At 43.0% G+C, this 72,089-nt stretch overlaps 2 protein-coding genes across 2 annotated transcripts; both read right to left on the reverse strand.

Moving 5' to 3' along the window:
* Positions 1–26,607: 26,607 nt before the first annotated feature.
* Positions 26,608–31,150, reverse strand: LOC124701459 (cell division control protein 48 homolog D-like). Its single transcript, XM_047233520.1, has 9 exons — positions 31,072–31,150; positions 30,797–30,962; positions 29,652–29,880; positions 28,480–29,246; positions 28,157–28,378; positions 27,984–28,055; positions 27,614–27,895; positions 27,150–27,509; positions 26,608–27,043 (listed from the first exon to the last, which is right to left on the reverse strand). The coding sequence occupies exons 1-9, from the start codon at positions 31,113–31,115 to the stop codon at positions 26,747–26,749; spliced, it is 2,439 nt and encodes an 812-aa protein (XP_047089476.1). The 5' UTR covers positions 31,116–31,150; the 3' UTR covers positions 26,608–26,746.
* A 6,855-nt stretch (positions 31,151–38,005) lies between these two features.
* On the reverse strand, positions 38,006–42,043 carry LOC124695685 (ras-related protein RABF1-like). Its single transcript, XM_047228510.1, has 8 exons — positions 41,978–42,043; positions 41,555–41,631; positions 39,566–39,649; positions 39,394–39,488; positions 39,195–39,300; positions 38,819–38,908; positions 38,660–38,746; positions 38,006–38,230 (listed from the first exon to the last, which is right to left on the reverse strand). Exons 1-8 carry the CDS (start codon positions 42,000–42,002, stop codon positions 38,192–38,194), a joined length of 603 nt encoding a protein of 200 aa, XP_047084466.1. The 5' UTR covers positions 42,003–42,043; the 3' UTR covers positions 38,006–38,191.
* Positions 42,044–72,089: the final 30,046 nt, after the last annotated feature.

Raw genomic sequence — 72,089 nt, forward strand, 5'->3', positions numbered from 1 at the left:
ACGTATCTATAATTTCTTATGTTCCATGCTACTTTTATTACAATACTTGAATGTTTTATACATACTTTACAGCATTATTATACATTTTCCGGCACTAACCTATTAACAAGATGCCGAAGTGCCAGTTGCTGTTTTCTGCTGTTTTTGGTTTCAGAAATCCTAGTAAGGAAATATTCTCGGAATTGGACGAAATCAACGCCTAGGGACCTATTTTTACACGAAGCTTCCAGAAGACCGAGGGGGAGACGAAGTGGGGCCACGAGGTGGCGACACACCAGGGCGGCGCGACCTGGGCCCTGGCCGCGCGGCCCTGTTGTGTGAGCCTCTCGTGTCGCCCCCTGACCTACCCTTCCGCCTACAAATAGCCTTCGTCGCGAAACCCCCCTTTACCGAGAGCCACGATACGGAAAACCTTCCAGAGATGTCGCCGTCGCGAATCCCATCTCAGGGGATTCAGGAGATCGCCTCCGGCACCCTGCCGGAGAGGGGAATCATCACCGGAGGGGCTCTACATCATCATGCCCGCCTCCGGATTGATGCGTGAGTAGTTCATCCTTGGACTATGGGTCCATAGCGTAGCTAGATGGTTGTCTTCTCCGCTTGTGCTATCATTGTTTTAGATCTTGTGAGCTGCCTAACATGATCAAGATCATCTATTTGTAATGCTACATGTTATGTTTGGCGGGATCCGATGAATATAGAATATTATGTTAAGTTGATTATCAATCTATCATATATGTGTTGTTTATGTTCTTGCATGCTCTCCGTTGCTAGTAGAGGCTCGGGCCAAGTTGATACTTGTAACTCCAAGAGGGAGTATTTATGCTCGATAGTGGGTTCATGCCTCCATTGAATCTGGGACAGTGACGTAAAGTTCTAAGGTTGTGGATGTGTCGTTGCTACTAGGGATAAAACATCGATGCTTTGTCTAAGGATATTTGTGTTGATTACATTACGCACCATACTTAATGCAATTATCTGTTGTTTACAACTTAATACCGGAAGGGGTTCGGGTGATAACCTGAAGGTGGATTATTTAGGCATAGATGCATTCTGGATAGCGGTCTATGTACTTTGTCGTAATGCCCTGATTAAATCACATAGTAATCATCATTGATATGTATTGAATCTTTATTTGTCAATTGCCCGCCCGTAATTTGTTCACCCAACATGTTAGTTATCTTATTGGAGAGACACCTCTAGTGAACTCGTGGACCCCGGTCCATTCTTTTACATCTGAATACATTCTACATCGTTTTTACTGTTCTTTGCAAACAAACACCATCTTCCACTCGATACGCTTAATCCTTTGTTTTCAAGCAAGCCGGTGAGATTGACAACCTCACCGTTACGTTGGGGCAAAGTACTTTGATTGTGTTGTGCAGGTTCCACGTTGGCGCCGGTTTCACCGGTGTTGCGCCGCACTACATTCCTCCACCAACGACCTTCACGTGCTTCTTGGCTCCTACTGGTTCGATAACCTTGGTTTCTTTCTGAGGGAAAAACTTGCTGCTGTGCGCATCACACCTTCCTCTTGGGGTTCCCAACGGACGTGTACATTTACGCGCATCAAGACTGTTTTTCTGGCGCCGTTGCCGGGGAGATCAAGACACGCTGCAAGGGGAGTCTCCACTTCCAATCTCTTTACTTTGTTTTTTTGTCTTGCTTTACTTCATTTTTTATTTACTGTCCTGTTTGCTTCATATTAAAAACACACAAAAAAATTAGTTACTTTACTTATTGTTTTGTTTACTTGTTCTATATCAAAACACAAAAAAATTAGTTACTTGTCTTTACTTTATTTGCTTACTTTACTTTATTACTGTTATAATGGGTACTCCTGAAAATACTAAGTTGTGTGATTTCACTAGCACAAATAATAATGGTTTTATATGTACTCCTATTGCTCCACCTGCTACTACAGCAGAATTCTATGAAACTAAACCTGCTTTACTGAATCTTGTTATGAGAGAGCAATTTTCTGGTGTTAGTACTGATGATGCTGCTGCCCATCTTAATAATTTTGTTGAACTTTGTGAAATGCAAAAGTATAAGGATATACATGGTGATATTATAAAACTGAAATTGTTTCCTTTCTCATTAAGAGGAAGAGCTAAAGATTGGTTGCTTTCTTTGCCTAAGAATAGTATTGATTCATGGACTAAGTGTAAAGATGCTTTTATTAGTAAATATTATCCTCCTGCTAAGATTATATCTTTGAGAAGTAGCATAATGAATTTTAAACAATTTGATAATGAACATGTTGCTCAAGCATGGGAGAGAATGAAATCTTTGGTAAAGAATTGCCCAACCCATGGACTGACTACTTGGATGATCATCCAAACCTTTTATGCAGGATTGAATTTTTCCTCGAGGAACCTATTGGATTCAGCTGCTGGAGGTACTTTTATGTCCATTACCCTGGGCGCCGCAACTAAATTACCTGATGATATGATGATCAATTACTCTGAATGGCACACTGAAAGAACTCCTCAAGGTAAGAAGGTAAATTCTGTTGAAGAAACCTCTTCTTTGGGTGATAAGATTGATGCTATTATGTCTATGCTTGCAAATGGTAGATCTCATATTGATCCTAATAATGTTCCTTTAGCTTCATTGGTTGCTCAAGAAGAAAATGTTGATGTGAATTTCATTAAGAACAATAATTTCAACAACAATGCTTATAGGAATAATTATGGTAACAACAACTATAGGCCATATCCTTCTAATAATGGTAATGGTTATGGTAATTCTTACAACAATAATAAGAGTGTACCATCTGTTCTTGAAGTGATGCTTAAAGAAATTTATTAGTACACAAACTTCTTTCAATAAAACTGTTGAAGAAAAGCTTGGTAAAATTGATGTTCTTGCTTCTAAGGTTGATAGTCTTGCTCTTGATGTTGATCTTTTAAAATTGAAAGTTATGCCTGAGGAAGTTAAAGATGCTAGGTTTTCTAAAACAAATGCCATCCAAGTTCGAATTAATGATAATATTAGAATGTTGGCTGAATTGCATGCTAGGTGGGATAGAGAAGAAAAAGAAAAACTTGCTAAAGAAAATAATGTAGCTAAAGTATGGACTATTACCACCACTAGTAATGTTGATTCTTCACATGTTGATGCACCTCCTACTATCAATGGTAAAATAATTGGTGTTGGCAATGTTTCTACTCCTAGTGCAAAGCGTACAAAATTGCTCCAAATCTGCTAAACTCGCGTTTGTGATAAAACCGCTGAAATTTTTCAAAATATTGGTGACAATGATTCCATTGCTGTAGAACATAATGGTTTAGATTTTGATGATTGTCATATTACTGAAGTTATAAAGTTCTTACAAAAACTTGCTAGAAGTTCTAATGCTAGTGCTATAAATTTAGCCTTTATAAAACATATTACAAATGCTCTCATTAAAGCTAGGGAAGAGAAATTAAAACTTGAAGCTTCTATTCCTAGAAAGTTAGAAGATGGTTGGGATCCCATCATTAAGATGAAATTCAATGATTTTGAGTGTAATGCTTTATGTGATCTTGGTGCAAGTATTTCTGTTATGCCTAAAAAGATTTATGATATGCTTGACTTGCCACCATTGAAGAATTGTTATTTGGATGTTAATCTTGATGATAATGTTAAAAAGAAACCTTTGGGGAGGATTGATAATGTGCGTATTACGGTTAACAATAACCTTGTCCCCGTTGATTTTGTTGTCTTGGATATCGAATGCAATGCATCTTGTCCTATTGTGTTGGGAAGACCTTTTCTTCGAACCGTTGGTGTCTATTATTGATATGAGGGAAGGTAATATTAAATATCAATTTCCTCTCAAGAAAGGTATGGAACACTTCCCTAGAAAGAGAATGAAGTTGCCTTTTGATTCTATTATTAGAACAAGCTATGATGTTGATGCTTCTTCTCTTGATGTTACTTGATTTGCACTTTCTCGCGCTAATCGGAAAGGCATTAAAGAAAAGCACTTCTTGGGAGATAACCCATGTTTCATTTTATTTACTGTATTGTTGAGTCTTGGAAGTTGTTTACTACTGTAGCAACCTCTCCTTATCATGTTTTTGTGCCAAGTAAAGTTTCTATGTTAAAGTTGATGATAGATTTGGATCGCCACGCGTAAACGACATTGTTGTCCGTCACGAATTCTCGGCAGAAGTCTCCGTAAAAAATCGAATAAATCTGCAAATTTACGAGCGTGATCCTCATATATGTACGCAACTTTCATTAGTTTTGAGTTTTTCCATTTGAGCAAGTTAAGTGCCCTGCCGAATTCATCTTTACGGACCGTCTCGTTTTTGATAGATTCTGTCTTTTATTTCGCATTGCCGCTTTTGCTATGTTGAATGAGTTTCTTTGTTCCATGAACTTTCAGAAGCTTTGTGCAATGTCCAGAAGTGTTAAGAATGATTGTGTCACCTCTGAATATGTGAATTTTTGGTTATGCACTAACCCTCTAATGAGTTTGCTTGAAGTTTGTGTGAAGGAAGTTTTCAAGGGTCAAGAGAAGAGGATGATATACTATGATCAAGAAGAGTGAAAGGTCTAAGCTTGGGGATGCCCCGTGGTTCATCCCTGCATATTTTAAGAAGACTCAAGCATCTAGCTTGGGGATGCCCAAGGCATCCCCTTCTTCATCGACAACATTATCGAGTCACTTCTAGTGAAACTATATTTTTATTCCATCACATCTTATGTTCTTTACTTGGAGCGTCGGTTTGTTTTTATTTTTGTTTTGGTTTGAATAAAGTTGGATCCCACCATCCTTATATTGGAGATATTACGCTCGCTTTTTCATATGGAACACTTGTGTTCTTAATTGTGCTTTAATGTTCATGGCGAAGGCTGAAATTGCTTCGTTAAATTGCTATTTGGTTGGAATCGCAAAATGCTGCATATGGTTTGGATTAACTTGGCAATTGTTTGAGCTCTCATAGATCATGTTTCAGCTCTTGCATCATGTAGTTTAATCTATTAATGAAGAACTACCGTAGCTTGTTTAATTTGGTTTGCATGATTGATCTCTCTAAGTCTAGATATTTTCGGGTAAAATGTTTGAACAACAAGGAAGACAGTGTAGAGCCTTATAATGCTTGCAATATGTTCTTGTGTGATTTTTGCTGTACCTGTTCATACTTGTGTTTGCTTCAAACAACCTTGCTAGCCCAAACCTTGTACTGAGAGGAAATGCTTCTCGTGCATCCAAACACCTTGAGCCAAAACCCATGCCATTTGTGTCCACCATATCTACCTACTATGTGGTATTTTTCTGCCATTCCAAAGTAAATTACTTGAGTGCTACCTTTAAAATTTCATTCCTCTACCTTTACAATACATAGCTCATGGGACAAATAGCTTAAAAACTATTGTGGTGATGAATATGTAGTTATGTGTCTTAATTCTTATAAGTTGCTTGTTGAGCGGTAACCATGTTTCTGGGGACGCCATCAACTTTACCTTTGTTGGATATCATGTGAGATGCTATGCATGTTCGTCTTGTCCGAAGTAAGTGCAATTTCATGATCAAATGGTTTGAGTATGCATATGTTAGAGAAGAACATTGGGCCGCTAACTAAAGCCATGTATCATGGTGGAAGTTTCAGTTTGGACATACAACCTCAATCTCTTATGAGAATATTAACTGTTGTTGAATGCTTAAGCATTAAAAGAGGAGTCCATTATCTCGTTGTCTATGTTGTCCCGGTATGGATGTCTAAGTTGAGAATAATCAAAAGCGAGAAATCCAATGCGTGCTTTCTCCTTAGACACTTGTACAGGCGGCATAGAGGTACCCCTTTGTGACACTTGGTTGAAACATATGTTATGCGATGATAATCCGTGTCTTCCGAGCTAAGTAGGACAAGGTGCGGGCACTATTAGTACTCTATGCATGAGACTTGCAACTTGTAGGAAGTATTATGCATAGCACATATGAATTATTACTACCGTTGACAAAATTGTTTCTATGTTTTCAAAACAAAAGCTCTAGCACAAAAATAGTAATCCATGCTTCCTTCTGCGAAGGGCCATTCTTTTACTTTATGTTGAGTCAGTTTACCCACTTCTTTCTATCTTAGAAGCAAACACTTGTGTTAACTGTGTGCATTGATTCTTACATGTTTACTTATTGCACCTGTTATATTACTCTATGTTGACAAATATCCATGAGATATACATGTTACAAGTTGAAAGCACTCGCTGAAACTTAATCATCCTTTGTGTTGCTTCAATTCATTCTACTTAGAATTTATTGCTTACGAGTTAGTTCTTATGCAGCTCTTATTGATACTTGTCTTGAAAGTACTATTCATGAAAAGTTTTGCTATATGATTAATTTGTTTAGTCATTATCTTTGTTAGCAATCTTTTGTTCAGATCACTCCATTCATCTCATATGCTTTACAATAATGTTGATCAAGATTATGTTGGTAGCATGTCACTTCGAAATTATGTGTGTTATCGTTTACCTACTCGAGGGCGAGTAGGAACTAAGCTTGGGGATGCTTGATACGTCTCAAACGTATCTATAATTTCTTATGTTCCATGCTACTTTTATTACAATACTTGAATGTTTTATACATACTTTACAACATTATTATACATTTTCCGGCACTAACCTATTAACAAGATGCCGAAGTGCCGATTCGTTGTTCTCGCTGTTTTTGGTTTCAGAAATCCTAGTAAGGAAATATTCTCGGAATTGGACGAAATCAACGCCTAGGGACCTATTTTTACACGAAGCTTCCAGAAGACCGAGGGGGAGACGAAGTGGGGCCACGAGGTGACAACACACCAGGGCGGCGCGGCCTGGGCCCTGGCCGCGTGGCCCTGTTGTGTGGGCCCCTCGTGACGCCCCCTGACCTACCCTTCCGCCTACAAATAGCCTTCGTCGCGAAACCCCCTGTACCGAGAGCCACGATACGGAAAACCTTCCAGAAACCCCGCCGTCGCGAATCCCATCTCGGGGGATTCAGGAGATCGCCTCCGGCACCTCGCCGGAGAGGGGAATCATCACCAGAGGGGCTCTACATCATCATGCCCGCCTCCGGATTGATGCGTGAGTAGTTCATCTTTGGACTATGGGTCCATAGCAGTAGCTAGATGGTTGTCTTCTCCGCTTGTGCTATCATTGTTTTAGATCTTGTGAGCTGCCTAACATGATCAAGATCATCTATTTGTAATGCTACATGTTGTGTTTGGCGGGATCCGATGAATATAGAATATTATGTTAAGTTGATTATCAATCTATCATATATGTGTTGTTTATGTTCTTGCATGCTCTCTCGTTGCTAGTAGAGGCTCTGGCCAAGTTGATACTTGTAACTCCAAGAGGGAGTATTTATGCTCGATAGTGGGTTCATGCCTCCATTGAATCCGGGACAGTGACGTAAAGTTCTAAGGTTGTGGATGTGCTATTGCTACTAGGGATAAAACATCGATGCTTTGTCTAAGGATATTTGTGTTGATTACATTACGCACCATACTTAATGCAATTATCTCGTTGTTTACAACTTAATACCGGAAGGGGTTCGGATGATAACCTCGAAGGTGGATTATTTAGGCATAGATGCATGCCTGGATAGCGGTCTATGTACTTTGGCGTAATGCCTTGATTAAATCACATAGTAATCATCATTGATATGTATTGAATCTTTATTTGTCAATTGCCCGCCTCGTAATTTGTTCACCCAGCATGTTAGTTATCTTATTGGAGAGACACCTCTAGTGAACTGTGGACCCCGGTCCATTCTTTTACATCTGAATACATTCTACTCGTTTTTACTCGTTCTTTGCAAACAAACACCATCTTCCACTCGATACGCTTAATCCTTTGTTTTCAGCAAGCCGGTGAGATTGACAACCTCACTGTTACGTTGGGGCAAAGTACTTTGATTGTGTTGTGCAGGTTCCACGTTGGCGCCGGTTTCACTCGTGTTGCGCCGCACTACATTCCTCCACCAACAACCTTCACGTGCTTCTTGGCTCCTACTGGTTCGATAACCTTGGTTTCTTTCTGAGGGAAAAACTTGCTGTTGTGCGCATCACACCTTTCTCTTGGGGTTCCAAACGGACGTGTACATTTACGCGCATCAGGGTGCTAAGCTCTAGTTTATTTGCATAAAGCCAATTTTAGTTCACCATTATTTGATAAAGACTTATTCATGTGCTAACTAACTCAAGTGGGAACATTAGTGTCATTCCCACAACATTGTTGTGATTCAAATTCAAGTCACCATTCACCATTCATTTTATCAACATTTTCAAGAATCTAACACTGGAAACTGTATGGCCTTTCCAACTGTCCGTAACCGTGGACACGGCTATTCGAATAGGTTTACACTCTGCAGAGGTTGCACTCTTGTGCCACAACATTTGATTTCATCCATCGGGATACCCCAAATCATCGTAACACAGTACGCGGATCATCAACCATAACCTTTCATTTACACACCCTAGTATGAGCACCTCTCCCCATGAGCTTGGCCTCCCAGTGAAGACCAATTGTCCACCTGGGAACTGCACAGGGCTTGGCCGTACAATTCACCTCAATTCACATCATTTCTCAACAACGGAGGTAGCCTCAGCATAACCCCTATGATGTGTATTCAGAGGGAACCCATACTAAGATGTATAAATTTCTAGTTAAGCCCTTACCCATAATCAGGTATTGTGGGGGTACTGATGAATTGGAAAGATATCACATCCAAACCAATATTAGTTTTTAATCAAAAATCACTATCTTCTCTTGGTCATATTCACCTTCAAAATTCATTCAATGGAATGTATCATCATTCCAAAGTTTCAATTTCTTTTCCAGTCACATGTTCCCATCTAGAGTAGTCAAGTTTTAATATTAGCACTAGCATCTAGTCATGAGGGGTGCTAACTAATTGTAATGCTAGTTAGGCTAAGTTTGATACTCTTGTAGTATTCTAGACTTAGTGAATCATGAATCAAAAAGGTACTTTGATAAAACCAAAGCAATAAAGCTTGTAAGTAAAAGCTTGTAGTAAAACTTGGGATGGGTTCATGAGCATTAGAAAAGATGAGTGTGCCTTGTTCTTGGTAGAACTTTGCACTTTGCAAGAATATTAGCTTGCCTTGATAGTTCTCAAAGTTTTCCTCCTCCGATCCACCTCTTGGTAGCAACCTTCTTCCTCCGGGTATTCTCCGGTACTAGCGTCTAAATTTGAATACGAGGTATAATCACTCAACTAATTCAATGGCTATTCCAAACATCACATATATTCACACAAGCTACTCTAAACGCACAACTAATAGAATTAAGGTGCATTGGTTGGGTTGTTTGAGGAAAATAATTTCCTCTCATTACATATGTAAGTGATAGTTTCCATAGGGTTCTTGAGAAATAATTTTCTCTCATTGAAATCTTCTTAAGATTTAATTTCTCAACAATCCTACATGAATTTCATATTGACCTAAGTCAACCATTCATGATCATTAATTGAGAAAATAATTTAAATGAGGTAGACCACCTCATACCATTTAATAATTTCTACCAATGATTTAACTCTCCAAGTATTTCATATAAGAGTGTTTGACCAGGGGTGCAAACATCACATGAATTCACTTGGGACAAGATTTAAATGAAGTATAATACTTCATATGATTTGCATAATAGTTTTGGACAATATCACTTTAATAAAATAGCCATATTTTCCATTAATTAAACTAGGGCATGATCATGCAAAGTGACCACACCATTTTCTTGCAGAAACAATTAGTGTAAGTCAAATGTGAGCTATTGGAGTTGGAATTAATTAAATATCTATTTTGGTTGATTTTTAATAATTATTTGAATATGAAAAAGTCCCTGCCTTCTTCTTTTTATATTTTTATTTCTACAATAGATCTTGAGGTGAGACCAGTGGCATGTTGTAGATATTTTTACTAGCTTTCCAACAATATAAAGTTTGCTAAATTTGGCCAAGCCAAACAGATTCTATGAATTTTCAAAGTTGGGTCCAGTATTGAATTTGAACTAAATCGTTTAAACTAGATTTGAATTAAAAGGGCCGGCGGGAAACACAGTTGGGCCTAATTGGATTTAAACGGCCCAAGGCCAGCCCACCACGCATCCACGACGCGCAGGCTGCCTGACGGGTGGGGGCCACTCGTCAGCGACTCTTAAAAGCCGAATCGGTATGAGCTATTGTGGGGCGTAGGATTAGAACGCATATCAACGGCTCAGAGCCATCGTTTTCTCCGGCGAGATGCCGAGCGTCTGGCGGCGAGCCTAGGGGGTCGGAGGGCTAACCGTAGGTCCGGCGAGCGGCGGCGGTGTTCTGTTCGAGGTTGTCGAGGACGAGGAAGAAGCTAGAAGCAGTGGCGCAGCTCGAGGAGGCTCCAGTCGATGGCGATTGCTGCAGAGCTTCTGCGGCTCTGGTCGCTCGATTGAGCTTGCTCCGGCGACGATCGGGTGAGTGGAGTGGCGGTGGAGAGTCAGGGATGGGAGGAGAGGAAGGTGTGGTGCCTGGATTGCTCTGGGGAACTCGGTATTTATAGGAGAGCTTGGGTGCTGCGAGGCAGGGTTGAAGTCGACAAGCGCGCAGCGGTTCCGGCGAGGGTTGGGGCTAGGCGAGGGCACAGGATCGTTTCGCGTATCCAGGCGATGCGAATGGCGGCGACAACACGGTCGGGCGGCGTTGGATGGCGACGCATTGCTTCCGTGTCTGCGGGCGGCGTTCACGGGATCTTCGTCGTCGCCTCCGGCGGCGGCGGTCCAGGGGCTGGTCGTGAGCGTGTCTGGCGCGGCTGAGGTGTCACGGCGGTGCTCGACGAAGTGCTGGCGGGGCTAGGGGCTGCGCGTGCTGGTGGGGTGGCGCGTGGCCAGTACGCGCCCACGGCGTGTCCACGCGCGACGCGAGCGATATCACTGAGCGTTCTGGGTAACTGCTGAAATTTTTCAAAATATTGGTAACAATGATTCCATTGCTGTAGAACATAATGGTTTAGATTTTGATGATTGTCATATTACTGAAGTTATAAAGTTCTTACAAAAACTTGCTAGAAGTCCCAATGCTAGTGCTATAAATTTAGCCTTTACAAAATATATTACAAATGCTCTCATTAAAGCTAGGGAAGAGAAATTAAAACTTGAAGCTTCTATTCCTAGGAAATTAGAAGATGGTTGGGAGCCCATCATTAGGATGAAATTCAATGATTTTTAGTGTAATGCTTTATGTGATCTTGATATTTAGTATTTCTGTTATGCCTAAAAAGATTTATGATATGCTTGACTTGCCACCATTGAAGAATTGTTATTCGGATGTTAATCTTGCCGATAATGTTAAAAAGAAACCTTTGGGGAGGATTGATAATGTTCGCATTACGGTTAACAATAACCTTGTCCCCGTTGATTTTGTTGTCTTGGATATCGAATGCAATGCATCTTGTCCTATTGTGTTGGGAAGACCTTTTCTTCGAACCGTTGGTGTCTGTTATTGATATGAGAGAAGGTAATATTAAATATCAATTTCCTCTCAAGAAAGGTATGGAACACTTCCCTAGAAAGAGAATGAAGTTGCCTTTTGATTCTATTATTAGAACAAGTTATGATGTTGATGCTTCTACTCGATGTTACTTGATTTGCACTTTCTGCGCCTAGCTGAAAGGCGTTAAAGAAAAGCACTTCTTGGGAGATAACCCATGTGTTTATTTTACTACAGCAATTTTTGTTTTGTTGAGTCTTGGAAGTTGTTTACTACTGTAGCAACCTCTCCTTATCATGTTTTTGTGCCAAGTAAAGTTTCTATACTAAAGTTGATGTTATATTTGGGATCGCTGCGCAGAAACAGCATTGCTGTCTGTCACGAATTCTGGCACAAGTCTCTGTAAAAAATTCAAAAAAATCTGCAAATTTACGAGCGTGATCCTCAGATATGTACGCAACTTTCATTAGTTTTGAGTTTTTCCATTTGAGCAAGTTAGGTGCCCAGTCCAGAAGCATCTTTACGGACTGTTCTGTTTTTGAAAGATTCTGTCTTTTATTTCGCATTGCCGCTTTTGCTATGTTGAATGAGTTTCTTTGTTCCATTAACTTTCAGAAGCTTTGTGCAATGTCCAGAAGTGTTAAGAATGATTGTGTCACCTCTGAATATGTGAAATTGTGGTTATGCACTAACCCTCTAATGAGTTTGCTTGAAGTTTATGTGAAGGAAGTTTTCAAGGGTCAAGAGAAGAGGATGATATACTATGATCAAGAAGAGTGAAAGGTCTAAGCTTGGGGATGCCCCGGTGGTTCATCCCTGCATATTTTAAGAAGACTCAACCATCTAAGCTTGGGGATGCCCAAGGCATCCCCTTCTTCATCGACAACATTATCAGGTCACTTCTAGTGAAACTATATTTTTATTCTGTCACATTCTTATGTTCTTTACTTGGAGCGTCGGTTTGTTTTTATTTTTGTTTTGTTTTGAATAAATTTGGATCTCGCCATCCTTATATTGGAGATATTACGCTCCGCTTTTTCATATGGAACACTTGTGTTCTTAATTGTGCTTTAATGTTCATGACGAAAGCTTATTGCTTCGTTAAATTGCTATTTGGTTGGAATTGGAAAATGATGCATATTCAGAGATGACACAATCAGTCTTAACACTTCTGGACATTGCTCAAAGCTTCTGAAAGTTAATGGAACAAAGAAACTCATTCAACATAGCAAAAGCGGCAATGCGAAATAAAAGGCAGAATCTGTCAAAAATAGAACAGTCCGTAAAGACGAATCTGGCAGGGACACTTAACTTGATTAAACGGAAAAAACTCAAAACTAATGAAAGTTGCGTACATATATGGGGATCACGCTCGTAAATTTTCAGATTTTTTCGGTTTTTTTACAGAGAGCTCTGCGAGAATTCGTGACAGACAGCAATGCTGTTTCTGCGCAGCAATCCAAATATAGCATCAACTTTAGCATAGAAACTTTACTTGGCACAAGGTTGCTACAGTAGTAAACAACTTCCAACTTTCCAAGACTCAACAATACAGTAAATAAAATAAAACATGGGTTATCTCCCAAGAAGTGCTTTCTTTATAGCCATTAAGATGGGCTCAGTAATTTCGATGATACTCTCGCAAGAATTAAGAGTTGAAGCAAAAGAGAGCATCAAAAAGCAAATTCAAAATGCGTTTAAGCCTAAACCACTTCCTATTAAAAGGAATCTTGTAAATAAACAAGTCATATAAGCATAATGCAATAAGCATAGAAAGGCAACACAAGCGCAACTTCAAGATTCTCAACATAAAGAGGGGAAACTTAATATTATTAAGATGCATATAACCATGTTTCCCTCTCTCATAATAACTTTCAGTAGCATCATGAACAAACTCAACAATATAACAATCACATAAAGCATTCTTGTCATGAGCTACATGCATAAAATCATTACTCTCCACATAAGCATAATCATTACTACTAATTGTAGTGGGAGCAAATTCAATAAAGTAGCTATCATTATTATTCTCATCACCATAATCATCATATATAGGAGGCATATTGTAATCATAATTAATTTTCTCCTCAATGCTTGGGGGACTAAAAACATCATGCTCCTCAAAACCAGCTTCCCCAAGCTTAAATTTTTCCATAGCTTTAGCAATAGGGATTTCTATTTTCGTGCCCTCGGTTCCTTAGTTGTGCTCAGTTTTCCCCAGCTCCTTAGTTTTTCCTCAGTTTTACCCAAACGTTTGTCTGAAACCATCACACGTGATGTAACGGCCGGTTGCCCGACGGTTGACCATTATCTTCTGACTAGTGGGGCCACGTAGAGCCTGCAAAGACACGTCAGACCATCCATCTTTGTTTGACCGTAAGCATCGTTGTATCCCTGACCAAAACGCGAACGAGTGGGCCTTCGGTATATCAAATGACAAGTGGGGCCATGATGCTGATACAAGGGGCAATACACGGGTAGGATTAGATTTTTAAACGGAGCTCTACAGCGATGGCACGGAGGAGGTGGCATGCGGGGTGCCGAGATGAGATCGACGTCCACAAAGAGCCGCATGAGGCGAGACCGGACGCATTAGATAGATATGAACTAGACGCGTTTAACCATGCAAAGAAGAGAAGAAATGGTCGACGACATCGACGACCACCTCAAAACTTTGACGCGACCGTGTCGGACACGAACGCGAGCAATGTAGAGAAAACTAGTGTCTCTCCTTTCGGCGTGTATAGGTGGGTGCTAGGAGAGTGTGGTGGCGAAGGGAAAGACCTCGCGGCGGTCCGTGGCGTCCGGCATAGCGGGTCGGCGTGGCCGTGCCCACAGCGGCGTGCATGCATGTTCGGCATTGGCATCGGCATGTACGTTCGGCATTGGCCTTGGCGGTATCTCGCGGTGTGTCGGTGATCGAATGAGGGGACGGGATTGAGGGTGCATCCCGACGTTGACCTAGCAGTGGCGGCGAGCATAGCCGTTCTGACCATGCCGATATCGGCATCGGCATCGTTTGGAGGCTGTGGTGCTCGAATCAAGTTGGGATTTGTTTCTCGTAGGCCAAAATGAATTTGAAACAAGTTTCATGTTGAAGGTTAGGTAACGAAAGTTTGTAACTATCCCAAAATTATACTAGCGCCATGGTGAGGTTCTTTTTGATAGAGCTATACGGTTGGGCAAACTTTTTTGACACTTTTTAGATAGGGTTCCTTGTTGTTACACGTATGGCATCATGTATGGAAAATTTGTGGTCATTTGGAGATGTTCGAAAAAATCACTTTGCTTAAGCGCATGCCGTTTCGTCTCGCTGAAACCTGACTTTTCTAACAAGGTGATTTTTTCTACCTTCTCTAAATAACCTCAAATTTCATACAACTGATCTTCTATACATAGATAGATAGATTGTTTCGTTTTTACATTTTTCGAACTTTTTATTTCCCTTTATAATACCCAATTGATTTTCGGGTCAAAACCTCGAAAAACGGCATCATGTATGGCATCATTTCACCCTAAATTTCAAATTTTACGAAACTTTCCCTTTTAGATATTCCTTGTTGTTATAGGTATGCCATCATGTATGCCAAACTTGGTTAGGTCTCACTGAAACCAGCTTTTGTAACAAATTAGGTGCTGGTTTATCATTTTTTTTGCGTGAAAAGTAATGGCAACAACAAATCGGTGATGGTTTATCATTTTTTGCGTGAAAAGTAATGGCAACAACAAATCGGTGATGGTTTATCATTTTTTTTGCGTGAAAAGTAATGGCTACAACAAATTATTGATGGTTTATCATTTTTTTGTGTGAAAAGTAATGGCAACAACAAATCGGTGATGGTTTATCATTTTTTTTGCGTGAAAAGTAATGGCTACAACAAATTGTTGATGGTTTATCAGTTTTTTGCGTGAAAAGTAGTGGCAACAACAAATCGGTAATGGTTTATCATTTTTTTTGCGTGAAAAGTAATGGCTACAACAAATTGTTGATGGTTTATCATTTTTTTGCGTGAAAAGTAATGGCAACAACAAATCGGTGATGGTTTATCATTTTTTTTGCGTGAAAAGTAATGGCTACAACAAATTGTTGATGGTTTATCATTTTTTTGCGTGAAAAGTAACGCCTAAAATAGTTTATAATTTTTAGCGCGTGAAAATTAATACAGAAAACCGCCCTTCAGCGTACTTAGAGGGTGGAAGCTAATTAACCGCCAACAGAGAGAGAGAGAGGGGTTATCCTGCCTGTTCCCTATATCATACGATCAACGGTCGGCGGGCACGATCCGCGTGACATGGGCTAGACCAATCAGGGCGATGATGCACGTCTGCGAGAATTTGTGAAGAGAGAGGGCAAAACTGAGTACTATCAAGAAACCAAGGGCACCTGAGTAGTAAACAGACTAAGGGATTCAAATTTGAGATTTAAAAAATGGAAAATGTGTGTTTTGTACAATGAAACCCATCTTGGCCTACCTCAAACTATTTGCAATACCAATATACATCGAGTGTGAGAATTGTGGCCTCATTTAGACAAAGTATGATTTGGGGGAAGCTGTTTTGGGAAGGGCTTATTGTGGAAAACCATGCACCTTCATAGCTACTAGGTGATTTGAGAAGTGGCAATTTGTGGTAAAACTTGATTTATCTATGATTTATCTATGATTTGAGAAGTGGCAATTTGTGGTAAAGACTCCATGAGTAAGTGCCACTCTTTTTCGAATTTTTTTGCACATTAAATGACTCATTTAACTAGTTAATCCCATTTGTTGACTCTCTGTTGACCAGCCACTTGAGGGTAAAACTGAGTATATTGCACTAGCCAGTATTAGCACTCGAGGGGAAATTGAGCACACAAAAAATGCTAGTATAAGACTCGAGGGTATACCTGAGTATATCTAAATTTCCAGGGTTAGACTCGAGGACACGTGCAATTGTTGACGCGTAGACGCGGGTCGCGGTGGAGAAGTCGAGACGTGCAATCGTGGACGCGTGTCGCATTGCGAAGTCCAAGACGTGCAGACGTGCACCTGTGCACGCGTAGGACGCGGGTCGCATTAACCACCCCTCGCCTTTATAGACGCCTCCTCGCACTCTCTCTGTCACTCTCACTCGCTCACGCATCGCCAACTCTCTCACGTCCCATCATCTTCTCCAAAGCAAAAAACCCTCTCTCTCTCCCTCTTCCTCTTCCTCCGCCGGAGAGATGGACAAGGAGAATGCCAATCCCATCGTCGAGGTTGGCTCAAAGCGCGACGCCTCCATCTTCGGCGCCGTCCCCTCTACGGACGACGACGCCGCCGCCGTCGTCGCCGGTGCATCGGAGGCTGCGCCGCCGGTGGCGGTCGGATCCCGGCGGGATGGGACCCCTACGACCCCGTGCCGTACGTCCCGCCCCCGAACCCCTACGACACCTCCCTGGAGGACCCATGGAACGAGGTAACTACGGTTTGCTTCCTTTTTTGTTCCCCATTCCTTTTTGAACCCTATTTTTGCTGGTGTAGATGGATCTGTAGATGGATGAGTATTGGGCTAATATTTGCGCCGATTTTATTCCATTTTGTTTTGATCACTTCTTGATTTCGTTTAAGATTTGGGGTTCGGCTGTTCGGTTAATTTATGCAAGTAATATTGGATCTCAATCGGTTAATTTATGCAAGTAATCATGGGATCTCAATCGGTTATTTTATGCACTAATCAAAAGATATCAACCGTTTAATTTTGCAAATAATCTCGAATGTGTTCAAGTTCAGATCTAGTTCAGATCTAGAATCTGTTTCTTTGCCTATGATGAATGGTTGGGCACAAATTTTTACAGGGAGGGTTCAGCGAACCATTGCTGTGTACAAATCTGTTGTGCATGAGCTTTCGTTCGCTAACTCCTTCCCTATAGATATATAATCATGTCCACTCTAACTGAGGCTGACTCTGTTTTTCTTAACTTTGTTATCATGTACGTTAGTCATCGTTGCAACTCATTCACTAGTTTCTCGTTTGATATGGATCGGATGTACGGCGGCGACGTCGGCGAGCGAAGAGGAGGAGGACGTCAAGACTCGCCGAGTCTTTGCGGAGGCTGCAGGGTCGGCGATACATCTCCTACTTCGCCAAGGAGGTGTACGGGTGCCCCTTCGCACCGGGAGACTCGGCGCCACGGACTTCAAGCTGCCTCGTCACGCATGCGAGAACATCGGCAACACCTTCCCCAAAGTCGGCACGACGGTGAACGTCCACTCCTTCCGCGCCAAGCACGGGCGCTCGGCATGCACCTCCGCGGCTTGCGGCGGGTGGAGATCTCCGCCGGGCGCATGCCTCCGCTCAAGCCCAAGGCTCCCAAGGGGAGCAAGAGCAACAAGTGGAGGCGGAGCCGGATGGGGTAGGCGGAGTCTCGGACGTGTCTGCTGCTGCTGCTTGCCTCCTAGTTTGTTGTTGGGATCCCTTTGTTGTTAGCTAGGGATCCCTTGTTGTTATGTTAGTATGATGGTGCTTGTGAAGAACTCATTACTATGTTGGCTGCTTGTGTATGCAGCCTATTATCTATCCATATTATCTAGGGATTATCTATCCCTAGTCTACTATATTTTGTTGGCCGTACTTAGTTTTCTTGATTTACTATGACTTGTGAATTTATCGTACATTATCGTGGAGATTTGCTTCTAGATTTAACTACATACATATGGACCGAGAGGAGTACTAGATTTGCTGCCATATTGGGCAAACAACGAGGGCCAAAAGACACAAATAATTGAAGAAAGTCAGAAATGCAAGCTTCTCTAGATTTTATACTAATTTGGTGAAAAGGACAGAGAGAAAGAGGGGAAAAAGGTGCACTTAATAATGCCAATTTTAGGCCGAGAGAGACAGAACCCAGCTCCTGCTCACGTGCAACCAAACGCTTCTCGTCCTGTCCCACGCGGTCCCTTTCTACCAGACCCACGCGACGCGGCCCCACAAGACGCGGCCCCACACGTGACAGAACTGTCAACTAAACGGGAATCCTGCCGTCGAGTCGCATACACGGGTTTCAAACAAGGGCTTGGGGAAAACTGGTGAAAAACTAAGGAGCTGGGGAAAACTGAGTACAACTAAGGACCTGAGGGCACGAAAATAGAATTCCCTTAGCAATAATGGTGTTCAAAGAGTTCATGCTAATAACATTGCTACAACTATTTTGCAAACAAAGTTCCATGGGTTTTTAATTTTCTCTTCAAACACATCATGTCCTAATTCAAGATAAAGTTCATAAAGATCTCTAATTTTTTTGTTGTTTTCCATTATGCCTAACTAGTGAAAATAAAAACAAGTACAGGACTAGACATGATAACAAAATAAATTAAATGAAAGTAACTAATTTTTTTTGTGTTTTTGATATAGAACTAGTAAATAAGACAGAAAGTAAAGTAACTAATTTTGTTTTTTGTTTTTAATATGAAGCAATAAAGTAAAGTAAAGCAATACAAAAACAAAGTAAAGAGATTGGATGTGGAGACTCCCCTTGCAGCGTGTCTTGATCTCCCCGGCAACGGCGCCAGAAAAAGTGCTTGATGCGCGTAGATGTACACGTCCGTTGGGAACCCCAAGAGGAAGGTATGATGCTCACAGCGGCAATTTTTTCCTCAGAAAGAAACCAAGGTTATCGAACCAGTAGGAGCCAAGAAGCACGTGAAGGTTGTTGGTGGAGGAGTGTAGTACGGCGCAACACCAGTGAAACCGGCGCCAACGTGGAACCTGCACAACACAATCAAAGTACTTTGCCCCAACGTAACAGTGAGGTTGTCAATCTCACCGGCTTGCTGAAAACAAAGGATTAAATTTATCGAGTGGAAGATGGTGTTTGTTTGCAAAGAACAGTAAGAACAGTAGAAGGTATTCAGATGTAAAAGAATGAACCGGGGTCCACTGTTCACTAGTGGTGTCTCTCCAATAAGATAACTAACATGCTGGGTGAACAAATTACAGGCGGGCAATTGACAAATAAATATTCAATACATATCAATGATGGTTACTATGTGATTTAATCAGGGCATTACGACAAAGTACATAGACCGCTATCCAGCATGCATCTATGCCTAAATAATCCACCTTCAGGTTATCATCCGAACCCCTTCCAGTATTAAGTTGTAAACAACAGATAATTGCATTAAGTATGGTGCGTAATGTAATCAACACAAATATCCTTAGACAAAGCATCAATGTTTTATCCCTAGTAGCAACAGCACATCCACAACCTTAAAACCTTCTGTCACGATCCCAGATTCAATGGAGGCATGAACCCACTATCGAGCATAAATAGGAGTTACAAGTATCAACTTGGCCAGAGCCTCTACTAGCAACGGAGAGCATGCAAGAACATAAACAACACATATATGATAGATTGATAATCAACTTAACATAATATTCTATATTCATCGGATCCCGCCAAACACAACATGTAGCATTACAAATAGATGATCTTGATCATGTTAGGCAGCTCACAAGATCTAAACAATGATAGCACAAGCGGAGAAGACAACCATCTAGCTACTGCTATGGACCCATAGTCCAAGGATGAACTACTCACGCATCAATCCGGAGGCGGGCATGATGATGTAGAGCCCCTCCGGTGATGATTCCCCTCTCCGGCAGGGTGCCGGAGAGCGATCTCCTGAATCCCCCGAGATGGGATTCGCGGCGGCGGCGTCTCTGGAAGGTTTTCCGTATCGTGGCTCTCGGTACAGGGGGTTTCGCGACGAAGGCTATTTGTAGGCGGAAGGGTAGGTCAGGGGGCGGCGCGAGGGGCCCAGACCACAGGGCCGCGCCGCCCTATGGTTTGGCCACCTCGTGGCCCCACTTCGTTATCCCTCCGGTCTTCTGGAAGCTTCATGGAAAAATAGGACCCTGGGCGTTGATTTCGTCCAATTCCGAGAATATTTCCTTACTAGGATTTCTGAAACCAAAAACAGCAGAAAACAACAACTGACACTTCGGCATCTTGTTAATAGGTTAGTGCCGGAAAATGTATAATAATGCTGTAAAGTATGCATAAATCATTCAAGTATTGTCATAAAAGTAGCATGGAACATAAGAAATTATAGATACGTTTGAGACGTATCAACCGCCGCCATGAGAATCCTTGCATACGGAGCACCTGCTGATACACAAGACGACTACCTTCGCATGAGTGAGTCTACTGCCATTGAGTGCATGTACAAGCTTTTCCGAGCTGTGGTGAGAAAGTGAAAGATCGAGATGTCGCCTAGAGGGGGGGGTGAATAGGCAATTAAAAACTCTTACGGATTTGTCTTGTATAAATGCGGAATTAAACTATTGTTTAGTTTACAAGCACAAACCCTAGATATGCTAAGCTCAACTAAGTGTAATAATAATAACTAGAGCTAAGCAAGATAGGCACAAGATATATGTAGCACAAGTGATAGCAAGATATATGTACTTCAAGCACGATGGCTATCACAAGGAAAGAGAGCTCGGGTATAGAAATAACCGAGGCACACGGAGACAAGGATGTATTCCCGTGTTCCCTTCCTTTGCAAGAAGGTACGTCACGTTTGGAGTAGTGGAGGTCCCACGAAGGATTCCCCGCGCCACGAAGGCTCACCCTATTCTCCGAACCACACCCACGAAGGATAATGGCCCTTTCCTTATGGTTAGCTTTTCCTCCGCTCCGGAGATGGCAAGCTCCACAACCACTTCACAAGCTCCACGAAGGGGAAGCCCGGGCCTCTTCACAATCTTCTTGAAGAGATCACCGGAGCACCAAGCACCAAGCCAACTAGGAGGTTTCCCTCCAAGAGTAACAAGCTCACGGTCTCTCACTCGAACTAATCGTGGTGGAGATCTCAACACTATGCAATGATGCAAAGCAAGAACACTAGAGGTGTTCAAGTCCTTCACTCTCAAATCCCACCCAAACAACAAATGCTAGGATGACATTGGAGAGGAAGAACAATGGGGAAAGTCAACAAAAGACTCCAAGATCTAGATCCCAAGAGTTCCCCTCACTTAGAGGAGAAATGGATTGGTGGAGGTTGTAGATCTAGATCTCCTCTCTTAGATCCCTCAAGAATGAGCAAGACTCATGGGAGGGAACAAGAGAGAGAGCAAGTTCTTCAAAGGCAACAATGGAGGAGAGAGAATAAGAAGAACTGACTCAAAGGTGGAAGAAGGGCTATTTATAGCCCAAGAGAAAATATAACCGTTGGGGAAAAGTTGGGCTGAGTCAACCATCGAGGAGGCCGGTCAACCGGGCCTGAGGCCGGGCCGTCCGGCCCAGGGCCCGGTCAGACCGGGACACAGACCGGACCAGCCGGTCCAAACCGGTCGGCAGGCCGGACCCCGACCGGGGTCACTTTGTATCGTCCAGGAGGTCACCCGGTTGGCGCCCGGTTGGCGACCGGTTGGCAACCGGTCGACCGGACAGCACGCCGGGCCCGCCGGTCTGTAGGCCGGCTGACCGGGCGGCAGACCGGAACCGGCCGGCGCATGGGCAGGTCCGACCGGGTCCCTGACCGGGTGAGCCCGAAAACATGTTATACAAAAACTGTGATAACTTTTGTGTCCGGACCCCGATTGACATGAAACCAATTTTGTTGGAAATATGGAGACTCCTCATAGAACTTTTTAGATGATTTTAGAGAGGGAGTCTCCCACCGTCAAGAAACGGTGAAGACGTCCAAACTCGAAAACGCAATAGAAGATGCATCCGGATTCCGTTTTCGATGAACTTGGGCTTGTTGTAAAGCTAGCAACAAGCTCAAGAACCTCACATGAGAGAAACACCAAGAAGAAATAAGGATATGCAAAGTATGCAAAGGATTGAGCTCCCTAAGACGATGCGATCAAGTTACTCAACCGAAAGCCCCTCTTAATAGTGCGGCTATCTATCCTATAATCCGGTCTCCCAACATCCACCTTGAGACCGGTAAAAGGAAAACCTAGCAAGGCCATACCTTTGCCTTGCGCATCCCGCTCGATCTTGATGATAACTCTTCAAGCTTCACTCAAGTCGGAATGCCTCACTTGATCAATGTTGCTTTGTGAAGACTCACAAATGCTCCCCCATACACTATGATGGGAAAGCCCAATTGATGCACATCTTCACATGTCCATTAACACCAAATGGACGACAAGCTTCAAGCATGTGATCCACTCAAGATGCTCATCTTGAACTTGCCCAACTCAACCTTGTATCTTCTCACACTCACTTAAGATAGAGCATGGCTAATATTGAGTTCCACATAAGAACTCCATCTTAATTTCTTCTTCTTGATCATATCACATATATATCTTCATACCGATGATCTTGATGCCAATACACAAGGTATACCTTTATCTTCATGGCATCCATATTTGAATCCAACACATGGAGTACAAGTAATACCTATGGAATATTTCTTCATATAAACTCAATGAAAACATTAGTCCATAGGGGTTGTCATTAATTGCCAAAACCACACATGGGGGCAATGTACCCTTACAGAAAGTTTGGCAAATACTACTTGAGAGGGCCAACTAAAGAAGAGACTGCAAGGATCATGGCACAAAATGTTGCGAGAGAATTCCCTGAAATGCTTGGAAGCATCGATTGTATGCAATGGTCATGGAAGAACTACCCGTTTGCCTGGCAAGGTATATACAAAGGCCGTTATGGATATTGCAGTGTGGTGCTTGAAGCTGTGGCAGATTATGACCTGTGGATTTGGCATTCTTTCTTTGGCATGGCGGGATCACACTATGACATCAACGTGTTGCAACAGTCTTCGGTGTTCAGAAAACTAGTGGAAAATCATGCTCCACCATGCTACTATGAGATCAATGGCCACCAATATACCAAAGGCTATTATCTAGCCGATGGTATATATTCAAAATGGGCCATTTTTGTCAAAACAATCTCGGCTCCATCAGGTCTGAAGAATTGCCAATTTGCTTCACGACAGGAGGCTTGCAGGAAGAATGTCGAGCGGGTATTTGGTGTGCTTGAAGCTCAATTTGCAATTGTCCGGTACCCTCCTCTAAGCTGGTCTCATGACCAAATGCGGGAGGTGATGCAGGCTTGTGTGATCATGCACAACATGATCATCGAGGATGACCGCAAGAATCATGGCAAGGGACATGGTGGTCCCTATGAGTGTCAGGGCCCTCTTGCGGAGGTTGATCATGAGTTGCCTGCGGAATTTGCTGATTTTCTCGTCATGCACTCAGAGATCCGTGATAGCAATGTTCACGAGCAACTTCAAAATGATCTCGTTGAGCATATGCGGAGGATCAAAGGATTATCAGCAAATGCCATGGCACCTTGATCTAGCCCCATTTATTACATTTGTTTAGTTGTTTTATTGTTTGTTGTATTTTAATTTGAAAACAATCTCGGCAAACATATTTATTTGTATGCTATATTTAATAAATGGTTGTGTTTTCGAAAACCCTATAAAAAAGTTTGGGGGACGCGACTGGGGAGCGATGTCCCCAGAACGCGGCACGAACAAAACACGTCCCCCAAACGCTCGATCCGGTGCCGTTTGGGGGACGCTTTGGGGAACGTGGTTGGAGATGCTCTAACATGTTTAGGGCATGGCCAACGCTCCATGCTGGATTACTTCCCTAGCCATCCACGTAGGTTCGGGTGGCCCCAAAGTGGTAATCATATAGCTTGCAGAGCAAAGTAGTCTCCTGCAGGAGATGTTACCTCTTCATAGCAAAAGGTTGGCTAGACAGACGCATGCAAGACTCGAAGGAGGATGACCATGTGAGACAGAGAAAAAGCTGAAACAATATCACAAAAAATGCTGCCACCGTTGGATGGTTGTGATACTTAATAGTTGCTCCATATATTTTAATCTGTATTAAATAATGGGAAAGCAGCATACCACTGCTCCTATAAATCATGCCCCTAGGGCATGGCCAACGCCTAGCTCCAACTTACTGCCATGTCAGACTCGGATGTCAGATCTCAGGTTCGGTAGTCGCTTCGCAGACAAAGTAGTGTCTTGCAGGGGAGGCTGCCTCCTTCGACGTTAATGGAAAGAAAAAGAGCAAAAGTTGTAGAGAGAGAGGAGATCAAGCCTAAAGGTAGAACCAAACGGGACATGCGCACTCACATGGAGAAGCAACAGAATATTGGTAGAGAAAAGGTGGGTCCCAAGTGAAGTAGTGGCTTCCGCCGTGAGAGTTTTGTTTCAACTACTACTTCATTTTTATTTATTATTCTTTTAGACATGGAGCGACATCAAGCGTATGCCATCATAGCTCATGCCCTTAGCTACCTAGGAGGCTCACCGGCGGGAAAAAGGTGCAGTGGGCATTATAAAGTATAAACACGAAACCACCAACCTATCTTATTTCTACTCTTTCTCTGAGTCACATCCAACACCCTAGAAACAAAACAAAAGACACATTCAGAAACACCATGTACCAGGGTGAGCAGAGAAATATATACATCGCAGAAATATATACGTCATGTAACCATAAACTAATGTACATAAAAAATTGGAGCTAGATGTAAGCTCTTTTACGTCTACATACAAGCTTTTTTTGCATGCATATACAAGATAATATACATCTATACATCTAACTAGCAGGTAAAAGACACTATACTACTAGGTACTAGCTAAAATATACATCTAGATATATGATTTTTTACATCTAGATAAAATCTATTATACATCTAACCACAAACTTATACATCAAAGATCTAACTAGCAGGTAAAAAGATACATCATAGTAGCCTAAATATGAATCTAGATATATGCTACTACATCTGTCCATAATTGGATGTCTCAGCTTTATCAAAATATATATGTATTTAGACGTGTTTGTGTTTAGATACATGCAAATTGTGATGTGTGAGTATTTTACATCTAGATATCAGCATTTTATGTGCATATAGAAGCTAACATTAGAAACTAAGATGGATCCAGTATAAACAGAACATACATCCACCTAGTCCTGATATACACATATGTATAAGACAAGTTACACTGAGATAGAAGGTAATATACATCTACAAATAGGAGCTACCATCTCACAGATACGTAATATACATCTATAAATGAACTGATATAGATTTATAAAAAACGACCCCTTACGGGTGCACACTGCAATTGAAGCAAACTACCACTTATATTCAATGCTTACATACATGGCAAAGAAAAGCAAAACACAACAGTAGTTAAAATGAGATAACATGGATAACAGAGGATAAACAACAGGTAATACAACAAAGTAACTTCTCCTTGCTGAATCCAACAAGCCTGTGTTATTGCAGCAAACATTTGTTCATCAGTTTGCAAGGTAGAAACCACATATGCATCACTAGATGCAGAAATCACGGCCCATGCCCACAAAAAATTAAAACTACATCAAATATCTAGCTCAATAACAACAGGATCATAAGCAAAATTGTGAAGAACTAGTATGATTTCTCATACTCGCCTTAGTAACAAATGGAACCATAGCTTGACGGGAATGAAGGGAAACCGCCCTCTTGCCCTACTGTAGTGTGCGCCTCTCGTCGTCGTTATCGCGGGATGAGGAGAACCGTCCCACAACCAGATCCTCTTCCATCGTGTCCGTGCTCCCACCATGCGACCAACGTTGCATCCACCACATCCACTACCGAGCTTGGGTTCCCCTATCGAGGTGCATCAGCGGTGTGATGGACCTGGAGGAGGTGCGACTCGGTGGGAAATCAATGGAGGAGTTCGATACGGTGTCATGCCAGTGAGAGGGGGGCGGCGGAAGCGGCCGGAGCCGGCCAGAAGCGGTGGCGCGTGGCATCCGGACTTCGCTTGTGAAGCAGTAACAGGGAACAGAGTGGCTTGTGAAGCAGTAACAGGGAACAGAGTGGAAGCATGCGATGGGGAGGCGCGGGTGGTGCTGGGTGTGGTGGATGGCGGCGCCAACGAGGTAGGGGCCAGGATCAAAGCAACAGGTACAGAGGATTTGGGAGAAAAAGCAAATGGGTGATACGCTCTCTCTCCGTGGGCGGAGGCACCGAGAAATGTCGTTGACTTGTGGCTAATGGTGGGGGATGGCGCTATCGTGAGGTACGCAGAGTGAGTACAGGATAAGTGAAGTTTGTGGTCAGCCAGGATAACCTCAAAATCACGAGTACTTGTTTTTCAGTAGGGTAGAAAACAAATTCAAGACGACAGGGCAAATAACCAGCAGATTATCAGTGCATCCCAATATCAACTTAAATAAGTACGTTGTCTGCCCGCGTCTTCCATACAAAGCATGACATAACGAGTGTATGAAGGAAAGGAAATCGTCGGTAAGTTAATGGTACAGCAACAGGATCTAGCTATATAAATCATCATCCTCCGCCGCAGCGGCTGATGACGCAAAAGGATCTGCAGCAGCGGCTGCGCCTGAAGCAGGAGCGTCAGGGAACCGGAACTCGCTGCCAAATCCACGGGATTGCTGCAGAGTCTGGGCAAAGGCCTGGTACTTCCGGATGTCGGCGTCGCTCACACTACGGCGCGCATACTTCATCGACTCTTCAAAGTGAGCAGCCCTGATCTCAGCAATCTCATCAGTCTCGTCTTCCTCCATGGCTTCAGGGTTGTCCTTCTTCCGCCTCTCCCTTTCGATGTCCTGCAAAGGTGAGTTCCATTCATAAGATCACAGGTATAAAGTCAGTAGAATTTGTTCACCAGAAGGTGCAGCACTGCCAGATCAATTCAAAGTAAATTGCTGGTACCTTTTCGATGTTTTCCCTGATGGCATATTTGCAAGAACGCTGGCAAATTTCAGTGATATCAGCACCACTGAACCCTTGGGTGTACTTGGCGAGAGCGTCCAGATCAACATCCTTGGCCACAGGGGACTTCCTGAGGCAAGCCTTGAAGATCTGGAGCCTCGACTCAACATCAGGAAGAGGGATGTAGATAAGCTGATCAAGGCGCCCTGGCCTAAGCAGCGCAGGGTCAATGATGTCAGGCCTGTTGGTGGCACCGATGATGAACACAGTTTTCTTGGCGTTCATGCCATCCATCTCAGTCAGGAGCTGGTTGAGGACTCTATCAGCAGCACCTCCAGCATCCCCAACACTGCTTCCTCTCTGCAATATGGTTCAGAGATATCAGCAAATAAGAAATACAGACAAGTAACACTCACTCAGTGGCCACAGCAGCACATACATAAGAGAAAAAAAGAGAGACTGACCTGGGTAGCAATCGAGTCAAGCTCATCAAAGAAGAGGACACATGGCGCTGACCCCCTAGCCTTGTCAAAGATCTCACGCACATTAGCCTCACTCTCTCCAAACCACATGGTAAGCAGCTCAGGTCCCTTGATACTGATGAAGTTAGCCTGGCACTCATTAGCAATTGCCTTCGCCAACAGGGTTTTACCACAACCAGGAGGGCCGTAGAACAAAACACCTTTGGAAGGAGACATGCCAAACTTCTCGAATTTCTCTGGATGCTCCACAGGGTATTGGACGGTCTGCAAGAATTTCATTTATGTTATACACCAAGTTACAGCTATAACAAAATAGCTTCAGAGTAGAGATAAAGGAAAGGACGATAAATACCTCCTGCAACTCCCTCTTGACATTCTCCAGACCACCAATATCTTCCCAAGAGACATTGGGGACTTCAACAACCTGATTTTCAAAAGATAGGTAAGAACTACAGAACATGTGCAAAACAGCCATACATATGTAAAAAAATCCGAGACAGGAAATAGAACCAAAGAGATACTCACAGTTTCACGGAGAGCAGATGGGTTGCTTGTTGTTAATGCAGTCTTGAAATGGTCGTTCGTCACAGCCATTGAGTTCAGAATCTCAGCATCAATGGTCTCATCATCAAGATCTATAATATCCATTTTCTCACGAATGCACTGGAGAGCAGCCTCAGTGCAAAGAGCAGCGAGATCAGCACCAACATACCCATGGGTGTCTCTTGAAATGTGTTCCAGTTCAACCTGCAATACAATTACAGAGGTCAATCATGGAAAGGTTCCATCAAATGAGCAATTATCTAGAAAACCATGAAATTCAAAAACTATTATCAAAGATTGCTCACATCCTCAGCCAACTTCATGTTTTTGGTGTGAATCCGGAGAACTTCCAGGCGCCCAACTTCATCAGGGACACCAATGTCAATCTCCCGATCAAATCTACCGAATCTTCTGAGGGCAGGATCAATACTGTTTGGGCGGTTTGTAGCGCCCATAACAATAACATGTGCACGGGACTTGAGCCCATCCATAAGAGTCAACAGCTGTGAAACAATACGCCTCTCAACCTCTCCATTGGTCTTTTCTCTCTTTGGGGCAATCGAATCAATCTCATCAATGAAAATGATTGATGGTGCATTCTTCTCAGCTTCTTCAAATGCCTTCCTGAGATTGCTCTCACTTTCTCCTGCTAGCTTGGACATAATTTCTGGGCCATTAATCAGAAAGAAGAATGCACCAGTTTCATTAGCAACAGCTCTAGCGATAAGGGTCTTGCCAGAGCCAGGTGGTCCAAACAGCAATATGCCCTTAGGAGGCTTCACGCCAATAGACTTGAAGAGCTGAGGATGACGCAGTGGGAGTTCAACCAGTTCTCTGATCTGGGCCATTTGCTTCCTAACTCCACCAACATCATCATAGCCAACCTCATCAAGCCTTTCCTCGTCCTCCCTCTTAATAGGCTCACCATCACAGAATATCTCAGTGTCAGGTGCAACGATGCAATACTCTGCAGGGTCAGTCTCTATAACTTTGAATTCCACACTCCTCATTCCACCCCTCACAAGGAAAAGGTCTCCCTTTCTCAAAGGGCGGTAAGCTTCAAGGAAGTATGCTGAAAAGACCCAGATGAATACAAGACTAGTTGAAGGGACTGGATGCAATCAAAGAGACTAGAAAATTGCAAATAGTGTAGCATAAAGTATATCAAAATTTTCTAATATATATAGTTTGGCAGCAATCTCACTACAAACTTGATTGTTGTGGTGATAGTTGAGATGATAGACTACAATGCCACATTATGAGAAAATTTAGCAGTACTATACTACACAAGTTGAGAAATAAGTAAAGTTATCTCTGCACTCATTAACAGACTTGTAAACAGCTTCAATTGAATAACCCAGATAGTATGATAATGTTACACAAAAGTATTGGAGGTTAACTAACTTAGGCCCTGACAAAAGAAAAGCAGAAATATATGTCTTTAAGGTTGTGTATCTTGGTGATAAAGAAAACTCACGCTTCAAGAAGGCATCAAACAAGTTCCCAGTAATGCCTTCAACCGTGTCATCAATAGGAAGAATGTGCACACGCTTCCCGTACTTGACATCTGGGCATTGATGGACAGACACCACGTCGCCAAGTCTCACTCTCAAGTTCTTCCTGACGGTCTTGTTCATCCTGACCTTTGGCTCCTCACATGTGTCGTCTGCAAGCACAATGCAGATTGTGTCCTTTCTCTTCTTACCCTGCAAGACAGTGATGAGAAAAGTTAGCGGGCACTAATTAGGAACTGCCTAGCATGCAGACAGAGGAATTATGACAAAGGGGCCAGTACAGAGAAGCATCCATAAATCAACAAACATGCCCCACTACACGTCTGGGGCAATGGATGGAACCATTAAGACAGAATAATTGTTGCACTACCCACTGCAGTAAGAATTGCAGAGCACGATGAACACTGAAACACCTAAATTGCGAAATAAAATTCATGTCTGCAGTGACAACACAAATCAAGAATATTTGCAGACGCTATTAGGAGAAACAAGAAAGCTTTAGTTTTTTTAACTTCTATCTCGGTTATCTAGTTTCACAAGTCAGGTTGCATAGTTACTTGTACCCTACATGGTGAATAATTTACCTAAGAAAGATAAAGATATACAGTTACCCAGAGCACAGTTTGAAACTTAGTAGATCGGTTACTTGGTCTGACCAGAGCTAATGAGCTAGGTTATGCGCTAAGGTGGAGTCTCTACCAAGGAAACCATGTACAAATAACTGAAGTGCCCCCCACCGTAAAATCCCTACAACAACTTTGTAACCCAGAACAAACTGCAATCTTGAGACGGACCTCTGAATCTAAGACCTTTTCGCCACAACAAGGTAGTAATCAGTAGACCTAGCCATCATCAAGCAGATCCCTAACAATCCCACGGCAAAGACTAAATTTTCCACCAGCCAAAGCGAACAGGGGCGGCCAAACCGAGAAAAGCTACGGTTTTTCCTACAGATTCGCGGCCTAGGCTCTTAACCCGCACCACCAGCCACCTGCATCACTCTAAACGACACCGGAATCCCTAGATCGGCGGCGTAATCAACAACCTAGGCCGTCGGATTTGGACCTGGAGAGAGAGAGGGGGAGTAAGGAGCGCGGGCGGGGGATACCTTGAGGAGGACGGTGTCGCCGCGGAAGAGCTGGAGGCGCTCCATGGTGTCGGGGTGGAGCGCGACGACGGAGTTGTCGTCATTGGTGGCCTCGTCGACGACGAGGCGGTTGGGCGACTTCTTCCTCTCGAGGATCGCCGTCGAGTAGTCCTTCTTCGCCCCCTTCCTGCAGACCAAACCGCCGACCCGGGTCAGATAAATCAAGAAAGAGATCCACAGTCGTCGGTCCGCCAGATCGGGAGCGGCGGGGGGCAGATCGGGGCGCGGGGACTTACGGATCGGAGGAGGAGGCCTCGCCCTGCGGGGTCGGGGTGGCCATGGTCGCGGGGTCGCCGGCGGCGGGCGGCGGGGCTAGGTTTCGGCGGCTCCGGGTGGTAGTTGCGGGGAGCGGTGGAGATATTGTTCCGCCGTGCGAAGAAAAAGTGAGGAGGCAGGCCGGGGGATTAGTTTACCTATATAGCTTCTTTCTTGGAAGAGGGGTTTGGGATTCACCCCGGCTCGGGGAACGAGTTCTACACGGAGTCGATGACGTGCGGGGCCGGGACTCTTCGTGGCCCACCGGTCAGTGAGGTGGGGTTCTGTGCGGGCTCGGAGTCCCGATCGGGGAGCGTTCGGGTGGGGTACACGTGGAAGGCTCTAGAAGGTGTGCTCGTCTCGACTCGACTCGTGTGTGTAAAGAAGGAAATAGTTGTTGGATCGGGGTCGGATGGAAGATGATCTCCCTTCACAAGTTTGGTATCTTCACGACGAAGGATAGCTTGTAACCGTGCTGTTCGTGGAATCGAATTGTCTTTCCGTTTTTTATCCATCATCAGTGTTTGGATCCATGTATGTTTAGACAAAACTGAGTCAATTATTTGGAACTTGATAGTACAATTATTTGGGACAGAGAGAATACTCCGGTTACCACGGAATACATGAACTGGACAACAGGATTCGTAGAAGAAGCCAAGAAATTTTTTTTTTTTTTGAAAATAACCACCATATATTAAGCACGCAAGCCCGCCTCATTAAAAACCTTCCAGTCCCCTTCGGTACCCTGGAAGGAAAAGAGTGCGTCTGAAAACTTGCGGCTATTAGAAGACAAAGTCAAGTTACATCAAGGGCGATCAGCTCCAACACGCAGGGAGGAGCTGCATCAAAAAGTAAACCAGAAAACCCTGACTTGCCTAACTGAGCTAGAACATGGGCTACACCATTACACACCCTATCAATTTTAGAGATCGAGATATCCTGATAAATATGTAACAACTCTCGGGCTTCAGCCATTAGAGCCCATCCTCCTGAATGGTCATCCATGGAGCCAGAGATAGTTTGAACAATACGAAGACAATCAGATTCCAGGATCGCAGGCCAGCGACCCAAATCTATCAAATGCTTCAAACCAGCTAACAAGGCCAGCAATTCCGCTTGTTCAGCAGTGGCACATGCAGTAACAAATCTCCATTCAGATAAGATAGTCCTTCCACTACTGTCTCTAATAATAATTCCAAGGCCAGCCGTCTTTGATGTACTGTCCCATCCAGCATCCACATTGGCTTTCACAAAACCCTCCGACGGGGCTGTCCACGAGGTAATACCCAGAGGACCCGCATTAGATATAGGAGCCGAAGTGTCAATAGAAGTCTGAGTGAAGGATAGATGATAGCTAACAAGATAGGATACCGAGGCAGAAATCGAAGCTTTACCGTCTCCATGAACCACGTTATTTCTGTGGTGCCAAACCCGCCATAGCAAAAAGATAACCTTAGACCTCATAGATTTTGAAATACCCTCCAAGAGATGAAGTAGCCATTCTTTCCCCGTATATTGGAATGACTCCTCAGGTGGGAGATGCCAGTGGCTTCTCAGTTCATGTCGCAGAGCTCTAGCAAGGGTGCAACGAACAAGAGCATGGAAACCATCCTCTACCTCGCAACCGCAGATAGCACAGACCGGGGTGACCGATGGCATTCGCCGGTGTAGACCAGAACGGACAGCCAAGGTGGCAGTAGCCGCCTTCCAGGCAAAGATGCGAACCTTTTGGGGTACTTCCGCCTTCCAAATTAGATTCCAAATGCCACGTTCGCCCACTGATTCCGATGAACTTTGTCCTGGGTTCACACTCAAGAGAGCTGATTGCATGCCTAGGCGATACGCCGATCTGACAGAGAACGAGCCGTTACTTTCGCCGCTCCAAGCAACAAAATCCTCACATGCCCTAGCAGGGATCTTGATCGATAGGATAGTTTCAGCATCCCATGGGTAAAAAATTGCGCGGATAGTCTGTTCGTCCCAAGTCCTTGAAACAGGATCAATAAGCTCTGATACCCACTTTTTCCTTGAATTACTACGCCGACCATCCACCTTCATAGCATCCTGTCTAGGTAACCAGTTATCACGGAATATTTTCACTTTACTTCCCGATCCAATGCGCCAGATCACACCTTTCTTCAGTAATTCTAAGCCATGTAGAACTCCCTGCCATGTTTGGGATTGATTTTGAATAAAGGCTGTGTCAAGTAAATCCCCTGTAGGATAATACCTAGCTTTAAGCAAACGAGCACACAGGCTATCCGGGTACTGAATTAGCCTCCATGCTTGCCTTGCAAGTAGTGCTTGATTAAAAATACGGAGGTCCCTGAAGCCCATACCGCCACATGATTTTGGTCTTGTAATTTTATCCCAGGACATCCAATGCATTCTTCTTCGGTCCTCCTCATCTCCCCACCAAAAATTCCGAATAATCTGAGACAAATCCTCAATAAGCCCATAGGGAAACTTGAACACTCCCATAGCATATGTAGAGATGGACTGAAGAACTGATTTAATAAGGATTTCCTTTGCACCAGAGGACATGTACTTTTCACACCAATCAGTAGCATGTTTTGAGAATTTTTCTTTTGTAGATTTGAACTTTCCTTTTTTTAATCTCCCTTCAGGAACTGGTAGCCCAAGGTATTTTTCTTCGAAGCAAACAGTATCATACTTCAGGATTCCTTTTAATTCCGATTGCACCTCAGGGGAGCATTTATCTCCGTACATGATTGAACATTTTCCCAAACTCACCAACTGTCCAGTTCCTTGCTCATATTTATCCAGAATAGATTTGATCACCATACCTTGATCAACGGTTCCCTCAAAGAATAACAGACTGTCATCTGCAAACAGCAGATGAGAAATACCTGGAGCTCTTCGGCATATATGAAATTCACGGAGAGCATTGCACTCTATTTCCTTCCTAATCAGGCAGGATAAACCATCAGCCACAAAGAGAAATAAGTATGGAGAAAGAGGATCACCTTGGCGGATACCGCGGGATGGGGTGAAAGGGTCCAACATATTTCCGTTAAAGCGAATCGAGAATCGCACAGTGGTGACACACGCCATCACCCACCGTATCCATTGTCTATGAAAGCCCAACTTCGCTAAAACCCCTTCGAGAAAACTCCAGTCCACTCGATCATACGCCTTGGCTAAATCCAATTTATACGCACAAAAATTCCTCCGTGCCGCTGAACCCGATTGAATAGAATGAATACACTCAAAAGCCATGAGTGCATTATCAGTTATAAGACGTCCAGGGATAAAGGCACTTTGGGTCGGCGAAATTATGTCTTGCAAGATAGGACGAAGCCGATTCACGAGGCACTTAGATATCACTTTGAAGATCACATTACATAAACTTATTGGACGAAAATCCTTCAGTTCCTCTGGGTCATTCTTTTTAGGAATTAAGACAATCGCAGTGTCATTGACCTCTGCAGGCATAATACCATCATGGAAAAAACGCTGCACCGCCTTGACAATATCATCACGCAACAGGCCCCAATTCCGCTGAAGAAAACGTGCAGGAAAACCATCAGGCCCGGGAGCTTTAAGGGGACCAATTTGGAAGAGAGCATCACCGATCTCTTTTTCAGAAAACGGGGCACACAAGTCTGCATTCATGTCATCAGTAATACACCGGTCAAGCAGCCCCGTTATAATATCCGGGTTTATGTTCTCATCTTTAGCGTAGAGGTCTTGGAAAAAATCCCTAGCCATATTCTCCATCTCAACAGTGTCAGACGTCCAAGTACCGTCACTTCTTTTCAGCTTGCGGATACTATTCTTTTTCTTCCTCCAAGATGCTCTTCGGTGGAAGTACTTTGTGTTCTTATCTCCTTCGCGGAGCCAGGCAATACGGGAACGTTGCATCCAGAAAATTTCCTCACGATAGAGGAGTTCATCCATCTCTTTTTCAAGCCCCACCCTCTTAAGAACACTCTCTGCATCATTGAATTGGCGCAGATTATCAAGCAACTCCCTCTTCTTTTCAATCTCTTTTGGTATAGATTTAAACTTCGTGTGCTTCCAGCTATACAGACTAGACATCATCAAGCGGAGAGACGCAGAAACATCCCCCAGATCATTGCACGGGACACGGCGGGACCAGGCTTCCTCTACAGCAGCCGGCAGGGAAGGTTCCCTCTCCCACACAATCTCATATCTTCTCACAGGACGCTCACACCGACAGTTGGTCGCATTTTCGATGGATAGCAGAATAGGGCAGTGGTCCGACCGAGAGGAGGCAATATGCCTCAGCCGATGATCTGGGAACATACGAGACCACTCCGTAGAAGCAACCGCACGGTCAAGCCGGACTCTGACATTGCGATCACCTTTCTGCTTGTTATCAAAAGTCCAGGGGTTGCCCACAAATCCAATATCATATAAGTCACAGTGAGACAGAACTTCTCTGAAATCCATCATAAGTCTCTCAGAGCGGGGGGTACACGAGAAGTGCTCCTCCTGCCACATAGCTTCATTAAAATCGCCCATCATAAGCCAAGGCTTACTAGAATTGTCTTTGATCTGTCGCAACTTAGTCCACATAAGATGACGATCCACTGGTTTCGGTTCTCCGTAGACAAAAGTAGCTCTCCACATGTGATCATAAGGGCCACCGCTAACGTGAACATCAATATGGCGTTTACTGAAAGACAGAAGATCAACAGTAACATCTTCCATCCAATATAGGGCAATGCCGCCTCCTTTTCCATCTCCAGAAACTTGGTAGCAGTGTTTCATACCAATTCTATAGCGGAGATTCTCCACTCTTTCCTTACTCTGCCTCGTCTCGCAGATGAAAACGAGGCTGGGCTTGTAGGTCTGCACTAGGCAGACGAGTTCTTGAACGGTCGCAGCTTGCCCGATGCCACGACCATTCCAGCCTAAGGTCGTCATTGGGCCCGGCGGTCCTCCTCGAGGGAAGCCGCCGATTTTGCCAAATCATTATCAGAAGTGTCAGTCTTCCGTAGCTTAGTACGATCCCGGGGGTTGACGTAGCCTGGAGGTGGAGGTGGGACAGACAAGTCCCCCAATTCAGCGCCAGGAATGGTTGTTCCCGGCCTAGCATCCCCCAGGACCCCCATATCCAGTTGCTTTTTAGCCGCTGCAGCTTCATGATCATTCTTATCTTCATCCATGTGAGCCGTTTTTTCAGGACTTGTTGCAGAATCCTCCAAATCCTCCGTGTTATCTAGAGCAGCATCTTGAGACGAGCGTTTTTTTGCCGAAGTTTTCAGTCCCCCATGGCCAGAGAAACCCCCACGGGTAGGCTCACGAGGGGTACGTCGCTGTTCCATGTTTTGAAGGTTACTTCTCCTAGTGGCAAGCATCCAGCTCCCATATTGAAGATCCTTGGCCTCCCATGCCCCATCACCACACTCCTCGTGGTCATGCCCGAGGAGGCCGCAATGCTTACAGAAATATGGGATTTTTTCATACTTAACCGGCAGCCTCTTTCTCCCTTCTCCTTCAATCATAAGAGATACAAAACGCATCAAAGGTTTGCCAACATCAATTAAAACCCGCAGGCGCACATAATTCCCCTCAAAATACAGCTTTGGATTCATCTGAACCTCTTTAGTCTTGCCAATCTTCCGAGCGAGATCATCTAGGACATTAGTTTTCCGATAAAGCTCTGGGATACCATGAATCTGCGCCCATATATATAAACCATTGAAAGGTATCTTCTCAGGATCCTCTTTGCCATCATAATCCTCGATCAAAACAGCCCAGCCACGAAAGGTCCATGGCCCTTGGTGGACAACTTTCTTCCAATCTCCAAGGCAATGCATCTGGAAGATGAACAGGTTTTCCCCTGCCTCCCTGCAGGTTGGATCCTTGGAGAGATTCCAAATCGCTTTCATCTTGCCAAATAAAGCTTCTGAACTAAACGAACGAGTAGTGTGCACTTTACCGATTGCTAACCAACGAGCGTCCTTCTGGAACTCCTTCACAGCATCAACCGCGATCACCACATCATCCAGTTCATCTTCCCGGAGCTCCAGGTGAGCCAGCATGTCGTCCAGATCCTCTTCTTTCCCCGTCATCGCTGGCGACGAAGAAGAAGCCTGAAGATCCGTCATCGCCGAAACCCTAGATGTACGACCAGGAAGGTATACAAGAGGCGGGGAACACGGAAAGACACAGATGCGGATGCGGGGGTACACAGGCGTGGGATGGGTGGAGAAAGCTCGAAGAATTGATGGGAATCGAAACCGATCTCACGGAGGCGACGGAAATCGCCCACCGGAGCACAAAACCCTAACGAGAGGGTACGGAGCTAAAAATTCTTCTTACTTCTACGGCATGTTGTCTACCTGCTCGGCATGAAGCAATCCTGGTGATGCGCGCAGCGGGGACAAGGGCGACGGGTTTGTTTGATCTCTTCAATCATGGAGCATCATGGTGTCGTCGCGTACGCCCGTGCTAGCTGCTGCGTCCGGACAGGGTTAAGAAGCCAAGAAATTTGGTGTAACATCGTACGAAAAAAGTAAGTTAAATTGCTTGGAAACAATACTCGAATGCCTACGGAATTGCTTTTCTGTTTGGACTCCTTTGGATACACTCTGTTCTAGGTCATAGTGCCGTCAGAAAAAAAAATTACTCCTACGAGACTGTGCTCGAAATCTCGAATAAACCTGTCATATGGTGCAAACAGATGCAATTCGGTCGTATGCTTCTTGTGTTTCACCGGACTCTTCCTCTGAAGCTCATGTGCTCCATAAGTGCTGCTGCCTACAGAAAGCACACAAATTTCCTCTACTCTCTCAGGATTGTTCCGACGAAATCAGTCGTTCAAGCGTAAACAGTACAGGCCATTGACGCGTCACGCTGTCTGCGGATAGCATGGCCAGCAACTTCGCCTTTAGGCTATGTATGATTCGTCTTCGAAAAAACTAAACAAAAGATTCTTTCTGCAGTTAACACGGTTTATAATACAGTTGACACAAAAGCTTTACATTATCCTCTGTTTTCAAGCAATGCCCAGACTCTCGTATGGATTGGCATCAAACTTTACATGGGTGCAGACTTCTGTGTGTGTCACTCGCTCACTCACTCTGCAGTATACACCAGCGCTCATCATCACGACGTTGTTGGCTTGGGTAACCTCTTTGCAATTTCCTGTCCCAGGAACATGATTTCGTTAGGATGGTGTTGACAAAGTGTTCTCGATGGCAGCAGTAATACAGATCCAAAGCGTAAGCGGGGAATTCAACATAAGAGAAGCATTTAAAAATTGCGACAAGCCCCTAGAATTGTTTTGCGTAACTGGCCTCTCGAGAAAGAAAATTAAGATTATAAAAAACAAAATGAGATGGTATGAGTTGATATTGGTTTTTCGATGTAGTTCTGGTCCATGAGATGACTCATCCATAAATGATTTGACAAAATTTCTAAAGTCTAAGGCTTTGAGACATTAGATTTGATTACTTTGTCAAAAAAAAAACACCGCAATTATCACCACAATTGTTAACCAGCTAGTATAACTTATTGACTGATAATCTTCTACATTATGCCTAATAAAGTTGCCAGATGTACTCAGCCGCATACCTCGAATACTTGATTTATATTATCAGCTGTTTTTGCTGACGTCTCCATGAAAAGCATGCTATTCTTCTCCGCATACTCTTGTGCATCCTTCAGAAAGTGCACAAGATCATCAAAACAAAAGTAATCATTGCGACTTCACAATGAAGTACATGCTCATACCTGAGAAGCTACACTTCTACTTTCATGTAGATCAGCTTTGTTACCAACCAGAACCATGATAATACCAGAATTACCATGTTTTTGAAGTTCCTGCAGTATAGGAAATATGAAAGGGAATTTGAATATACGGCAGCCAAAATGAATATAAACAGTGGGATACATAACGGACTTCACAACTCTAATCTGTAAGGTACACTTCGATTATGTTCACAACCAATTCTGTTATGCAGGAATTATCCAGATAGAACATGGTCATCTCCAACATATTTTAAATATATAAGCACTTCAGCAGTCTTAGAGTATTGAGCATAAGAAAATCTAGTACTAAAGGAATGGAAAGCAAAGAACTGAATAAAAGAGAGTTAGCATAGTTCACCTTCACCCAATATTGTGCTTTCTTAAATGATTCTGGATTAGTTATATCATAGGCAATAATAGCAGCAGCAGCTCCCCTGTAATAAAGAGGTGCCAAGGCAGCATACCTGAAATTGACAGGTTATCTTATCAGTCATGACTTCTCAACAACTTGTTAAATACCTATCATTATAAGATGGTTAGAGCAAAAAAAAATGTACCTCTCTTGTCCAGCGGTATCCCAGATTTCAAACTTCACTATTGTCGAATCCTCCAATGCCAATGTTTGCGATAAAAACGATGCACCAACAGTTACCTGAAATTATTTAAAAAATAATAATGGAACTTCTGAAGCAAGAGAAATGCATCCAAGTCAAGTAACATTTCAGTTACCTTGGAAGTCGGATCGAACTGGCCACGAACAAATCGAAGGACGATGCAGCTTTTTCCAACACCCGAGTCCCCGAGCAATACCAGCTGCAACGTGAAGATAATGAGAACATCAAACAGAGCCACTAACCATCATTAGACACGATACATGCATTCAACAGGGCCAGCCATGAAATAAATTACTGGACAGAAGGAAAACAGAGTTTCAAATCGTTCATGTGCATAAATATATCTCCGCTTCTGTTTTTGTCACGCTATCAAAAAGAGTCACATTCCCAGGGTGAACAAAACAGGAGTCTGTTCAAACAACAACACTGTAATTTTGTGAAAAATGATAAAATGTTTCAAACAATGTGATTCTTTGGAGGCTGTCAAAACATGTACAAGCAACAAATGTCAAATGGTATGGTTTACATCTTATGTTTATTGACAATTGTACAGAACGTGCAACCAAAGCTTAATGTGGCACATTGGTCATGGAACATACCTAATTTTAAAAACATCCACGCATAAACACGCTATTTGTATGCACATATAGGTATATCCTGCCCCATGGGGATCAATGCTACCCAGAAAGGTGTTGCACCAATATGAATGTAGATCAAATTAATTGTGGAATAGTTAAAGAACGGGCGCATGAAGCAGCTGGCGGATTCTATTTTATTGGCCACCGAAATATCCAAAATCATCCAGTTAACACCAGATATTCACGCTAAAAAAACACCAGATTTTTATAGACTAAAAATGTTGAGCTGAGCAACAGCATGATTCCCACCTTGTACAACAGAGCTTGTCCATACTAAAATGATTTCCAGTTTCACTTATAAATATAAGACAGAACATATAAATATTACGGTAGGCAACAAGTAGACGATACAAACATCGATGCAATGTATTTCGCTGTATTCTACTGAAGGGGTATATTATATAGTACACATAGAAATAGGTGGACGAAGTTCAGTTGACCTGATAAGCTGGCGCAGAATACTACCAATCCATATACACTAGACCCTAGAGGAATTCTTATCCAGATCAAGAGTGCAGAAGAAAAAGTTAGTACGTTTTGAACGTTGTTCCAAGCTATCATATATCTGAATCTGGCCAGTGGTCTGTCTTCTGTACACTACCAGATGGTGTGGCTTAAATTAATTGTTGGCTCTAATGTCATGCAAGGGGAAACTATGGTTGCAAATACTTGCAATTGCTTGTCCTGATACCGCAAGCAACGACAATATAAGCAGGCGCAGACAGAAGGGGGGGGAGGTACCTTTCTCATGAATTATGCCAAATTTTAGAAACATCCACACATAAACAAGCTAGGACATATAGGCATATCCTGCCCCATGGGGATCAATGCCTACCCAGAAAGGTGTTACACTAATATGTATGTCAGATCAAATTAATAGTGGAATAGTTAAAGAATGGACGCATGAAGCAGCTGACAGATTCTATTTTATAGGCCACAGAAATATCCAAAATCATCCAGTACAACACCAGATATCCTAGAGTAAAAATGTTGAGCTGAGCAACTGCATGATTCCCACCTTGTACAACAGAGCTTGTCCATACTAAAATGATTTCCAGTTTCACTTATAAATATTACGGTAGGCACAAGTAAACGATACAAACATCAATGCAATGTATCTCGCTGTATTTTGCTGAAGGGGTATATAAGTAGTAGTACCCATGGAAATAGGTGGACGAGGTTCAGTTGACCTGTTAGGCCGATGCAGAATACTACCAATTCATATACACTAGACCCTAGAGGAATTCTTATCCACATCACGGTGCAGAAGGAAAATAGTATGTTCTGAATGTTGTTTCCAAGCCATCATATTTCTGAATCTTGCCAATGGTCCGCCTTCTCTAAATCAATTGTTGGCTCTAACGTCATGCAAAGGGAAACTATGGTTGTAAACACTTGCAATTGCTTGTCCTGGTACCGCAAGCAACGACAACATAAGCATGCGGACAGAAGGGGGGAAAGGGTACCTTTGCACGCAACTCGTTTGAGTCTGTAGCAGGAGAGCTGCCGTCGATGTTCCTCAGCCCTCCGGTACTTCCAGCAGCTGCACGCATGACAATACAGTAAGTAGTTGACTAATTCCTCTGCTCCAGCTGCAAGCTCTCGCACTCCATCTGCGGACACGCCGTTCTAACGAATCCTAGAGATTTATTACCGGCAGTTGAAGAGTGTTCTCTACCCTATTAAATTGAGGAAAATATGTGGCCTGACCAATATTAGGAGGCATCAACCCCAGCCGGGAAAACATTAATACCGATCGAGGCTCGAATTAAAGCTACGAACAGCATCAGACATCTATCCTAACACTCGAGGCACGGCAGCCGCAGCAGGCCACTGTCAGACGAAGAACGAATTGCATCGAAAAGATCAAAAGAGGAACGCCAACCAACCTGGCACGGAGGAGGAGCAGCCCATGGCCGGCGCTTCCCGGCGGCGGCGGTGTGGAACGGGGCCTGGGGTCGGGCTAGGGAGGCGGCGATCGGCTGCAGCCGGCGGGGCCGGGGACGGGGAGGGGCCGGATCCGGCGGTTGCGCTGTCCTCGGTTCGCTCGCAGGACTCCAAGGCTCTGCAGGACGTGTTGGTGTCGCGAGAGATGCTTTGCTGCACGGGGAAAGCAAGGCCAAGTCGTTACCTGCCTGGGCTCCGTATGTCAGTCTCATGCTGTGAAAACTCTTTTTTTAGACGTATCACACTTATATTATTTTTTCTTCGAGAAACATAGTATAGACGTAGACGCTCGCAAATACCTACATACACTCACTTCTCTTCTATTAACGTATATACACACACCTTACCCTATAAGCACCTCGGAGAGAGGGGCCCAAAAAGCTCGAAGTCACTACTAAACCTGTGCAAACGCGGTTTTAGAGCATGTCTAACAGACCCCTTAAAAGGAGCAAACCCGTATAATAACCGCCGTTATACGGGTTTCGGCTCTACCCGGCCGTCTAGCACACCCCGTAAAACCGGCCCCCGCATCGATTTTTGCTGTTTTCGATTACGGGGCGGGCTTCCGCCCCCTACTTGTGCGGGGTGGGAGGGGGAATAGAGGGCGAAACCAGTATCCCTTCTTCCACTGCGCGCGAACGGTTTCAACGAAACCCAACCGCTGCCGCCGCCGCTCGATCTCCTCCGCCCCGCCCTTCCCCGCCACGTCGCGGTCGGATCCCGCTGCCATGGATCCTCCGCAAGGTCCGCCATCCGCCGGCGGTCCATCTCCGACGGCCGCGGTGGTTGATGTCCCCGTCGTGGGACCGCCCAACGCCGGCGACGTGTCGGCCATGATCTCCGCCACCATCCCGTCGAAGAGGAAGAGGTTTCCGAAGCAATTCTTCGAAGGCCCTTCGCCGGCCGCAGCCCCGCCGGCGGCCAAGAAAGTGAGGATGAAGACGAAGGCGGCCGGGCGGAGGGGTGCTCCGCAGCCCAAGTTGAAGACCAAGCAGGTCAGCCGCATCGGCCTCGTGCCTCCACCGTCGTCCAAGGCCACGACCCCTCCTCCGTCCGATGCGATGCCCGCGCCGCCGCCACCCACCATGGACGTAGACAAGGTGTTCGACGTTGAGTCCACAACATCATACATGGACATGCTCAACGACTCGGCGGTGGATTTGGACGCCGGCATCGATGGGTTCGATGGAGAGTGCAACGTCGAAGATATTGATGATGAGGAAGAGGATGAGGGTGACGAGGAGGAGGTGGTTGAGGTTGATCCGGCTGCCGCCGGTTCATCATCGACGCCAAAGCCACGCACCGCCAACTACACAGAGATCGAAGACGCTACTTTGGTCCGTGCTTGGAGCAAGGTGGGGATGGATGCGTGCACCGGAGTTGACCAAGGCGGCAAGCGCTATTGGCAGCGCATTGAGGATCTCTACTGTGGTGACCCGGCATACCACTGCATGGTGTAGTATGCAAGTCTGACATAACACCAATGAAACACCGTTCCACTAGTATTACATCGCTCAGAGTGGTACAACAGAAACATATGCGGGTCCAAGGCATGTCTATAGAATTACAACTCCGACTACGTTACGGAATATCGACACAGCCTCCTACTTTACAATGAGGTAAAACTGCAAAATAAACTCCAGAAGAACGACTCGTAGTCTAATCCTATCACGAACTCTACTCGTAGAGTATTAAACTAGCTATAGAGGCTAAGAATAGATTCTAGCTAAATAGGAGCTAAGTTTTGGAAGCTAGTTCCTTTCTATTGCTAATCTAGGTTTTCTCCTTGTTGAGTGTGGTATCCGACTCTCCTGACATGGTCCTATCTCTTGAAGTAGTTTTTGACTCCTCGGCCTTCGAGTTGCACGGTAGATCCTCCTTTGATGCCTCCATACCTAAGCAGGGGATTTAAGAGTGGGATGAGTACGAGCGTACTCAACAAGTTCATTATAGGAAAGAGGTGTTTAATGCACTAGCTATAGCCATAGACCAGAAAGTCATAGGCATGCAAGTTTTTGTAATCATTTCTTCAAAAGGTTGCTTTTATTCTGAAGAGCTATGTCCGTCAGCCTTCACCGGTTGACTAGAACTTCATGGAGTTCCTTTCCTAGTAGCTGTTCGCAGTTCCATATCCCGGAACAGGGAGTGACTGGTCACAGTTCGTTACACTCTGCAGAGGTGTGTTGCTTTACCCATAAGAGATCTTAACCTTGGTGCCAACCGGGGGCGACCCGTCCACACTTCCTTTGGTGTGAGGCCCGGTATAAGTTCTTAGCCGTTCATATTCCTCCGCTACCTCGCACACCCACCCTTTGTTGCATACCCCGACCCTGGGTCCTCGTCGGTCCTCTTACACCAATTAAGGATGGACCCCGACCACGACAACAGCTTTGGGACTCGTTAACCAAACTCCTTCGCCGGTAGCTGCAACCCATCATAGACCACATTACCGTGGGGAATTAGAAGGGGATCCCCACCCTCAAGTTGTTCCGCAAGTCCGCAACCGCTACGGTAAGCACTCGCTGTACCGTGGGGAATTAGAAGGGGCTCCCCACCCTCAAGTTGCTCCGCAAGACACAACCGCTACGGTAGCGAATCCGTTGATGTACGAGAGGTGGAAATACAATTGGCTACTCCGTCCCACTCCGCGATCTTATGGTTAACACGGGTATTACGGCACAAGAATCACTGGACGACATTTGTTGTTTAATCCTAGATGGATATAAACCCTTGCAATGGAACCTCCACCATATCAACACAATCCATGGTTCCATTGCCCACCACATAGTCATATTCATAGTTATGAAAATAGTGATTTTGCTTTTTATGCAATAGTGATAAACATAGTACTTTGCAAGTAATTTGGTAAAAATACTCAAATGACATGAGCAAGCGATGAACTTGCCTTTCTTGACTGCAAGATTATGCAGTCAAGGTCTTCGGTGCGCAATAACTCCAAATTCTGAAATAGCATCATCGTCTGATAAGGACGATGTTTAAAAGATTGGCAAGGATGCAATAATGCGTAAGTATGAGATGCAATCGTTCTAAGCGTGACCTAACCCCGATGATTTAGGATTAGTGAGTGGTAATGATTAGTTCAGGGTGTGTTACACTTTTAGAGTGATTCACAAACAAGGTTCTTATTCAGAGTTGTGTTGTTTTAGAATCATAAGCAAGTGGTAAAATGCATAGTAACAATCATACACACCCAGGGATAATAGTTGTATAATAAGTAAAGAGCAGTTGTCAATTTTAAGTCCTATAGTGCATGGTTGATTATTACTTATTATATAATCCAAAGGAATCACTTTTGAAGAACATGTTCTTAAATAAAGAACAAGTATAACTATTTGGGTTGTGGGTTCTAGGGTTTACTATGGTTTTAAACTAGTTTCCAGAGTAAGGATTAGATGGATCCCAACAATGTTGGATTCATCAACACCTAGGGCTTGTAAGGCTGAGTTAAGCCTAGGCATCTTGAGCAATTTATTATAAATAGTTGCTATCAAGGTTGGTATACCTTGCTGGTGATAGCTGGTTATTGGCTATAGGTCCTATTAGGCAGGGTTGTTGATTACTCTTTATTTTCTTCAAAAGAATAACTTTTGAAGAACATACTTCTTAATTAATAAGAGGTATATCAATGAGGGTTGAGGTGGTGTAGGTTTTATTATGGGATCCACTTAGATTGGTATAGTTGGCTCCTGGATACTATGGTTTATAAGTATCTAATACTAATAGGGTTTAGTGGAATATGATTAGGTGATGCACAATATTTGGCATAGTTGTTATTGGGAGTTCATCACAATGGTGTGATGCTAAGCATGGATAACTAAGCTTGGTGTCTCAGAAGATAGGATCTAGGGTTGGTCCTATTTGATCAGCTAAGCATGAATACCTGTAATACCAATGTATTAGAGATGGGCCTCTATTATTTTATGTGGACATAGGTATGTCTTTAGTTACTAATCATGGCTCTATGATTTGAAAAGGAAAGTATCATGATCACATGTTCTAACCTAGGGTTTAGGTTAGAAGCAATTTAGGGTTCACATCTAATATTGGAGTTAGGGTTCCTAATGGAGTTAGGGTTTTAGGGTTTCTCATGAAATGATAGGTTTCTAGTTTTCTCCCATATAGAACTAGGGTTTACTATCTACCATATAGTTCTATGACTAATAACTTTGTTTTGAAATTTGAAGTTATTAATAGATTCAAAATAATATTGAATATGGCATTTATTATTTTTAAACAATTAATAATTAGGGTAATTATTAATCAGGGTTTAAATCTCTGATACGTCTCCAACGTATCGATAATTTCTTATGTTCCATGCTACTTTATTGATGATACCTACATGTTTTATGCACATTATATGTCATATTTATGCATTTTCTGGAACTAACCTATTAACAAGATGCCGAAGAGCCAGCTTGTCGTTTTCTGCTGTTTTTGGTTTCAGAAATCCTAGTAAAGAAATATTCTCGGAATTGGACGAAACTTTCGCCCAGGGTCCTATTTTTGCACGAAGCTTCCAGAAGACCGAAGAGATAACGAAGTGGGGCCACGAGGCAGCCAGGGGCTAGGGCGGCGCGGCCCAAGCCCTGGCCGCGCCGACCTACCCCCTAGGCCCCTCGTGTGGCCCCCCGCGTTGACCCTCCGCCTACTTAAAGCCTCCGTCGCGAAACCCCCAGTACCGAGAGCCACGATACGGAAAACCTTCCAGAGACGCCGCCGCCGCGAATCCCATCTCGGGGGTTTCTGGAGATCGCCTCCGGCACCCTGCCGGAGAGGGGATTCATCTCCCGGAGGACTCTACACCGCCATGGTCGCCTCCGGAGTGATGAGTGAGTAGTTCACCCCTGGACCATGGGTCCATAGCAGTAGCTAGATGGTCGTCTTCTCCTTGTTGTGCTTCATTGTTGGATCTTGTGAGCTGCTTAACATGATCAAGATCATCTATCTGTAATACTATATGTTGTGTTTGTCGGGATCCGATGGATAGAGAGTACTATGATTATGGTGATTATCAATCTATTGTTTATGTGTTGTTTATGATCTTGCATGCTCTCCGTTATTAGTAGAGGCTCGGCCAAGTTTTTGCTCTTAACTCCAAGAGGGGGTATTTATGCTCGATAGTGGGTTCATGCCTTCATTGAATCGGGATCGTGACGAGAGAGTTCTAAGGTTGTGATGTGCTGTTGCCACTAGGGATAAAACATTGATACTATGTCTAAGGATGTAGTTGTTGATTACATTACGCACCATACTTAATGCAATTGTCTGTTGCTTAGCAACTTAATACGGAATGGGGTTCGGATGATAACCTGAAGGTGGACTTTTTAGGCATAGATGCAGTTGGATGGCGGTCTATGTACTTTGTCGTAATGCCCAATTAAATCTCACTATATTTATCATATCATGTATATGCATTGTTATGCCTTTCTCTATTTGTCAATTGCCCGACTGTAATTTGTTTACCCAACATGCTTTTATCTTATGGGAGAGACACCTCTAGTGAACTGTGGACCCCGGTCCTATTCTTTACATAGCATACAATCTACTGCAATTGTGTTTTACTGTTTTCTTTGCAAACATCTTCCACTCGATACGTTTAATCCTTTGTTACGACAAGCCGGTGAGATTGACAACCTCACTTGTTTCGTTGGGGCAAAGTACTTTGGTTTTGTTGTGCGAGATTCCACGTTGGCGCCGGAATCCCTGTTGTTGCGCCGCATCACATTTCGCCACCATCAACCTTCAACGTGCTTCTTGGCTCCTACTGGTTCGATTAAACCTTGGTTTCATACTGAGGGAAACTTGCTTCTATACGCATCATACCTTCCACTTGGGGTTCCCAACGGACGTGTGCATCTATGCGTATCAAGCTAAATTTCTGGCGCCGTTGCCGGGGATCTGAAGAAAAGTTACACCACAAAGATTTCTAACTCCCACGTCAACTACACGCCGAGCAAGTAAATTTCTGGCGCCGTTGCTCGGGGAGATCAAGACACTGCTGCAAGGGGAGTCTCCACTTCTCAATCTCTTTACTTTGTTTTTGTCTTGCTTTATTTTATTTACTACTTTGTTTGCTGCACTAAATCAAAACACAAAAAAATTAGTTGCTAGTTTTACTTTATTTACTGTCTTGCTCTCTATATCGAAAACACAAAAAAATTAGTTACTTGCATTTACTTTATCTAGTTTGTTTTATTTACTGTTGCTAAAATGAATACCCCTGAAAATACTAAGTTGTGTGACTTCACAAATGCAAATAATAATGATTTCCTATGCACACCTATTGCTCCACCTGCTACTACAGACGAGAATTCTTTGAAATTAAACCTGCTTTCTTGAACCTGGTTATGAGAGATCAATTTTCTGGTGTTAGTTCTGATGATGTTGCTGCCCATCTTAATAATTTTGTTGAACTTTGTGAAATGCAAAAGTATAAGGATGTAGATGGTGATATTATTAAATTGAAAGTGTTTCCTTTCTCATTAAGAGGAAGAGCTAAAGATTGGTTGCTATCTTTGCCTAAGAATAGTATTGATTCATGGACTAAATGCAAGGATGCTTTTATTGGTAGATATTATCCTCCCGCTGAAATTATATCTTTGAGAAGTAGCATAATGAATTTTAAACAATTAGATACTGAACATGTTGCTCAAGCATGGGAGAGAATGAAAACTTTGGTAAAGAATTACCCAACCCATGGACTGACTACTTGGATGATCATCCAAACCTTCTATGCAGGACTAAATTTTTCTTCGCGGAATTTATTGGATTCAGCTGCTGGAGGTACCTTTATGTCCATCACATTGGGGGCGGCTACAAAACTTCTTGATGATATGATAATAAATTACTCTGAATGGCACACGGAAAGAGCTCCACAAGGTAAGAAGGTAAATTCTGTTGAAGAAACCTCTTCCTTGAGTGATAAGATTGATGTGATTATGTCTATGCTTGTGAATGGTAGATCTAATGTTGATCCAAATAATGTTCCTTTAGCTTCATTGGTTGCTCAAGAAGAAAATGTTGATGTGAATTTCATTAAAAATAATAATTTCAACAACAATGCTTATAGGAACAACTCCGGTAATAACTATAGGCCATATCCTTCGCTAATGGTAATGGTTATGGTAATTCTTATGGGAATTCTTACAATAATAATAGGAATGTACCCTCTGGTCTTGAAGCTATGCTTAAAGAATTTATTAGTACACAAACTGCTTTTAACAAATCTGTTGAGGAAAAGCTTGATAAAATTGATACTATTGCTTCTAGAGTTGATAGACTTGCCTCTGATGTAAATCTTTTAAAATTGAAAGTTATGCCTAATAATGATATTGATAATAAGATTACTACTACAGCAAATGCCATCCAAGTTAGAATTAATGAGAATATAAGATTAATGGCTGAATTGCGTGCTAGGTGGGATAGAGAAGAAAATGAAAAACTAGCTAAAGAGAATAATGTAGCTAAAGTTTGGACTATTACCACCACTAGTAATGCTAATTCTTCACATGTTGCTGCACCTCCTACTATCAATGGTAAAATAATTGGTGTTGGCAATGTTTCTACTCCTAGTGCAAAGCGTACAAAACCGCTCGAAATTGCTAAAACTGCTCGAAACTGCTTGTGATAAAGCTGCTGAAATTTTTTCCAACCTTGGGAACAATGATCCCATTGCTGTAGCTCATAATAATTTAGATTTTGATGATTGCCACATCTCTGAAGTTATAAAGTTCTTACAAAAACTTGCTAAAAGTCCTAATGCTAGTGCTATAAATTTAGCCTTTACCAAACATATTACAAATGCTCTCATAAAAGCTAGAGAAGAGAAACTAAAACTTGAAACTTCTATTCCTAGAAAGTTAGAAGATGGTTGGGAGCCCATCATTAAAATGAAATTCAATGACTTTGAATGTAATGCTTTATGTGATCTTGGTGCAAGTATTTCGTTATGCCTAAAAAGATTTATGATATGCTTGACTTGCCACCATTGAAGAATTGTTATTTGGATGTTAATCTTGCCGATAATGTTAAAAAGAAACCTTTGGGGAGGATTGATAATGTGCATATTACGGTTAACAATAACCTTGTCCCCGTTGATTTTGTTGTTTTGGATATCGAATGCAATGCATCTTGTCCTATTGTGTTGGGAAGACCTTTTCTTCGAACTGTTGGTGCTGTTATTGATATGAGGGAAGGTAATATTAAATATCAATTTCCTCTCAAGAAAGGTATGGAACACTTCCCTAGAAAGAGAATGAAGTTGCCTTTTGATTCTATTATTAGAACAAGCTATGATGTTGATACTTCTACTCTCGATGTTACTTGATTTGCATTTTCGCGCCTAGCCGAAAGGCGTTAAAGAAAAGCGCTTATGGGAGACAACCCATGTTTTTACCTACAGCAATTTTTTGTTTTGTTGAGTCTTGGAAGTTGTTTACTACTGTAGCAACCTCTCCTTATCATGTTTTTGTGCCAAGTAAAGTTTCTATGTCAAAGTTGATGTTATATTTAGGATCGCTGCGCAGAAACAGCATTGCTGTCTGTCACGAATCTGGGCACAGTTCTCTGTAGAAAATTCGAAAAAATCTGCCAATTTACGAGCGTGATCCTCAGATATGTACGCAACTTTCATTAGTTTTGAGTTTTTCCATTTGAGCAAGTCTGGTGCCAGCTTTAAATTCGTCTTTACGGACTGTTCTGTTTTTGACAGATTCTGCCTTTTATTTCGCATTGCCTCTTTTGCTATGTTGGATTTATTTCTTTGATCCATTAATGTCCAGTAGCATTATGCAATGTCCAGAAGTGAAAATAATGATTGTGTCACCTCTGAATGTGTGAATTATTAATTGTGCACTAACCCTCTAATGAGTTTGCTTGAAGTTTGGTGTGAAGGAAGTTTTCAAGGGTCAAGAGAGGAGAATGATATACTATGATCAAGAGGAGTGAAAGCTCTAAGCTTGGGGATGCCCCCGTGGTTCACCCCTGCATATTCTAAGAAGACTCAAGCGTCTAAGCTTGGGGATGCCCAAGGCATCCCCTTCTTCATCGACAACATCATCGGGTTCCTCCCCTGAAACTATATTTTTATTCAATCACATCTTGTGTTCTTTACTTGGAGCGTCGGTTTGTTTTTGTTTTTGTTTTTGTTTGAATAAAATGGATCCTAGCATTCACTTTGTGGGAGAGAGACACGCTCCGCTGTTGCATATGGACACATGTGTCCTTAGGCTTTACTCATAATGTTCATGGCGAAGTTTCTTCTTCGTTAAATTGTTATATGGTTGGAATTGGAAAATGCTACATGTAGTAATTCTAAAATGTCTTGGATAATGTGATACTTGGCAATTGTTGTGCTCATGTTTAAGCTCTTGCATCATATACTTTGCACCCATTAATGAAGAAATACATAGAGCTTGCTAAAATTTGATTTGCATATTTGGTCTCTCTAAGGTCTAGATAATATCTAGTATTGAGTTTTGAACAACAAGGAAGACGGTGTAGAGTCTTATAATGTTTACAATATGTCTTTTATGTGAGTTTTGCTGCACTTGTTCATCCTTGAGTTTGCTTCAAATAACCTTGCTAGCCTAAACCTTGTATCGAGAGGGAATACTTCTCATGCATCCAAAATCCTTGAGCCAACTACTATGCCATTTGTGTCCACCATACCTACCTACTACATGGTATTTCTCCGCCATTCCAAAGTAAATTGCTTGAGTGCTACCTTTAAAATTCCATCATTCACCTTTGCAATATATAGCTCATGGGACAAAATAGCCTTAAAAACTATCGTAGTATTGAATATGTACTTATGCACTTTACATTTTATTAAGTTGCTTGTTGTGCGATAACCATGCTTCTGGGGAACGCCATCAACTATTGTTGAATATCATGTGAGTTGCTATGCATATCCGTCTTGTCTGAAGGATCTATCATTTTAGTGGTTGGAGCATGCAAAATTGTTAGAGAAGAACATTGGGCCGCTAACTAAAGCCATGAACCATGGTGGAAGTTTCAGTTTTGGACATATATCCTCAATCTCATATGAGAATAATAATCATTGCTACATGCTTATGCATTTAAGAGGAGTCCATTATCTGTTGTCCATGTTGTCCCGGTATGGATGTCTAAGTTGAGAATAATCAAAAGCGAGAAATCCAAAATGCGAGCATTCTCCTTAGACCTTTGTACGAGCGGCATGGAGGTACCCCTTTGTGACACTTGGTTGAAACATGGCATGCAAAGATCCGGTAGTCCAAGCTAAGTAGGACGAGGTGCGGACACTATTAGTATACTATGCATGAGGCTTGCAACTTGTAAGATATAATTTTCATAACTCATATGCTTTATTACTACCGTTGACAAAATTGTTTCATGTTTTCAAAATAAAAGCTCTAGCACAAATACAGCAATCGATGCTTTTCTCTTTGAAGGACCATTCTTTTACTTTTATTGTTGAGTCAGTTTACCTATCTCCTTCCACCTTAAGAAGCAAACACTTGTGTGAACTGTGCATTGATTCCTACATACTTGCATATTGCACTTGTTATATTACTTTATGTTGACAATATCCATGAGATATACATGTTATAAGTTGAAAGCAACCGCTGAAACTTAATCTTCCTATGTGTTGCTTCAACACCTTTACTTTGATTTATTGCTTTATGAGTTAACTCTTATGCAAGACTTATTGATGCTTGTCTTGAAGTACTATTCATGAAAAGTCTTTGCTATATGATTCACTTGTTTACTCATGTCATTACCTTTGTTTTGATCGCTGCATTCATTACATATGTTTACAAATAGTATGATCAAGATTATGATGGCATGTCACTTCAGAAATTATCTTTGTTATCGTTTTACCTGCTCGGGACGAGCAGAACTAAGCTTGGGGATGCTGATACGTCTCCAACGTATCGATAATTTCTTATGTTCCATGCTACTTTATTGATGATACCTACATGTTTTATGCACATTATATGTCATATTTATGCATTTTCCGGAACTAACCTATTAACAAGATGCCGAAGAGCCGATTCGTTGTTTTCGCTGTTTTTGGTTTCAGAAATCCTAGTAAAGAAATATTCTCGGAATTGGACGAAACTTTCGCCCGGGGTCCTATTTTTGCACGAAGCTTCCGGAAGACCGAAGAGATAACGAAGTGGGGCCACGAGGCAGCCGGGGGCTAGGGCGGCGCGGCCCAAGCCCCGGCCGCGCCGACCTACCCCCTAGGCCCCTCGTGTGGCCCCCGCGTTGACCCTCCGCCTACTTAAAGCCTCCGTCGCGAAACCCCCGGTACCGAGAGCCACGATACGGAAAACCTTCCGGAGACGCCGCCGCCGCGAATCCCATCTCGGGGGATTCGGGAGATCGCCTCCGGCACCCTGCCGGGAGAGGGATTCATCTCCCGGAGGACTCTACACCGCCATGGTCGCCTCCGGAGTGATGAGTGAGTAGTTCACCCCTGGACCATGGGTCCATAGCAGTAGCTAGATGGTCGTCTTCTCCTTGTTGTGCTTCATTGTTGGATCTTGTGAGCTGCTTAACATGATCAAGATCATCTATCCGTAATACTATATGTTGTGTTTGTCGGGATCCGATGGATAGAGAGTACTATGATTATGGTGATTATCAATCTATTGTTTATGTGTTGTTTATGATCTTGCATGCTCTCCGTTATTAGTAGAGGCTCTGGCCAAGTTTTTGCTCTTAACTCCAAGAGGGGGTATTTATGCTCGATAGTGGGTTCATGCCTTCATTGAATCCGGGATCGTGACGAGTAGGTTCTAAGGTTGTGATGTGCTTGTTGCCACTAGGGATAAAACATTGATACTATGTCTAAGGATGTAGTTGTTGATTACATTACGCACCATACTTAATGCAATTGTCTGTTGCTTAGCAACTTAATACTGAATGGGGTTCGGATGATAACCTGAAGGTGGACTTTTTAGGCATAGATGCGGTTGGATGGCGGTCTATGTACTTTGTCGTAATGCCCAATTAAATCTCACTATATTTATCATATCATGTATATGCATTGTTATGCCTTTCTCTATTTGTCAATTGCCCGACTGTAATTTGTTTACCCAACATGCTTTTATCTTATGGGAGAGACACCTCTAGTGAACTGTGGACCCCGGTCCTATTCTTTACATAGCATACAATCTACTGCAATTGTGTTTTACTGTTTTCTTTGCAAACATCTTCCACTCGATATGTTTAATCCTTTGTTACAGCAAGCCGGTGAGATTGACAACCTCATCTGTTTCGTTGGGGCAAAGTACTTTGGTTTTGTTATGCGGATTCCACGTTGGCGCCGGAATCCCCGTTGTTGCGCCGCATCACATTTCGCCACCATCAACCTTCAACGTGCTTCTTGGCTCCTACTCGGTTCGATTAAACCTTGGTTTCATACTGAGGGAAACTTGCTTCTATACGCATCATACCTTCCACTTGGGGTTCCCAACGGACGTGTGCATCTACGCGTATCAAGCTAAATTTCTGGCGCCGTTGCTGGGGATCTGAAGAAAAGTTACACCACAAAGATTTCTAACTCCCACGTCAACTACACGCCAGCAATCTCTCAAATAATGATTTAACAAAATAACAAATAAAGAAAATTAGTTTTAATGTTTTCTTTATTTATTTACTGGTTTTTATTTAATTTTGGATTTTTTACTAATTATTGAATTTTAATTGAATTTAGAATTAAAAATCAAGGCTTAAATAACTAGGGTTAAATAATCAATTATTTAAAAAAATAAAATTTTCATTTTATATTTTTATTGAATAGAGTTTATTTTTCTGAAGATTTTAGTATCTCATTTATATTTTTCTGAGTTTTTATGAATTAGATATGAATTTCTAAAGTTTCTACTATTTTCAGGAATATAGAAATAACTATAAATACTAAAGATACCGGTTCGTTTTGTACCCCAAACGCAGACCGGTGGGGTCTGGTCCCAGTCAGCTGCCTAGTTGGCAGTTGACTGGTTCAACCCAGTTTCGGACCCCACCGCCACATCATCTCGCCGGTCAACACGCCGACGGCGCGTCAGCGGTCGACGGCGACGACGGTACATGCCACGGGAGGATGGCCAAATGGGTCCATCAGACGCGTCTTGACGCGCTGAGGACGATGGCGGTCTCGCCGCCAAGAAATGGTCACCGGAGGAACTCCGGCGAACCTTCATGTGGCGGCGCTCGCCGGCCGAATCGCTATAACTCGCTACGGTTGATCAAATGACATAATTAAAGGACCTAAGGACGCGCGAGATCAACCTGAAGCTGAGGAGCCGCTCGACGAAGCCCGGAACGGTCGGAGATGATGGCGATTTCGAGTTTGCCGGCGAACCCGAGCAAAAGGGAATTTTGAAATTAGGCTTTCACATAGCTCCCCTGGATGCTCAGCTCCGCTAGGTCGATCTACTCATCGAGGCGCACCTCCTCGACCTCCTCTCGATTGCTAGAATGGCTCCATTCGCCCGATTCCTCTCCGGCGCCGGCGACAGTCTCCGGATGAAATCGAGAGGTAGAGAGGGATTCGGAGAGATTAGAGTGGCGTTTGGGGTAGCTAGGGTTCTGGTGGTCGTCTCCGTGTATTTACAGGTCGAGGCGATGCCGGCAGCATCGTCAAGTCGTCGGAGACGGCCGGGATACACGGCGATGTCGGCGAGCATGTTTCGGGCACGAATCGTGGCGCGCGAGGGTAGTTTCGGACTCGTAGAGATAAGGCAGAGGCGATGGGCTAGTCAACGACGTCCGAAATGGTCCGCAACGGCGGCGCGGGACGTGGCTCGCCGCGGTGTCGACCGGACAGAGGTGGACGACGACCTCGTCCCTCCTCCAAAATATCTGGAACAAAGGGGTACGGCGGTGGTTGCTGGGCTCGTCTTGGGCTGCTTCTGGGCGGTGGCTTGGGCCGCGCTAGTGGGCTCCTGTTGGGCTGCGTTGGCCTGGTTCGATCTGGTAGGCCAGGTAAGGTCCTTTTCTTTTATTTTGTTTTTTGTTTTGTGTTATTTTCTATTTTCTGTTTTGAGGTTAATTTGAATTTTGTTTTACTTGCAGGTTTCTCATTATATTAATTCCATTAAGATGTAGTGCAATGATCACTACATCACTATTCTATTTGAAACAAATATTTTCTATTTGATTATATTGCTTACTTGTGATCTTATTCTAAATATCAAATAGGCATGAATATATGTGTTCTTTTTAAACTCCTTTTTCATTTGGAATATAATTCTGTTTGAATCAATTTAACTTGGTGATTTATTCATGGTAGGAATACCATTGAGTCTTGGCAACATTCTTGACCATATGGTTGTTCATTTATATTTTGAATATGGATAGGTTTTCAAATAAATATTTTTAATAGTGACAATTCAAGTTTCCTTCTCTTTGGGATCTAAGAATAATTTCTCAAGGCTTGCACTATTACTTAATGGCTAAGGTTTAGTCTTCCCCATGTATGGTAAAACAATTACTTGTTTTATATTTTAGGTGCTCCTCTAGTTACTAAGGATCTAAGAGTTGGTTTTATCTTATACCAGTGATCTTCTATTATTATCCTTAATCTATCATTAAAGTAACTAAAGTGACTAGGGTTCTTTTTATAGTTAACTTTGGTTATAATGATGAATGGTTTCTCACCATATTAAGTATGGAGTTTTACTCTAAGGTTTTCTTATGTTTCTTAGGTGAAGAATAAGTGGAATGTAGATGTGGTAGGGTTCTACTTATGATCACCAAGTGAATCACAAGTTAAGGTTGGGATATAAGCCTAGGGTTGCTTACTAGTTACCTCCCTATGATTTCATGTGATGAATAATATCTACTTATCCTTTTAGGGTTTAACTTATCCTCACATATCACCAAAGCATGATCATGGTTTAGGCATGATCAACTTGTTCTTAATGTCTCAACCTCAAGTTCTTAGGGTTTATGATCATTACCCAATGGTGATGATCATGCATAGTATGGCTTCACAAAGTATCCCTAGATGTATTTGGCTAAGGTTGTACCTATTACCACTCTCACTCCACAAGGACTTGGATTATAATCTAAGGTTCTACTCAATGAATGATGATGTGGTTATCTAAATATGTGGTTTGCCTAAGAATTCTACCTTGCTATCTTCTGAAGCTTGTTCTTCAGGAATTCTGATAAACCTGCTTCTAGTGGTATGCCTCCACCTCCTAGCTGCTTCATCTTGGTCCTATCTAAAGCATGGATTGGCCCAACTCCTTGGTTTACTTGTATCATGGTACAAGATGATGGAATGAATGAGGTAGAGGGTTCCTTTTATAGGCTTGGGCATGCTCTAGTATCATGACACATAGGTGGGTGACTCTTGTTTTGATTTGATGAGTAAGGTGCTTGGTTGTCATGCTCTCATCCATAGCCATCCTTTAAGCATGAGGTGGCATAGCTTAGGATTCAAGCTATGTAGATATTTTCATCCTATGTGGCATGGATATTATCCTCTCATTTGATTTGTTTTTGGGATGACCAAGTGGCTTTTGTTACTAAATATCTTGTGAATGATTTTATGCTTGTGGGTGAGTCACTATATCATATATGATTGTATTTATATTTTAAGTGGGATCAAAATGTCAAAGAAAAGTATTATACCCCAATTTTGAATGGTGATGTTTGATTTCACCAAGGCATGATCATATGAGTTTCAAAATACTCATAGTTTATTTTATTCAAATAGTTTGAACTATAATTCGTAATGTAAATGAATTTAGTTTTGGGATATACCACATATTTAATAAGTTATGATTAAAATAACAATGTGTGGCTTTTATGCACTTAGGTCCTTGTGTTTTACCATATTTGGTAATTAGTTTTAAAGTGAATTAAATTATACCCCCAAGGTAGTTGCTCAACTTTTAAGTGTTAATAATTTAGAGTTTGTTTATTATCTCTTTGATAGGTATAGACCTCTCCCATCTCTAGGGTTTAATGATAAGCTTGTGTTAGTGTTAAATTCACAAGTTTAGTTCAAGAAATACCATGAGGTTCATGATAGAAATATTTATTTGTTAAAGATATGGAAAAGATAAGTGAAGAATGGTTTCTCCAATTATTGTTACTTGATTTCCAATTAAATGGATGTTCACATGTTATGGCAAGGGTTACCATGATATGATCTTTAATAAGATCTAGTAGTTGTTCCTTGGTTCATATATTCTTGTGTTGGTTTTAATTCATTTGATCTAACCCCTTAGACCAAATTATCTCTACCCAAAACAAGGTTTTAACAAAGTCACATTGAGGTTTATAGCGCTTGACTTGATGAGCTACTTCAATTCCACCAAGATCAAGTGAAACTTCGATTCATCGTGATTGTTTTACTTTAAAGCGCGAAAATTCCCCGGATTTTCTATGCATGAATGCAATGCACACATCTGTTTCCTCTCTTTTTGTAACCCCAAATCCTGGGATATTACAGTCTCTACCCCTTAAACTAAACTTCGTCCTCGAAGTTTGATCTCTCTCACGTTTCGGGAGTGTGGATCTGACTTGTGCAGACTACATCTTTTCTCGAACTCCGTGGTGATCTCGTTGGATATATTTGAATATATCCCTTGTCCAGATTCTTCCTGGAATCCAATAGGGTTTGTCTCTGAACCATGGCTTCTTACTTCAGTTACATGATTGCTTTCATTATTATAATCTTGTTTCCTTTTTCATTGAAGATTCAATGATTGGGACTTCTTCTGGTGCTGCTGGTATAATTTGAAGGCTAATTTGATAATAAACTCCTAATTGCTAAATAGGTCTTTGTTTTCCCTTACTACCCAAAGTGCAATAATGGTACTTAGTAAGGTACTTACCATGGAATAGTTGTGATGGTTTATTTCCCTAAGAATGGATTAGATTCACTTAGTCCATCCAATCTTGGATTATGATTGGTACCTATAACTATTTTGGGTTCTTTAGGTTCCATGAAAGGAATCTTTCAAATAGTATTTGATTCCGGTATGGTCAAACTCCTTCAGTCATTGGCCTATTTGAGGTGTATTTGGTCTATGATATTTCCTTCATCCAACTTCATTAAACTTAACTTACTTGAGCTTTCGTACTTCTGAGGAAATACTACTCACTTTCTCAAGTTATAGTCCACTTCTTACTTCCTCGAGGTATAAACCTCGGCTTCGGTCCGACATACTTCGAAAGTAGTGTTCAACAATCTTATGAAAATAAGATCGAACTTCCTCTCGGTTCGGACCTTCTGCTTCTATATAGCTTAAAGTATTGAGTTACTGTATATCCAACTCAATCTTTACTCTACCCCTTAGAGTTTTCTTATGTCTTCAACTCCTTTTCTTCCAACCATTGGATTGATGGTTGGAATATTGGTCTAAGTATAGTTTATGGTTTGTACTCTTCTAGGTCTTGTGAAGAATATCTGTGGTGTATCCACTCAATTGTGGACATCCAACATGAATCCTTCGACTAAATGATTATAGGTCATAGTTGTTTGGCTGACAAAATTTTATTTGTTCATAACTTCTTGGTACGAATAATCCAATTGCGGACTACTTGGTACCAATTGTGGCTATTTGTTATCTAAAAGTGGACTCTTTTATAGGTTCTACTCAACTGGACGAGACACCTTCTACTTTATCTCCCAGTATTGATCCTATACCAACTGCGGTCTTCTGATACCAACTGTGGTCTTCTTATATCTGCTATGGTTTCATAGGTCATCTTCCTTCCTTCAGGGTTTATTTTGCAAGAGAACCACTAGCTGACACTATGAATATAGTATCCTGAGTGATTTGCCATGCATTCCCTCTTTTATATTGACTATGGATCTGCTTTAGCTTCACCATAATCATCATATTTCTGACCTTCATGCTTCTTCTATACTAAAGTACTCCTCTAATGAGGTTAAGCATGAATTTTGGTTGGTACTTCCTTCAAAGAATTGTGGTTACTTTCCACAATTTTGCTTCCTTCTTTTGATGAACCTTCATCTTGTCTTCAGAATCTTCAGAATTCGTCAGTTCCTCACACGAATACCATTACCCTCTAGATCTATAACATCAAGTAAGAACTTGATATTGCAACATGCGCTTGCATATCAAAGTCAAACTTCATGTATGGATCTAGTCAAACAATGAAAATCCAATAAAATCCAAGAAGATTCAGCTTTGTGCATGTAATACACACCATCATAAGCCTGAATATAATAGTTGAGTAAGACATCTCTAAACATCAGGCTGATATGTGTAGTATATAACACCACATAATATAGGTTTATATCGTGATACTTAGCACGAATATATATGGCATGCTACTATTTGTATCAACATTTACCTGAATTGCACAATTGCAATGAGATAAACTTGAAACAAAAGGGTCTAGGGTAGTTAAGGTTAACATAATTTCCTTTGGAAGTACTTATTTAACTTCCATTTTGTTGAGGACTATTTCTCATGATATATCTAGGTTCTAACATTGCTACCCTAAACACATAACTATGGAAATATAACTCTTATACTTCCATGTGTTCTTACCATGTAACTAGGGTTCTGATGTACTTGACACAGTTCCCATGGTTTTGGAACACAAATCTTGCTCTGTTGTTGAAGACCTGACTTATTATTGTACTCCTCCTAAGTATTTATGATGTTTTAGTCCATCACATAACGATTCTCGGTGAATCATATATGATTAACAACTCTACCATGTAAGTAAACATATTTTATCCATATCTCTCTTCCTTACCTCCCATGATTGACTCATCATGGTCTATACTACTTTATCTAACTTAATTTACCACTTACTATCAATTATTTCACAAGTTGGGATAGATTTTTTACTTACCCATTACTTGTCAGATTATACCTGCTAATAGGATATTTTTCTTATACACATATCGTCATTACTTGACATCACTTCTATTATAGGTCTGGATAATTCTTACTTAACCATAACAAGTGTTGGTATACATCTTCCAATAGGATAACTTCCTTATGGTTGTATCCTCTCTTTGGACTACCAGGTATTGTATACCAACTGTGGTCTACGCATCTATTGTTTTAAGACTTCAATGGTGTGCTACATTTTTGGGATTAGCTAACTAATTTCACTTAAGAAAGGTAGGTAAGAAGGTTTGACTCAAGTGTGTCAGGATTATTCTCAAGTGAATATCCATCTCAAGTCATAAGAGAATTTGGTTTAGCAAAGTTGACTTAGCTAATACAACTTCCTATAGACACTACCAATCCTATAGGTCTCCTTTAAAGGGTTTTAATCCTAAGGTCAAAGCATTTGCTCTGATACCAACTGTGGTGACCCGGCATACCACCGCATGGTGTAGTATGCAAGTCTGACATAACACCAATGAAACACCGTTCCACTAGTATTACATCGCTCAGAGTGGTACAACAGAAACATATGCGGGTCCAAGGCATGTCTATAGAATTACAACTCCGACTCTGTTACAGAATATCAGCACAACCTCCTACTTTACAATGAGGTAAAACTGCAAAATAAACTCCAGAAGAACGACTCGTAGTCTAATCCTATCACGAACTCTACTCGTAGAGTATTAAACTAGCTATAGAGGCTAAGAATAGATTCTAGCTAAATAGGAGCTAAGTTTTGGAAGCTAGTTCCTTTCTATTGCTAATCTAGGTTTTCTCCTTATTGAGTGTGGTATCCGACTCTCCTGACATGGTCCTGTCTCTTGAAGTAGTTTTTGACTCCTCGGCCTTCGAGTTGCACGGTAGATCCTCCTTTGATGCCTCCATACCTAAGCAGGGGATTTAAGAGTGGGATGAGTACGAGCGTACTCAACAAGTTCATTATAGGAAAGAGGTGTTTAATGCACTAGCTATAGCCATAGACCAGAAAGTCATAGGCATGCAAGTTTTTGTAATCATTTCTTCAAAAGGTTGCTTTTATTCTGAAGAGCTATGTCCGTCAGCCTTCACCGGTTGACTAGAACTTCATGGAGTTCCTTTCCGGCAGCGTTCGCAGTTCCATATCCCGGAACAGGGAGTGACTGGTCACAATTCGTTACACTCTGCGAGAGGTGTGTTGCTTTACCCATAAGAGATCTTAACCTTGGTGCCAAGCGATACGTCTCCAACGTATCGATAATTTCTTATGTTCCATGCTACTTTATTGATGATACCTACATGTTTTATGCACATTATATGTCATATTTATGCATTTTACGGAACTAACCTATTAACAAGATGCCGAAGAGCCGATTGCTTGTTTTCTGCTGTTTTTGGTTTCAGAAATCCTAGTAAGGAAATATTCTCGGAATTGGACGAAATCTTCGCCCAGGGTCCTATTTTTGCACGGAGCTTCCAGAAGACCGAAGAGGGAAGGAAGTGGGGCCACGAGGCGCCAGCACCATAGGCCGGCGCGGCCCAAGCCCTGGCCGCGCCGACCTAGGGTGTGGGGCCCTCGTGTGGCCCCCCACGTTGCCCTTCCGCCTACTTAAAGCCTCCGTCGCGAAAACCCCAGTACCGAGAGCCACGATACGGAAAACCTTCCAGAGACGCCGCCGCGAATCCCATCGCGGGGGATTCAGGAGATCGCCTCCGGCACCCTGCCGGAGAGGGGATTCATCTCCCGAGAGGACTCTACACCGCCATGGTCGCCTCCGGAGTGATGAGTGAGTAGTTCACCCCTGGACCATGGGTCCATAGCGGTAGCTAGATGGTCGTCTTCTCCTTGTTGTGCTTCATTGTTGGATCTTGTGAGCTGCCTAACATGATCAAGATCATCTATATGTAATTCTATATGTTGTGTTTGTCGGGATCCGATGGATAGAGAATACTATGATTATGGTGATTATCAATCTATTGTTTATGTGTTGTTTATGATCTTGCATGCTCTCCGTTATTAGTAGAGGCTCGGCCAAGTTTTTGCTCTTAACTCCAAGAGGGAGTATTTATGCTCGATAGTGGGTTCATGCCTTCATTGACACCTGGGACGAGTGACGGAAAGTTCTAAGGTTGTGATGTGTTGTTGCCACTAGGGATAAAACATTGATTCTATGTCTAAGGATGTAGTTGTCGATTACATTACGCACCATACTTAATGCAATTGTCTGTTGCTTAGCAACTTAATACTGAATGGGGTTCGGATGATAACCTGAAGGTGGACTTTTTAGGCATAGATGCGGTTGGATGGCGGTCTATGTACTTTGTCGTAATGCCCAATTAAATCTCACTATATTTATCATATCATGTATATGCATTGTTATGCCTTTCTCTATTTGTCAATTGCCCGACTGTAATTTGTTCACCCAACATGCTTTTATCTTATGGGAGAGACACCTCTAGTGAGCTGTGGACCCCGGTCCTATTCTTTACATAGCATACAATCTACTGCAATTGTGTTTTACTATTTTCTTTGCAAACATCTTCCACTCGATACGCTTAATCCTTTGTTACGGCAAGCCGGTGAGATTGACAACCTCACTTGTTTCGTTGGGACAAAGTACTTGGGTTGTGTTGTGCGAGGTTCCACGTTGGCGCCGGAATCCCTGGTGTTGCGCCGCATCACATTTCGCGACCATCAACCTTCAACGTGCTTCTTGGCTCCTACTTGGTTCGATTAAACCTTGGTTTCTTTCGAGGGAAAACTTGCTACCGTGCGCATCATACCTTCCTCTTGGGGTTCCCAACGAACGTGTGAGTTACACGCCATCAAGCTCTTTTTACGGCGCCGTTGTCGGGAGATCAAGACACGCTGCAAGGGGAGTCTCCACTTCTCAATCTCTTTACTTTGTTTTTGTCTTGCTTTATTTTATTTACTACTTTGTTTGCTGCACTAAATCAAAATACGAAAAAATTAGTTGCTAGTTTTACTTTATTTGCTATCTTGTTGCTATATCAAAAACACAAAAAAATTAGTTACTTGCATTTACTTTATCTAGTTTGTTTTATTTTACTGCTACTAAAATGAGTAATCCTGAAGTTGAAGTTCGTTCTTTTAAGCAACAAGGTGGAGAAAGTTTTAAAGATGCTTGGTATAGAATTAGTAATGCTCATCAAAGGTGCATCAAGAAACACTCCACCACTATCCTTCTTAGGAACTTTTATGTTGGTTTATCTAGTTGGAATAGGTATGTTCTTGATACTCTTTCGGGAGGCAATTTCCTAGCTAGGTACTCCCGCTTTAGAAGCTAGTTGCATCATTGAGAGTCTAGTTGGAATACCACCTGTTAATGAAGTTAAAATTGAAATCTCTCTTGAAGATGTTATGAAAAAATTGGAAACCATAGAGAAAAATTTTCCAAGTGTTGAAACTAAATTGGGAATGTTATTTGACAAAACTTATGAACTTGATAAATCCTTAGGAGGAATTGATGAAAGAATTAGTGTCCTAGGAACTTGTGTTGTTCATGATAATCAAACCAATAGGATTGATGAACTTGAAAAAGCTATGGGAACCTTGGGTTCAACCTTTTCTTCTCTCAAGTATAATGAGAAAGCTTATGTGGGTAAAGAGCAAAAATTCATGTACGCCTCTAAAGTGCCTAAACAAAAGAATTACTATAGGCCTAAAATTGCTAAAACCCCTAGCACCACCATAGAAAATTTAGATAATGGAGCACCTAAAGTACCCTCTGCAACAAGTTGTGTTTGCATGAAAAATAATAATGTTGATGCTTCTACTCTCGATGTTACTTGATTTGCACTTTCGCGCCTAGGCTGAAAGGCGTTAAGAAAAGCGCTTATGGGAGACAACCCATGTTTTTACTACAGCAATTTTTTATTTTGTTGAGTCTTGGAAGTTGTTTACTACTGTAGCAACCTCTCCTTATCATGTTTTTGTGCCAAGTAAAGTTTCTATGTCAAAGTTGATGTTATATTTGGGATCGCTGCGCAGAAACAGCATTGCTGTCTGTCACGAATCTGGGCACAGGCCTCTGTCGAAAATTCGAAAAAATCTGCCAATTTACGAGCGTGATCCTCAGATATGTACGCAACTTTCATTAGTTTTGAGTTTTTCCATTTGAGCAAGTCTGGTGCCATCTTAAAATTCGTCTTTACGGACTGTTCTGTTTTTGACAGATTCTGCCTTTTATTTCGCATTGCCTATTTTGCTATGTTGGATTCATTTATTTGATCCATTAATGTCCAGTAGCTTTATGCAATGACTAGAAGTGTAAAGAATGTTTGTGTCACCTCTGAATGTGTGAATTATTAATTGTGCACTAACCCTCTAATGAGTTTGCTTGAAGTTTGGTGTGAAGGAAGTTTTCAAGGGTCAAGAGAGGAGAATGATATACTATGATCAAGAGGAGTGAAAGCTCTAAGCTTGGGGATGCCCCCGTGGTTCACCCCTGCATATTCTAAGAAGACTCAAGCGTCTAAGCTTGGGGATGCCCAAGGCATCCCCTTCTTCATCGACAACATCATCGGGTTCCTCCCCCGAAACTATATTTTTATTCAATCACATCTTGTGTTCTTTACTTGGAGCGTCGGTTTGTTCTTGTTTTTGTTTTGTTTGAATAAAATGGATCCTAGCATTCACTTTGTGGGAGAGAGACACGCTCCGCTGTTGCATATGGACACATATGTCCTTAGGCTTTACTCATAATGTTCAAGGCGAAGTTTCTTCTTCGTTAAATTGTTATATGGTTGGAATTGGAAAATGCTACATGTAGTAATTCTAAAATGTCTTGGATAATGTGATACTTGGCAATTGTTGTGCTCATGTTTAAGCTCTTGCATCATATGCTTTGCACCCATTAATGAAGAAATACATAGAGCATGCTAAAATTTGATTTGCATATTTGGTCTCTCTAAGGTCTAGATAATATCTAGTATTGAGTTTTGAACAACAAGGAAGATGGTGTAGAGTCTTATAATGTTTACAATATGTCTTTTATGTGAGTTTTGCTGCACCGGTTCATCCTTGAGTTTGCTTCAAATAACCTTGCTAGCCTAAACCTTGTATCGAGAGGGAATACTTCTCATGCATCCAAAATCCTTGAGCCAACCACTATGCCATTTGTGTCCACCATACCTACCTACTACATGGTATTTCTCCGCCATTCCAAAGTAAATTGCTTGAGTGCTACCTTTAAAATTCCATCATTCACCTTTGCAATATATAGCTCATGGGATAAAATAGCCTTAAAAACTATCGTAGTATTGAATATGTACTTATGCACTTTATCTTTTATTAAGTTGCTTGTTGTGCGATAACCATGCTTCGGGGAACGCCATCAACTATTGTTGAATATCATGTGAGTTGCTATGCATGTCCGTCTTGTCCGAAGGATCTATCATTTTAGTGGTTGGAGCATGCAAAATTGTTAGAGAAGAACATTGGGCCGCTAACTAAAGCCATGAATCATGGTTGAAGTTTCAGTTTTGGACATATATCCTCAATCTCATATGAGAATAATAATCATTGCTACATGCTTATGCATTTAAGAGGAGTCCATTATCCGTTGTCCATGTTGTCCCGGTATGGATGTCTAAGTTGAGAATAATCAAAAGCGAGAAATCCAAAATGCGAGCATTCTCCTTAGACCTTTGTACAGGCGGCATGGAGGTACCCCTTTGTGACACTTGGTTGAAACATGGCATGCAAAGATCCGGTAGTCCAAGCTAAGTAGGATGAGGTGCGGACACTATTAGTATACTATGCATGAGGCTTGCAACTTGTAAGATATAATTTACATAACTCATATGCTTTATTACTACCGTTGACAAAATTGTTTGATGTTTTCAAAATAAAAGCTCTAGCACAAATACAGCAATCGATGCTTTCCTCTTTGAAGGACTCTTCTTTTACTTTTATTGTTGAGTCAGTTTACCTATCTCCTTCCACCTTAAGAAGCAAACACTTGTGTGAACTGTGCATTGATTCCTACATACTTGCATATTGCACTTGTTATATTACTTTATGTTGACAATATCCATGAGATATACATGTTATAAGTTGAAAGCAACCGCTGAAACTTAATCTTCCTTTGTGTTGCTTCAATACCTTTACTTTGATTTATTGCTTTATGAGTTAACTATTATGCAAGACTTATTGATGCTTGTCTTGAAGTACTATTCATGAAAAGTCTTTGTTATATGATTCATTTGTTTACTCATGTCATTACCTTTGTTTTGATCGCTGCATTCATTACATATGTTTACAATAGTATGATCAAGATTATGATGGCATGTCACTTCAGAAATTATCTTTGTTATCGTTTTACCTGCTCGGGACGAGCAGTAACTAAGCTTGGGGATGCCGATACGTCTCCAACGTATCGATAATTTCTTATGTTCCATGCTACTTTATTGATGATACCTACATGTTTTATGCACATTATATGTCATATTTATGCATTTTACGGAACTAACCTATTAACAAGATGCCGAAGAGCCGATTCTTGTTTTCTGTTGTTTTTGGTTTCGAAATCCTAGTAAGGAAATATTCTCGGAATTGGACGAAATCTTCGCCCGGGGTCCTATTTTTGCACGGAGCTTCCGGAAGACCGAAGAGGGAAGGAAGTGGGGCCACGAGGCGCCGAGCACCATAGGCCGGCGCGGCCCAAGCCCCGGCCGCGCCGACCTAGGGTGTGGGGCCCTCGTGTGGCCCCCACGTTGCCCTTCCGCCTACTTAAAGCCTCCGTCGCGAAAACCCCGATACCGAGAGCCACGATACGGAAAACCTTCCGGAGACGCCGCCGCCGCGAATCCCATCTCGGGGGATTCAGGAGATCGCCTCCGGCACCCTGCCGGAGAGGGGATTCATCTCCCGGAGGACTCTACACCGCCATGGTCGCCTCCGGAGTGATGAGTGAGTAGTTCACCCCTGGACCATGGGTCCATAGCAGTAGCTAGATGGTCGTCTTCTCCTTGTTGTGCTTCATTGTTGGATCTTGTGAGCTGCCTAACATGATCAAGATCATCTATATGTAATTCGATATGTTGTGTTTGTCGGGATCCGATGGATAGAGAATACTATGATTATGGTGATTATCAATCTATTGTTTATGTGTTGTTTATGATCTTGCATGCTCTCCGTTATTAGTAGAGGCTCTGGCCAAGTTTTTGCTCTTAACTCCAAGAGGGAGTATTTATGCTCGATAGTGGGTTCATGCCTTCATTGACACCAGGACGAGTGACGTAAAGTTCTAAGGTTGTGATGTGCTTGTTGCCACTAGGGATAAAACATTGATTCTATGTCTAAGGATGTAGTTGTCGATTACATTACGCACCATACTTAATGCAATTGTCCGTTGCTTAGCAACTTAATACCGAATGGGGTTCGGATGATAACTTCGAAGGTGGACTTTTTAGGCATAGATGCGGTTGGATGGCGGTCTATGTACTTTGTCGTAATGCCCAATTAAATCTCACTATATTTATCATATCATGTATATGCATTGTTATGCCTTTCTCTATTTGTCAATTGCCCGACTGTAATTTGTTCACCCAACATGCTTTTATCTTATGGGAGAGACACCTCTTGTCGTCGTGGTGAACGAGCAGATGCCATGGGATGGCTTATCTTGGGGCCGAATGGGCGCTAGAGGATTCGGGGGAGGGTTTGTGACTAGATGGATGAACTTCCGGATGCTTTCCTCAAGAACCCGGCCTAGACCAAAGGTAGAAGAAGAAAGACACAAGGACGAACTCGCTCTAGATCACCATGTTCATTGATCTCAAAACAGGTTACAGGTTGTTCTCTCCTTAGTTGATCGCGCGTATGAAAGATGCTGCCCCCTCTCCTTATATAGGGGAGAGGGTGGCTTACAGAACAAGAAACCCTAATGGGATCTTTGACTAGACAAACTACTTTACAAAGATACTTTATAAAGCTACTTTAATCACAGATGACGCCGGGGTCTTCTTTAAACATGAAGGATGACGCCCTCCGGCTTCTTTGACCGTCATCCTCCTCCTTGTCTTCTAGTCTTCGTTTAAAGCCACTTTGCTTAGCTCATCTTTGTCCTTTAGCTCCTGACGGAATCTTTGACCAGTCAGCCGGCATGTTCTCCCTTCCGGTGCTCCGGTATCTTTCCTTCCTGGTTCCGGTATACCCCTCTTGGGGATACCGGCCTAGCTTCACTGAGCCAAACTCTATTCTCTTATACCGGCATGAATATTAAACCGGTATCTCGAAGGGTGAGACCATCCGGTATGGCACATCTTTGGCATACCGGGGGTCATCCCCCAACATTAGTCCCCGAAGCTGGTATAGTCTGGCGGATTCTATCCAACAGACCATGCCAGGTTTTTTGTATCTTGGATACCGGTTTAACTTTCTTAGCCTTTGGTACAAATCCGGCATCTTTGCTCGGACTCACACTTTCTCTGTTCTCAAGTCATTCTCCGGCATCTTACTCTCCGGCATCTTTAGACTTCAAGTCTCTCCTCGACGAGGTCGAGAATATTTCGGGTTCTGTGCCTGTCAGAGACATGCGCACTGTGACTGTCGCGCCAGCGTCAGTTGTCACTTCGTATTGACACTTGCGCGCTCATTAACTGCACCGCTCCGGATCCCACTCACCGCTTCGGATCCCATGTGTGCATCCGTGTGGCTTTCTCTTTTCCGCGTGTATCTCTGTGACACGTGGCGATCAGCGACGCGAACCGTCGCGGGCCGCGAGACAAACGGCGCAGGCCCAGCGGTTTTCGGCCCACCTTCTCTCTCCTTATAAGCTCAACTGCCCCTTCTTCTTCCTCTTCTTCGCATTCTCCTTCGTTCGCGCATAGAGTTCCTCGCTCCTGCGCTCCTTCACCGCACTTCGTCCGCCGCTGCTCGCCTGAGTTTCGCCGCCCGGTGAACTTGCGCCGCGCCTCCGCCGGACTTCGTCGTGTGGAGAGCTTCTGCTGCGTCTTCTTCTTGCGCGGTGCATTCGTGCTTCTTCTTTACTCTCGCCGCCTCGCCGTCGGCAGAGCTCACCGGCGACCGCGGGCCTGTTCTTTCGCCGGAGAAGGTCTTCCTCATCAACTACGACACTCCAGGTCAGTTCGAATCTTGCTTTGTTTGCCATTTGCTCGCTTTCCAGATCCCGGGTCTGTGGTGTTCTTATTTCTTCCTTTTCCTTTGGTTTTTCTCTTACTCGTAGATCTTCGCGTGGGGGTCAAGTGTGGGATTTCTGTTTCTTTGCCTCCCATCCAATGTCTGACGAGGAAACTTCTTCCGCGTCTTCCTCTTCTTCTTCTGCTAGCCATAGCAAACAAACTTCCGGCGAATCTACGCCCTCAGATTCGATGAGGACAGATTCCGGCAACCAGCAGGACTCCGGTAGTCAGCAAGGCTCTGGCAGCCATCAAGAGGCCGGTAGCCCTCAAGATGCCGGTGGCTCCCAAGATGCCGGTAGCTCCCAAGAGGCCGGTAGCTCTCAGGATACCGGTAGCTCCAGGGATGCCGGTAGCCACCTTGGGACGAGCAGCTCAGGCGAAGCTTCAAGCAGCTCCAGCCAATCTTCTGACGAGGAACCTTCCCCAGTTACACGCGGAGCCTGGATGGGCTCCAACGTTACTAAGTATGAAATAGATTGGCTATACCGGTCCCGTAGGATTCCGGAAGGAGTCACTTGCCGGATTCCTGGTGACGAAATAGTTCCGGACCCCGAGCCCGACGAACGTGTTGTCTTTCTTGCTCACTTTGAGCGCGGCTTTGGCCTTCCTCCATCCTCTTTTTTCCTTGATCTTTTAGATTTCTATAAGCTCCAACCTCACCATCTTCCGGGCAACTCCATCTTTTACCTTTCTTGCTACACCACTTTCATGGAGGCCTACATCGGCATACGTCCCACTCGCGAGACGTTTGCCCGCTTCTTCGCTCTTCGGATTAATTCCGTTCAGGGCAAAGATATTCCTGCACCCAAGCCCCCCGTTCAATGCGGGTCTTGCATCATCAGCAAGCGTCAAGGGAGCCCCTTTTTCGAGTTCTCCGGCCTGGAGTCTTGCCGGTTATGGCAAGGGACGTTTTTCTATGTGAAGAACAACGGCCCTGCAGACTTCATTTGCCTGCCTCCTTTTGATCCGGCGCCGCCCGCGAAAACCAACTGGAGCTACAATCCGAAAGAGTCTCACAACGAGACCAACCGGATTATACGCTTCATGAAGCAGAAGATGAAGGATACCGGCATCTGCTCTGATGATATCATCCGCACCTTCATATCGCGCCGGGTACTTCCTCTGAAGCGCCGCGAGCACCGGATGAGCGAAATGTATGGCCCTGGCGATCCTACCAAGATCACAGGCCTGCCCCTTAGCAAGAAGGACGTTGTCCTCAAGGCCAAGCAGATTTGCCAAACTGCTATGCGTTTTAACTGGAAATGGGGCCTTCTTCCCTTCAGCACTACTAACCCTCCGACCCAAGAAGTAAGGGACCATGCGATTGAGGTTGTTCCTTGCCGGTAACCTTTTGCTTTTGCTTATTTTCTTTTTCATGTTTCAGGCCAAGGACCGCTTCCCCCTCATTGAAGCCGAGCGGCGAGGAGCTTGCCGGAAGCGCGCCCTCGACTCCTTCGACCCAGATCCCCTCATTTTTTGGAAGGATCTGAAGATGGGCAAGACCCCGGCATCTCGCCTGGGCCGATCTCCGCCAAAGCCAACCGGGTCCGCTGACGACCTGGAAATGCTTGAGGTATTTTCTTCTCTGGTTTCTTTTCTTTTCTTTTATCGTTTTCCTTCGAACTCGCTTCTTAGCCTCATCCAAACTCATAGATCCATGAGCACGTGCCGCCCTGCGCGCCGAGGCCGGCACGGAGTTTGTGGACAAGCTCATGGCCCGGGGCCGGAAGAACAAGCGGTCGCCATCCGACGATGGCTCCAGCCCGAGCCCCTCCCTCCAAGCGCTTCCGGACAGAAGAGCTGGGGGAGAAGAAAGTTGGCGTGCGCCGCTACGCGCGCAAGCGATGCCAACCGCTTCGGGTAAATTTCTCATTCCCCGACTCATCTCTTTTTTGCTAAGTTCTTTTTCCGGTTGCTTTCTTCCAACCATCTCTCTTTTTCTCTTTCAGCCCTGCGCTCAAGCTCGGCTCAAAGCCCTCGGGCTCTGAAGGTTCCGCAAGGA

Source organism: Lolium rigidum, chromosome 3 (genome assembly GCF_022539505.1).
Source record: "Lolium rigidum isolate FL_2022 chromosome 3, APGP_CSIRO_Lrig_0.1, whole genome shotgun sequence".
In the NCBI taxonomy this organism is placed as follows: Eukaryota; Viridiplantae; Streptophyta; class Magnoliopsida; order Poales; family Poaceae; genus Lolium; species Lolium rigidum.

Excerpts from the sequence above, each read along its gene's own strand:
- LOC124701459 (XM_047233520.1), bottom strand. The coding sequence starts at position 31,115 with ATGGCCACCCCGACCCCGCAGGGCGAGGCCTCCTCCTCCGATCC. Across the intron at positions 27,510-27,613 it reads TTGACTCGATTGCTACCCAG|AGAGGAAGCAGTGTTGGGGA; the intron begins GTCAGTCTCTCT and ends ACCATATTGCAG. Across the intron at positions 27,044-27,149 it reads TCAGGGAAAACATCGAAAAG|GACATCGAAAGGGAGAGGCG; the intron begins GTACCAGCAATT and ends TCACCTTTGCAG.
- LOC124695685 (XM_047228510.1), bottom strand. The coding sequence starts at position 42,002 with ATGGGCTGCTCCTCCTCCGTGCCAG. Across the intron at positions 39,650-41,554 it reads CAAACGAGTTGCGTGCAAAG|CTGGTATTGCTCGGGGACTC; the intron begins GTACCCTTTCCC and ends TTCACGTTGCAG. Across the intron at positions 39,489-39,565 it reads AGTTCGATCCGACTTCCAAG|GTAACTGTTGGTGCATCGTT; the intron begins GTAACTGAAATG and ends AAATAATTTCAG.